Source organism: Ursus americanus, chromosome 13, assembly GCF_024610735.1.
Source record: "Ursus americanus isolate L20-20 chromosome 13, mUrsAme1.1.p, whole genome shotgun sequence".
NCBI classification, from domain to species: Eukaryota; Metazoa; Chordata; class Mammalia; order Carnivora; family Ursidae; genus Ursus; species Ursus americanus.
Window position 1 is genome coordinate 60,244,393 of NC_142139.1, and position 60,948 is coordinate 60,305,340.

Below are 60,948 nucleotides of genomic sequence, written 5' to 3' on the forward strand. Positions count from 1 at the left end.
AAAGATGGTGGTGATTTTTTTTTTTTTTTTGAGAAGATTAAACTAGCTATAGTGTGCCTTGGATTTGGAGGATCAGAGACCAATGGGAGAAATATGACTGTGGTAGTTATTTTATGTGTCAACTTGACTAGACCACAGGATGCCGAGACATTTTGTCAAAGGTTGTTTTGGTGTGTCTGTGAGGATGTTTCTGGATGAGATTAACATTTGAGGTGGCAGACAGACTAAAGAAGATGGTTTCCCGAATGTGAGTGGGCCTCAACTAATCAGCTGAAGGTCTGAATAGAGAAAAAAAAAGAAGCTGACCCTCTAAGAGGGAATTTCCTCCTTGATTGCTTTCAGCTGGGACATTGGTTTTTCCTGCCTTTATATTCCAACTGAAATATCTACTATTCCTGGGTCTTGAGCCTGCTAGCCTTCAGACTGGAATATACATGACAAACAGATTTATACATAACATAAGAGAACCAACCTATCCTATAGGTTCTGTTTCTCTGGAGAACTCTGACGGATTCAGCTGGGTGAGAGACTTTTTGCTATATTCCAGGTAAGGGCTGGGAGTAAGAGAGTGACTCTGAGGGGCAAAGGAAGGAAGAAATGAGAATGATATTTATAGGAAAGTAACTAGAACTTAATGAGTGAATAACTGACTGATGGGTAGGGATGAGAAAGGGGCTGAAGACTGTTTTGTCGTGCTGTGATGGGATAGACCCTGGAATGCCGATGTGGCTCCATATGAGCCTAACGTTGCTAAACAGTGCTCATCTGCATTAGATTTCTTCTTCCCTGAATGCTGGAAATGAGAGGCCTCCCTCTGGAGGAACTGATTCAAGGGTACTTGAATCAGCCTGGTTTTCCTAGAAAGGAGAGGCACGAAGCAAACTTTCTTGGTAACACTTTATTTGGGTATGAATTCTTAGAGAAGGAAAAATGGGGGAAAATCAAAAGAGAGACAAGGAGGGAGGGAAAGCCACAGCTTTGTAAGAAACACAAATGGCCAGTCACACGTGACTTTTCTGGAAAGGCTGTATGGAATTGTTTTAACTTGCAACTATCTGATGGGAGAAAGGAGAAATGAAGTCATTTTTATCTGCCAGCCACGCATTCTCCTTCATCTCTTATTGGTCCAAGTTTATCCCACAGGGCATTAATTCCCTTGCATTTGGACAGCCTTTGGGGAAGCCAGATCTCAGGACAGCCGAGATGGCCTAGGGCTCAGGGGGAGCCAGCCACCTGGTGTTAGAGAGTTGCCTCCTTGCCTGCCTGCCTCAGGGCCTGGTGGGTGAACCAGTCCGTGTCCTTGGACTCCATGCAGTTCCATATCTTCTCATGCTTGAACAGCAAGAAGAGAGTCCAGGCGGGAGACCGGTGGTGGGTAAGAGGAGACATCAGACAAGGTATGTCAAGAGTACCTCTCAGGCGACCTGGGGAGTGGGAGTAACTGGCCCCAACAGAAGGTACTCTAAGGACTGGACTCTGCTAGGAAGGAAATACGGCTCAATGAGTCTCTTTCTAGGGAAGATCAGAGCCTCCTTTATGGTTACATACACGTGCTGGTGCCCAGGTGCTCATCCTGAAGGGACATCAGAAAGCTCTGGGCCAGTGAAGCTGGAGAAGAGCAAAACTGGGTCTGGAAGTGTGAGTTCCACAGAGCATAATGATCGCACAGACCAGGAGCAGATGATCCTAAGGAGAAACTGACGTTTCCCAGAAAGGGAAAATGAATCATTTGGTTTTACACAGTTGACTGTGATCCCGTGGGGAGGGCTTGCAGCGGGTATCAAAAATCACGAATCAGTGAAAAGCTAATGTTCGACGGGACTTCAGAGGTCACGGTGTTACCATTTCTTATTTGAGAGATAGTGGAAGATACTATTCAGAGTTTAATGATTTTACAAGTGTTACAACGTGTTAGTTATAGAAGGGGGGCAAGAAAAATACATTCCTTTCACTCAGGCTCTTACTTTTGACCAGGCACATGGAAGGCGCTAGGAATCCTGAGTTCTCATCTCTGATTTTCTGGTGACAATGGGTTTTGCCTTTTCACCTCTCAGATGGGAATGCCAGTCAAGGTAACCCCCAATATCCCTTCCAGCTCTGATATTCTAGTATTCTCTGATGCACACAGGAGAGAAATGTGGGAAGAGACATAGATCTATAAGCTTTGATGACATTCAAGATCCCTAAGATGAACACCTCCTCTCTATAAGAACATGCAAGTGCCAAGTATTCGTCCTAAAGGGACACCGGAAAACTCAGGGCTGGCGAGTCTGGGAAAGTGCACAACTAGATTTGAAAGAGTCAGTTCCTGACAGAACGACCAAGTGCCATCAACCAAGACAAGAAAATCCCAAGGAAAACCTTACACAGAAGGAACACTGGCAGAGAACAGGAGGTCAGTGATTAAGCTTCATGGTGTATCTTGATTTAGGGTGTGGGAGGAAGAGGAGAAACCATGAAGGAAACCCACAGAGAAGAAGTGGGTAGTGAAGTAGCAGAACAGGAAAGTCCCCAGAGCTGAAGAAAGAGGAAGGGCTGAAAAGGACTGATTAGAAATGACAAGTGCCACAAACATCAAGATGGGGATTGAGAAACGACCACAGATGTGGCAATAGAATCTTTACATTGAGAGACTTAAAGTACCATGGGCTGAAGCTTAAGGAGTTAATAATTTATAAGAAAATGGATACAAGAGGGGACAAAATATTGAGTGTAGGCAGTTCAAAGACATATTCGAGTAAGAAATAAGATCTGTAGGATCAGGGTAATGGAAGTATGTTTGTAGGTAGAGGAGAAGAGAAAGAACTTGAAGATTTGGAAAAGCATTTTTCTGAAGGAATGAGGTTCCAGGAGAGGTGGGAGAGGTGAAATGCCTCAATGCAGTTGGAGAGAATGGTTTTGGCAAGTAGAAAGGCACCTCTTCCTCTGGGAAAGGAGTGGTGGAAGAGTAGGAATCTGAAAATACAGAGAAATTTAGAGGTGGAGGTTGATAGACATAGAGATGGTTTGAGGTGGAGGAAAAAGTAGAAGAGGGATTTTGTGACAAAGGATTTCTCTTCCCAGTCAGTGTGGAGGCAAGACTCAGATTGGGTGTGTGGACTGAGAGGCTGAGTATGCGAGAAAATGATCCCAGCAGGTGTTGGAAAGAGAGTCAGTTAAAGAATTGTGAGGGGCGCAGGTGGCTTCGTCAGTTAAGCATCCAACTCTTGATTTGGGCTCAGGTCATGATCTCAGCGTCCTGAGATGGAGCCCTGCCTCTGGCTCCTCACTCAGCACAGAGTCTGATGGGAATCTCTCCCTCCCTCTTTCTCTGCCCCTCCCCCTGCTTCTGCACTCTCTCTCTCTCTCTCTCAAAAAATAAATACATCTTAAAAAAAAAAAAAAGAATCGTGAGCTGCTGTGAGGTACGGGTCAATAAAATGCAAATGGTTCAGTGGTTCTCACACACATGATTCTATGCCTTTTATTTTAATCTTGGGGGACTAAGAGTAGAAATATAGAAAGTAGATTTCCCAGGGCTGGGGATGGGCTGAACTGAAAATTAAGGGATACAAGGTGCCTGGGACTCTAATTAAGGCAGCTTAAAGTTGCTGATTGGTATTTCAGGCTGAATGGTTAGGCAATGAAGTCATAAAGGTATCTGGTGAACTAGATACAGCAGAGGGATTAAGGGGCTGGCCAACTTGCTGGAGGAAAGAACAAGATCAGCAATATGAGAAAGTGGGAAACGCTAGGTCAGAAAGTCATGGCTAGGGGAAATGCTCAAGTGAAAAGCAGAAGCAGAGAGAACAGTGTGTGTGAATAACAGATCACTGTCGTTGGAGAGCTCACGTACTCTGGGAGAGGCCATCAGTAAGTCATTACCATAGTGAACTGGTAAATTCCCTGGTATCAGGACAAAAGAAGGGAAGAGAGCAGGGTAGGGGAGGTTGGGACTGTGAGGGTAGGGTAGGATGGGAGATAAGTTTTCATAGCGGGGTGAGGGTAGTTCTCATTGAGAAGATGTGATTTGCGTAAAGATTGCTGGAGGTGCAGGAGTGACCCATAGAGAGATCCAGGGGGAGAGAATGTTCTGGAAAGAGGAGACGACTAAACCAAAGGCGGAGCATGTAGTGCATGGGGAATAGCAGGGAGGCTGTCCACTGCTTTTTGCTATATTGTGTAGCTGGACCTCCGTCTCTTCTGAGCAGTGGAGCTGCAAAGCTCAGTTTTTGTGTCGTGACCAGAGACAGGGATGGCATACGTTCTGTTTTGAATTCCTTCCTTCTATGTACTAGCAGTACCCACTTTGTCATTTTGCTGCATTATTTTTAAGATACAGGAGTTTGTTTGGTAGGCATTAAATGTACACATTTCTGGCTGTGGAAAAATTAATCCCGACCCATTCTGATCCTAAGCTAGAGGAATGAGTTCAGAAATGGAGCACATGAAACTTCAATTCAGGGCGCCTGGGTGGCTCAGGCAGTTGGGTGTCTGCCTTTGGTTCAGGTCATGACCCCACGGTCCTGGGATCGAGTTCCATGTCAGGCTCCTCGCTCAGCGGGGAGCTGGCTTCTCCCTCTGCCTGCTGCTCCCCCTGCTTATGCTCTCTCTCTCACTCTCTCTGACAAATAAATAAAATTAAAAAAAATAAAAGAAACTTCATTTCATCACTTTGGGATTTAGATATTCAAGAAGATGAATTCCTATCTATATAAAATGTTTCGCTAGAATTTTAAGTCTTTGTTGGCTAGTCAAAGTGGCACGTAGGGACCTATGATTAATAGAGTCTTTCAAAAGAACTCAGTAACACAATGTGTTCTTAGGAGCTGATGTAAGAATTCTTCTAAGGCAGAAATCCAGATTTCTTGCTAACAGGGCTGGATGGATAAGCCCTTGAGAATTCATAGGTTTTAACCAGGACTTTTGGCTGTAAGGCTATGACATTGAGGGTTTGATTCAAGACTGTTTATTTCTTCAGGTGTCAGGGTGACCCTAGCTTGGATCTTGGTTATACAGGAGTATGGGTAGAGTTGAAGGGATAAAGGATATTGTTAACACTGGCTTCTTATTACTTATAAGATTGCACACATTCTATTAAGCATTGTGACATCTTCAAACCTGGCATGGAATTATTCCTAAAGCGTAAGAACTCCTTGGTAAGTGTTTCCTGGGTATCCATAATCATAGAACAAAAAAAGACCTACAAAGATCACAACAAGTTTTTTAATCAACAATTAATCCTAGGAACAAGCTGTAAAGTTGCATTCCTTACAGGCAAGCTCCATTTACTTTATCATCTGAACAAATAAATAATTTGAAATAGTTTGAGGAAATTTATAATAGGAGATAAGGACAAAGCTCAGACGCCAGCGTTCAAGTGACAATGTCATTTGATAAAGCTCCCTGGTATTTCGGTGGTTGTTTACATCTTTGTTTCTTGGAGCTCAACTGAGAATGTTGAATTTATGAAAACAAGGTTATCTTTCAAGATGTTCTTTAAGCAACACGAAGACCACACTGTTTTCGATGAGCTCCTGCTCAAACATAATTAAGAAGGGACACTTGAATTTTCCAAGCGATATTGCTAGTGAAGCTGGAGTCCGATAATTTCTACTAAGTGGTGACTGTGCCAGGAGGTTATAGAGAATGGTGAGCATGATGAGGTAATAAAAGTGTTCTCAACTCCTGCGGGGAAGTCTGTAATTCTCACTCATTAGCTATATCAGTTAGAGTGACAGCTTAAAAGTCTGATGTGTCTTTTGCCTCCCTATGAATTAGAAGACAAGTAGAAGAGGAGGGGCCCCTGTGTGGCTCAGTCGGTTAAGCACCTGACTCTTGGTTTTGGCTCAGATCATGACCTCAGGGTCCTTGGATGGAGACCCCATGGGGCTCTGCACTTAGCAGGGAGTCTGCTTGAGAGTCTTTCTCTCCTTTCCCCTTTGCCCTTCCCCCCTGCTCATGCACACCCTTGCATGCTCCCACTCTCTCTCATATAAATAAATAAATAAAATCTGTAAAGTAAGAAAAAGAAAAGCAGAAGAGGAGAGAAAAGGGGGGAAACAATCCCATCAGAGGGAGAAAACAAAAACCAAACCAACTGCCACCTTGGACACTGGATATTTAGGAGAGAAAACTTTCCAACATACACAAAATAAATAGAAAAGAGACATCGCCAACCATTAAATTAGAGTAGAAGGAATTCATTTATAACTTCGCCTCTGTGTAGAAACTGGATGGTGGTGGGGCTGAGCAGAGGGACTGTAGAGGGGCTGGGGGAGCATTCGTCCATTCGTTTATGTAGAGGATTTCAGGGGACAGATGGGAAAGAGTCTATGTAAGCAAACTTAAACTTCCAAGGAGGCCCAAGGAGTATGTCTAGAGTGCTTGAATTAGAAATGGGCTCTGGTCTTGGGAATGAATTTCCTAGTGAAATACCATCTTTAAGTGATCTGGCCAGTTAGTCATCTGGAGCTACACCCAAGAGCAACTTTGGGCCACCGCACTGGTAAAGGTTGTGCAATCTTTGGTTTGCCTTAAGCGAATATTGAAGACAAAGATAGTTATCTTCCAAATTTTCAAGTGTTTTCAGCCATACTATAATTCTGGGTTATGGGATTGACTTTAGTCATACCACATAGCCAGGAAGAAAATGTGCATCAGGAAAATACTTTTTGGGGGGTTTCATTGGCCTCAACATTGTGTAAGTTAATTAGAAATTGGCCATTTGTATATTGCATAACTAAAATGGTTAGGATGGTGGGTCATGTAATAACAGGCAAGATTTTCTTTAGTAGAGCTTCTTCTGTGCATAGGAATAGCTTTTGCTATATTCTATTATATGAAGATATTGAAAAATGTGGTTGTAGCTGCCTAATATTGTAATGCCTGTTATGAAAGCTGTAGGTGCCTGTCCTCCCCAGGCGTCTCGTATGTCAGGACCTTTCTGTCATTCATCCTTTTGATGGCAAGAAGACACAGTGCATGGTACAAATAAAAATGATTTGTTTTCTTTTTTATGCTTCTTGTTTCTCTTTATTTCTTCCCCAAGGAGTAGCTTTGACAATCACAAACCTTTTCAGGTCTCTTTCCCTTTCAATTCTTAAATGAATATTTGTGACAAGGCTATCACAAAATGACAATTGTTTGTCCATTGCAAGACAGTTTTGTTTTTTTTTTTTCCTGGGAGTCATCAGACATCATGCTCAGCCCCTGAGCTGCTGTGTTTTCGAGGTCTAGCTGGTCAGCTGGAGGGAGTAGTTCCTCTATGAGGCTTTTTACCAAAGAACTACAGCATCACCATTTTGACCCTGTCTGAGAGAAAACAGAGAATAAGCAGAAATAAATTGTATCTTTGTGCCTAGATTTAAGAACAGACTTTTGGATTCCAAGAACAAGGAAACTTGGAATGGAGCTAACTACTCTAAAATTGACCTTGTCAGGTTTCCAAAGATTTCCCAAAAGCTATACATTCCTTTTTATTTTAAGCTATATAGCAAGATCCTTATCTTGTTTTAACCTGAGCTTTTTCTATTTCAAATAATAAAAGATGAAATATTAGGTAAGTATCTTTCTATTTCCATTGCTCCCAACTGGAGTAGTGCCACAGTCCTTTATTTGGCGATTTTATTTCTACTGCTGCTTCCCTTTATTTTTTATGTAGCAGAAAGAACTAGTTTTAAAGGTTTGAAAAGGTGCCATGCTATGCCACACCTCTGAGTAAACCCTTCAGTGGTTCTAGGTATCTGTTTTAAAATACTCAATTTTGCTTGACAGAACTTTTCTCAATAAGTGTTATTATTTATTTAATCTACTTGTTTATTTTTTTACCATCTATTTCTTCTATTAAGCTATTTGCTTTATGAGGACCATATCAGTTTATCTATCCTTTTTTTATGCATACAGCATGAACAAGATAAAAACGTCTTCTGACCACATGGGGCTTACAGTTTAATAGGCAGAAAAATCAAACAGGTTATAACTTCCAGTGTGATATTCGATTTTAGAGAAAATAACACCAAGGGGGTACACTGCAGGAATATTTAGACAACCTGAGGGATGGGATTGGGTCAGAAAAATATGTCTGGTGAGAAGTGATATATAAGCTGAAACTCAAAAGATGAACAGAAGCTAACCCAGCAATGAAGATAGCAAAGAAGGTTTCTGGAGGAGGGGGGAGAAGCTAAAAGAATTATACTATGAATGCTTGTAATATGACTCAATGTGGACAGTTCCTGGAGTGTGAGGTGAGTGGCAAAAAAAAAAAAAAAAAAAAAAAAAAGGATACTAGACATATAAGGATTGTATGAACCATCCCTGAACTCAAAAGCATCAGAAAGCCACAGAGGTGATATACACAAGGATTCAGAGGACTGTGGGAACACAGCCAAGCTCTTGTGCTTCATTGTAGAGAACGACCTGGGGGAAGGGATGGAGGTAAGCAAGATAGAGGACAGTTTCAATAACCCAGGTGAATAACTAGGGTGACTTAGTCGGTTAAGCACCTGACTCTTGGTTTTGGCTCAGATCATGACCTCAGGGTCCTTGGATGGAGACCCCATGGGGCTCTGCACTTAGAATGGGACAATCATGAAGCTGTTGGGAAAAGAGAAACATCTGAAGAATTATTAGGCAGTAGGTTACACAAGACTTGATTTTGGACCAAATGTGGAAATAAAGGAGAGGAAAGAGCCAGGGAAAACTCTGATTCTAGGTTGGCCAGTGGGAAATACCTTGGAAGAAGCTAGTTGAGGAGAGGTGAGATGATGTGTTCAATTTTGGCTAGACTGAGCTGAAAATGTCTACAAGCCATCAAAGTAGCAGTGTCCACTAAGCAGGTATACGCACAAGTCCGAAGCTTCACAGAGAAATCTGGCACAAAGATTTCAGAGTTAGAACCGTGGAAGTTGATAAAAAACTACCAGTAGTGTGTGTGTGTAGAGCAAGAAGGGAAAGTGGCCTAGGACTAAACCTTGATGATTGAGTTCATATTGAAAGGGCAAAGAGCAGAAGGGGACCTTTACAAAACATCTGAGACGCAAAAAGTTTAGAATTATAGAAGCCAATGGAAGAAAATGTTTCAAGGGAGGAGTGGTCAACAGTAGTGAAAAGTCCCCAGTAGATTAATAAGGAGAAATTTATCAGTCACCTTAACAGTAGTGGTTTCAGTACCATGGTAGGGGAGAAAACTGGATTGCAGTGGGAAAGAGGCAATGAGAATTAAAATAGGTAACATTTACAGGTGCTTAAAGAGGAAAAGATGTAGAGGGATACCTGGAAGTGTCTGTGCAGTTAGTGAATTTATTTTTAAGAGAGCAGATGCTCAAACATGCTACATGCTTTCTTAAAACAGTACAAAGTGAGTGATGGAAGCCACCCAAGTAATTGAAGATCATGTTCTAATCTTTGTATTCCAGAACTAGATGCAATTTTCTAATATGTAGGTAAAATCAAATATTGGAAAATTATATTAATTATACTACTAAAAATGACAACAAGATTCTATTTTCATGCAATTTCCATTGGTCTGTCAAAAGCTATAAAAAAGTGTGTCAGGCATGGAGCTGATTTGACTCATAATTTCCTTAATATAAACTTAGTTTGGATTTTATTATTTGCAAGATGTTTTAAGTTGCACTTTTGGGAGCATATCCATCCATTTGTTATACGGTTCGCATTAAAAGTCCTCAAACTTTCTGAGTAACAGTATTGAGCATTATGTTAAACAGCCATGGGGTGCAAAGCAATGCAAATGTCATGTTGAGTGTAAAGTAAGAAAGTCTGTTGTATAAACTAGTCAGATATGTTACACTAATGAGGACGAAATTAGTCTTGACACATTCTGGCAAGTCTAGAAAAATATGAGATGTGTTCTCTACCACACACGAAGAGTTGCGTCAGAGCAACAAAGGATATCATTGTTGAGCCTAGAAAAGGCCAGGAATATGCTGTACTTGGACAGATCCTGCCTCCCTCCCAGGGGGACCAGAGTAGAAACCTCAGTGACTCTCCAGGTTGAACCAATTCAGAGATTTTGAAACTTTCTAGAAGTTCAGACTGGAAAGTTAGGGGCCACCATTGAAGAACCAGAGAGGTGACAAATTCCACAAGGACGGGCATTTGGCAAAGGCTTCCCATGTGAGTAAACACAAATCCGCTCCTATACAAAGTGAATGGAAACTGCAGAGAACTCATGGGGATTATTAGAAAGAAAAGGAGTTGGATGTTACCTTCATTTCATACGCACTTTCTTTTCTTTCTATGGATACAGTGGTGGGAATCGTTCCAAAGATAACATGGAAAATGCACATGTTGGCTATTAGACAGAAACTGTTGGGATTTAAGTTTTTGGAAGATTTGAAATGGAAAGAGAGTTCAATGCAGATGGGGTAAACGATAGCCCACAGGCCAAATCAAGCCACCGTCTGTTTTTTGTTAGTAAAGTTTTATTAGAACACAGCTTTGCTCATTTGTTTATGTCTCGTCTATGGCTGAGGCAGAGTTTAGTCATTGTGACAGCTTATGAACTGCAAAGCTGCAAATGTTGACTATTTGGTCCTTTAGAAAAAAAGTTGTCCAGTCCCTTAATCCAGTGAGTAAGTTTAATTTAAAATTTTTTTCTTTCCCTAGGCTTCTTGTTTTCATCCCACCTAAGAAAATATTCTGATGCAAATAGCAAATGCAAATGATTTAATTTGTAAATTTATGTCTATGTGACTAAAGGCTTAACTACCTCTCAATCAATCTTCTCTGGTTTGAGTGGAAACTAGTGGGAGGGAAGAGAAGAAAGGTCAGTGGGTAGAGGTAAACAGTGACAGTTAAACAGCTAAGGAAACCTCGATTCGTAAAGTCAAATGCACTTCCAAAGAAACTATTTCCAGTTTTAATATCACTTCAATATCTAGTCATATAACACATAGACTCAATTTTTCAAAGGCTAAAAAATAAAATAATATGGATTTCATTCTTCTTTGTTCTCTTGTCCTTACCAAGTGTTAATTTCTTTATAAGGAAGGAAACAAAAGAGAAAGAAAATGTGGTATCTGTTGAAATGCCTTTTCAATACTTGGTAGTAGTGAAATTAAGTCAAAGCTCTCCAAATAAAAAATGAAATGCTATTCTTGTAATTTGCTCTGTCAAACTGGGGCTTCATTTCCACACTTCTCAAAAACTTTTTCTGTAGTAGGTAATCATAGAATTTGATAAGTGAGGGATGTCTGGGTGGCTCAGTCAGTTAAGCGTCTGCCTTCAGCTTAGGTCAGGATCCCAGGACCTTGGGATGGAGCCCCACATAGGGCTTCTGCTCAGTGGGGAGCCTGCTTCTCTCTCCCTGCTGCTCCCCCTGCATGTACTCTCTCTCTCTCTCTGAAAAATAAATAAATAAAATCTTAAAAAAAAGAATTTGATAAATGAAGTTTGAATAATTTCTATTACCTATTCTTGGGCAAAAATAGATATCAAATGCTTAAAAAAATAGATATCAAAACCCTTTGACCAAGAAATTTCTTTACTTCAAAATCATCCTAAACACATTATGGATATAGCCAAATATTTAGTTATAGAATGTATAGCACAAAATTCTTTATAGTAAATAAACATGAAAAACCTCCAAATGACCAATAATACAGGATTTGGTTAAACAAATTATGGTTTATACATTGAACGGTCTACTTAAAATCATTGAATGATACTGGAGGTAAAATTTCTTAATGAAAAATGTTTGTAATCTCATCTACATGAAGGAAACAAGGTACAACATAGTATGTGCATTTTGGTCCAATTTTTATTTAAAGCTGTATCTTTATACTTATATCCCAGTTCTTAATTGTAAAGTTTATCAGTTTTATGTGGTTTAATTTAGAAATATACACATCAAGTTTTTAAATGTGATTATTTTCACAATGGAATTATTTTTATATTATATTTTAAATTTAAAAACTATCTATTCTCATTTTTTCTAAACAAATAAGTTTTCTTCTTATATAACAATATTATTTTATATTTTATTAAAGGCTCTTATCTAATAATTAAATGTAAAATAAAATTACAGTATAGTTTTTGTTCATCATTTAAATTTTCACTTAAAATATTTTTGGAGTTAACTTTGAAATGAAAGTGACACTGTATTTGAATTAGATTTACTTGAATAGAAAGCTGAGAAATAGACTTCCCTTGATCTTAACAGTCCTGACTGAGAAATGACCAAGGCCATTGACCTAGATGAACTTTGAAGTATATTTCTAATCTCATAATTTATTAAAAGTGCCCAAAGATGTGAACCTCAAGTCCTAATTTACTTCACATCAGAGATTGTGCTTTTAGAAGTCTATAGATCATAGTACGAATGAAATATGGTGGTTAAAAATTCAATCTTACGAATCAAGAATCAAGTTTTGAGGTGATCATTTGTCAAAAAATAGGTTACACTAATGATGTACATATGGTGACTAACATAACATAATAAAAAATCGGTTTGATTAACTTTTTCTTTTTTTTAAAGATTTATTTATTTATTTATTAGAGAGAGAGAATGAGCAGGAGCGGCAGAGGGAGAGGGAGAGAGACTCTCAAGCCGACTCCCTGCTCAGCAGAGCCCAATGTGGGGCCCGAACACAGGACAGCGAGATCAAGACCTGAGTCAAAACCAAGAGTCAGGTGCTTAACTGACTGCACCACCCAGGCACCCCTAGGTTACCTTAATAAAGGCTGTCCTCTGCTTCTTTAGTTCAGTGTTATAGTAAAGTGGATAAGGTTGCACATCGCACCATAGTCAGGGTCATGGTGATGAATCTAGGGTTTCCCTTTGAAAAGATCAAATCCATGTTTATGAAACTATGAGTCTTCTATTATATCTGATCATTATTTGTTAGGATAAATAGCCAAGATTTAAATTTTAAATTTTAATTGCTTGTAATGAACGACTTGTAAAGCAACTTGAATTTGTTTTCTAATCAGACAGTCTAATTATGCAGTCCTTCTGATTGACTGGACATTGGATAAGAGGGATGCGGGCTTCAGTATTTTTGGTGCACATTAGGAATATAGTACTTGTAAAATGTAAGGGGGAACAGATCTCAATCTTACCCTTTCCACTGAAACCTAAACTTAAAAATGTTTTATTTTCCTTAGAATCTCATACAGCAATTTACTTTGGAAATTTTGTAATGAAATATTTTAGTTATTCTGGGAACATAATTACTTGCAATGAGTATTTGCGTTTTTTTTTAAGAAATTAGTATTTGCTAAAGGATAATCGGTACCATGAGCCACCATCTGGGTCTCTTGTGCCTTGGAACATGTTTTCATGCTACTATTTCTGATAGACTGATCTGACTTCGAATACGTTGTCAATAAAAAGAGCAATGGTTTAAATGGGTTTAATTTTACATATTCTCATATACAGAATACACTTTCCTTTTTTAATAAAAAGCAAGTCAACTGTCTGACTTGCTAATTACATTTGAAAAACTTGGGAAGAGAAATAAAATAAAATTATTATGTAAAGGAAAGCATGAAGTGAAAACTGATAGAATTGAAATAAAATTAGACAAATCCACAATTATAGTTGGAGACTTCAGTATTCTTGTCTCAGTAACTGATAGAGCAGGTAGATAGAAAATCAGAAAGGATATGGAAATCTTGAAAAACACAATCAACCAACATAACGTAATTGACATTTATAGACAATTTGCCCACACACAGAATACACCATCTTCTCCAATGTAAGTGAAATGATCACCAACATCCACCCTATGCTGGGCCATAATATAAACCCTAAGAAATTTTAAAAAATTGAAATCCTGCAATTATATTCTCTGACCATAATGAAATAAAAAAAACAGAGAGTCATCTGTAGTCAACCCCAAAGTTGAACAATTTGAAAATATTCCATGGCTCAAATAGAAAGTCTCAAGGAATGAAGTGAAATGCAAGCACAGTAGATGGAATGCAGTTATAGCAACACTTAAAGGGAATATTTAGGATCAAAGAGTATCTTAGAAAAGAGAAAATTTTTTTAAATCAGTGATCTTTATTTTACCCTAAGAAGGTAGGAAAAGAAGAACTAATTAAGTTTGATTTACGCCTAAACCTAATATAACATTGTATGTTAATCATACTGGAATTAAATTTTTTAAATTAAAATTTAAAAAAAACATAAAGTAAATAGTGTAAAAAAAGAAAAGAACTAATTAAACTCAAAGCAAGCAGAAGAAAAGAAATAATAAAGATGAAAATAGAAGAAATCAGTGACATTAAAAGTAGAAAATAATAAGTGAACCCCAAAACCAGTTCTTTGCAAAGATCAATGCAATTGGGAAATCTCTAACCAGACTGACTAAGGAAAAGAGAGAAGCCAACATTACCAATATCAGGAATGACACAGAAGACATCACTACAGAGATTATATGTATTTAAAAAATAATAAAACAATGTTCAATGACTAGATAACCTAAGTTGTCCTTTTTCTATTAAAGAAACAGAATTTGATTGGGGTGCCTGATTGGCTCAGTCGTTAAGCCTCTGCCTTTGGCTCAGGGCATGATCCCAGCGTTATGGGATCGAGCCCCACATCAGGCTCCTCCACTGGGAGCCTGCTTCTTCCTCTCCCACTCCCTCTGCTTGTGTTTCCTCTCTCACTGGCTATCTCTCTCTCTGTCAAATAAATAAATAAAATATTAAAAAAAAAAAAAAGAAACAGAATTTGAGGTTAAAACCTTTCAACGAAGAAAATTCAAGGCTCAGCTGATAAATTCACTGGTAAATTCTGTTCAGTATTTAAGAAAGAAATAATACTAATTCAATCCAAGCTTTTATAGTAAATAGAAAAAGAAGACTCCATATAACTCATTTGATCAGTTTAGTATTACCTTGATACCAAAACCAGACAAAATAATTACAAGAAAAGAAAACTGCATATCAAAATCTTATATGAACATAGATAGTACTATCTTCCAACAAATATCAGCAGATTGAATCCATTAATATATGAAAAGAAAATAAGGCACTATGACTAAATGCAGTTTATTCCAGGAATACAAGTTTGGTTTAAAATTTGAAAATGAATTGATGTAACTCAACATATTAAATACTGGAAAAAATCATGTGATTATCTCAATAGATGCAGCAAAAGCAGTTGACAAAGTTACATATGCATTCACGTTATGAGCTCTCAATTAACTAAGATTAGGCAAGAACCCTGATTAAGGGCATCTTTGAACAACATTCAGTTACCATCCCATTTAGTGGTGAAAGACTCTTCCCCTAAGATTAGAACCAAGGCAAAGATGTCTGCTACCTCCTCTCCTATTCATATTTGTTCTAGTCAGTGCAATTAGGAAGGAAAGTGAAATAAAAAACATCCAGACCTGAAATGAACTGTCTTCATAGATTATATGATTGCCTATGTAGAAAACTCCAAAACAATCTATTAAAAACAGTGACTAAAATGAAGTAGAATATGAGGTTAATGTAAAAAAAATCAACTGTATTTTTATATACCAGCAATAAACAATTAGAAATAAAATAATCTGTATGTAAAAAACAAAATCACCACAGAAGAAATGTATCAAAGAGGACCTAAATAAATGGAGAGATATGTTGTATTCTTACATCAGAATATTCAATATTAAGATGTCAATTGTCCCAAAACTAATTTACAGATTTTGTGTGATCCCAATAAAAATTCCAGATTTTTTTTGGTAGAAATTACAAACTGAACTTAAAATTTACATGGAAAGGCAAAATAGCTAGAATTGCCAAAATAACTAAAAAAAAAAAAAAAAACAAAAACAAAAAAAAAAACTTAGAGAACTCACATTATCTGATTTCAGGACTTTCAATAATCAAGTCAAAGTCATTTTGACAAAATGATAAGCATTTAGATCAATGACATAGGATAGAGATTCCAGAAATATACCCACCCCTCTATGGTCAATTAATTTCTATGGCCAATTAATTTTTGATAAAGATACAAACCTAACTGAAGAAAGGAAGACTATCCTTTTATTAAACAATACTGGAAAAATTGGGCAACCTTACAAAAAAAAGAATATTGCTTCATACCTCACATCATACAGAAAAATTAACTAAAATAGTTCATTAACCTCAACGTAAAATTAAAAACCATGCAATTTGTAGAAGAAAACAGAAGAAAACTTTAAGACCATGGGTTAAAAAAAGATTTCTTGGCTATAACAGCAAAACCATGGTGCCTAAGAAAAAATAAAAGACAAACTGGTAAACTTTCCAAATGGTAACTTACCAAAATGGTAAACTTTCACTCAAGTTCAATAAATTGAAAGACAAATATTTTCAAAACATACATATCATAAAATATTTTTATCGAGAATAGAATAAGTACTCCTTAAAACTCAAAAACAAGAAAGCAATCAATCCAATTAAAATATAGGCAAGATACCCGAATGGATATTTCACTAAAGAAAATACATGGGTGGCAAATAAGCACATGAAGAGATACTCAACATTAGTTGTCATTAGGGAAATTTAAATTAAAGCTACAATGACGTATCATTGTGTACCCGTTAGAATGACTGCATTATAAAAAATGAAACAAACAGGAACCTGGGCATACCAAGTGCTGGTGGGGATGTAGGCAACTGAAACTCTCACTTATGGCTGGTGACATGCAGAATGGTAGGGAGGCTTTGGAAAATAGTTTGGCAGTTTCTGAAAGAATTAAACATGAGCTTGCCATATGCCCCCTAGTCCCACTCCTAGGGATTTACCCAATTGAAATGAAAACCTATGCTCACAGAAACATCTTTATGAGTTGGTTTCAGGGCTTGTATTTTATAATAGGTAAAAATGGGAAACAACTCCAACTGGTGAATAGAGAAGCTGAGATAGATCTGTGCTATGAAATACTACCCAGCAACAAAAAGGAACAGACCCCTGATATATGCTACAGAATGGATGAATTCCAAATTAATTATATGCTAAGTGAAGTTATTATGTATCCATTTATATGACATTCTGAAGAGGCAAAACTATAAGGACAAAAAATAAGTCATGTGTTGCTGGGTTTGGTGGGATCAAGAATGGTTGATTACACAGTGGCATGAAGGACGATTTGGGGGTTCATGGAAATGTTCTGTCTATCCCTTGATCGTAGGGGTGGTTTATACAACTTTATGTGTTTGTCAAAACTCCTAGAACTTTGCGCCAAAAAATGTGAATATTATCGTATATAAGCTTTCTCGCAATTTAAACATATAGAAAAATCAATAGAAGTGAGAAAGTGTTTGAGGGAATAAAAGAATAGTTTATTCAGAATAAAAGAAAAATATAAGACTTTAGATCAAAAGGGTTCATAGATTGTAGCACAAACTAAATAAGAAGAAAAAAAATGAAGAACAAAATCCCTACACATTGACACATAATAGTGAAATTTAAGAACATCAAAGAAAAGGAGAAAATTCTAAAATCTTAAGGGAGAAAGAGATGATAACTTACAATGGAATATGAATGAAATTGCTATCACAGCAGCAAATTCAGACTTAAAAAAAAAAAAGACAGTGATATGTTCCATGTTTGAGGTAGAAGAACTTCAAATCCAATTCCCTATAGCCAAATAAACTCGCAGTTACATGTGCGATTGATACAAAATATTCCCCAGTATAATACTGCGTTTAAAAAAAACCTCTTTCAGGGGCACCTGGGTGGCTCAGTCGTTAAGCATCTACCTTTGGCTCAGGGCGTGATCCCAGGGTCCTGGGATCGAGCCCCACATCAGGCTCCCTGCTCCGCTGAGAGCCTGCTTCTTCCTCTCCCACTCCCCTGACTTGTGTTCCCTCTCTCGCTGGCTGTCTCTCTCCTTGTCAAATAAATAAATAAAATCTTAAAAAAAGGTCTTTTTCAGATTTTTCAAAAAAATTACTAAAGTAAGAAGAGAAGCAAAATCTATTAGTAAACCAGTACATACACATACATATGAGGGTGAATGAATAACTTAGTAAAGTTCACCGTTTTTACAAAAGAAACAAAACTAAAACAAACCATGATAACCAGAACTAAAATACGAGGTCCATCAATAGGGCAAACGGGGCGGGGCTGAGATGTATGTAATGTCAGAAGCAGAAGGAGGAGAGAGCCTGGGTATTTTTCTTATTTGGGGAGTGCACACAGATAGCGAGAAATGTCAAGCATTTGTGTGGAAAAATAAACAAAAAATATGGGTCTTAATAAATAAAAAGTGATAACCGGAGAACAGAAAAGGAATGCTTTTCTTTCAAACTAGCAGAAAAAGAGGTGTGATTTATTTAATGAAAAACAGAGAAAGGTTAAAAAGAATTTTTAAAATGGTAGTATGGTAAGTGGGAGATATTAAATCAGAGAGCATACACAAATCCCAAATGAATATACAAAGGGGTTAAACCAGTCAATAAAAGCAGACAAGGTAAAATTTGAGATCAAGCACATGTTGGGAGCAAAGGGGGAGGCTATCTGCTAGTAATAAGAATAAATCAAGAAGGTGAAATAATCACAAAGCTTACGAACTCACTTGCAGACATTCCAAAAAATATATAACAGCTGACAAAATTTTTATTTTTTCCATTTATTGGAAAATGCATTTTTTCCATTTATTGGAAAATGCATTTTTTAGTAATTATATTTGAATATCTTACATAACATAATGAATAGCAGATATGCTTAACGGAGGTTTCCTTTTCAGATTACGAAAGAAAAAAGGCTGCCTGTTATCACTATTCCTATTACTGAATATCTTGCCCAGTGCAAAAAGCCCAGAAAAAGAAACAAGTCTTGTAAGTAGAAGAAAAGAAGAGACAGATAATGGCAATACCATGATGATTAAACAGTAAATCTGTAAAATTAGCTACAGTGAAGTTATGTATTCTGGAATGGGTCGCTGACAGAAAATATATTGATCATGTACTGAAAGTTAGACGAGTGCAGATGTGATCTTAAATGTTATTATTGTAAAGAGTTCTTCACGTAAAAATAAGAACAAAAACAAAAGCACGAACACACGAAGTGAAGAAATTTTGCAAAAACTTCGAAAAACAAAAATTAGGAAAATATTTGACAAGAAACTGTTAGGTTGTTATTAATTCATTCTTTTCCAAAATACTGTTATTTTTAAATTACTGCACTCTGACTACTAAGATTTCGTTAACTTATTTCTGTTATTTTCATGCCAATTTCAAAGACATAAAAACAATCCACAAACTTTCGCCACTAGCGTTATTTTTCTTCTGTTTAAGAGTTGTGATGACAACTCGGTGTTATCCGTAAATGAGGAGTCACTAATTCTACACCTGAAACCTATTTTACCATCTATATTAACCAACTAGAATTTGTTTTATTTATTTATTTATTTATTTATTTATTTATTTATTTATTCATTTATTTAGGTGTGGATAGCGTTTATTGCTAGCTTGTGTCCAGACATGAGGGTGTGGACAGCCTTAGTCAGGGGGATACCAGGCTGCTCCCCGAACAGTGGTCGGGGCAAGGTTTAGAAGGGGCTGAGGCAGGAAAGGAGTGACGTCTAAGCATGTAGGGGCGGGGAGGCACAGGGAGCTGGGCGGGCAGGTGCAGTGGCCAGAACATGCTTCTTCATACATTGTATGTTTTGTTTGCACATTAAGTCTGCACCCCCGTGTGATTTTTGGCCTTACAACGAGGAGAAAAGTCAGTGAAAAGGTCAGGGCTGGGTTCGTGGTGGCGCTGACTGGTCTGGTCTGGTCTTCGCAGGAACAAACCAACCACTGGTCAGATGGGCCCCGGAGTTTGCTTCAGGCTGTGGCTTTTGGCTTCCTGGTTGTATGTAGCACCCGCTAGGTGGGGTAAGGAAATGGACATCCGAGAGGTCCTGAGGTTTTCTGCAAGTTCTTACTCCGTAAGAGAAAGACCTAGAAAAGAGGTCTACAAATAGGCAGACAGATATTTAAAGAGTTTTCATTTTGAAACAGGCTGAAATTGCAAGGAGTTTAGGGAGGGCCTAGAGCCCCTTTATTCCAAGATGTGCTTTTCCAGACAGCCCCTCGGAATTCCCATCTGTCGCGCTCCCCTATGATCACAGTAGCACGATCACACGAAACAAAATGACCAGCAGTTCCTTAATAATATCACAGACTCAGTCTATATGCAGATTTCCCCAAATGTCTGTTACAGCTATTTTTTTTCTAAATCATGATGCAATCACAAAGTGCTCGATATATTTATGTCTTTTAAGTCTCTTTAAATCAAGTATAGCTTCCTCTCTTTTTAGTCCCTCCTCTTTCCTCTCCAAGCTATTAACTTTTTTTTTATTATGATATGTTAGTCACCATACAGCACATCATTAGTTTTTGAGGTAGTGTTCCATGATTCATTGTTTGCGTATAACACCCAGTGCTCCATGCAATACATGCCCTCCTTAATTGAGGAAGACACAAAAAGATGGAAAAATATTCCATGCTCATGGATTGGAAGAATAAACATTGTTAAAATGTCTGTCCTGCCCAGAGCAATTTACACTTCCAATGCCATTCCTATTAAAATACCATTGGCATTTTTCAAAGAGCTAGAACAAAAAAATCCTAAAATTTGTATGGAACCAGAAAAGACCCCGAATTGCCAAGTGAATGTTGAAAAAGAAAAACAAAGCCGGGGGCATCCTGTTACCTGACTTCAAGCTCTATTACAAAGCTGTGATCACCAAGACGGCATGGGACTGGCACAAAAACAGACACACAGACCAACGGAACAGAACACAGACTCCAGAAATGGACCCTCAAATCTGTGGTCTACTAATCTTCGACAAGGCAGGAAAAAAAATATCCAATGGAAAAAAGACAGTCTCTTCAATAAGTGGTGCTGGGAAAATTGGACAACCAACTAGAATTTAAATAAAACATTGAAATAAAAAAAGAGTTGCTAACAAATAACAAAATAAAATTCGATTTGCATATTTTCTGTATACTTTAAGCCATATTTGAGTAAACGTACGTGAGCACTATAAAATATCATAAAAGCCAGATTGCGAAAAAAACTAAATTATGTCATAAATCACAGACTGTAAACTCTATAACATATTAAGTAGGAATATCCTGATCTGAGAAAATAAGAAGCTACAGATTTGGGGTAAGAAGATTTAGCATACTGTCATGGCCCTAATGGGGATCACAGACTCATTTAAAAACATGTAAAAATCTGTAATACTCATTGTTTTTTCGGTCGTGACCTTTCTGCCAAAATCTGTGAATGAATTGAATTCAGCAAAATATTGTTTTTGGCTAGAGAAGACAGAACGACCAAATTCTGACATGTGTTTAAACAGAGCCTATCTTTCTTTCTTTTCCTTCTAAACATAGCAATGTCCAGTTATGTATTTTAAAATCTCACTTCTTCAAGAATCTTTACTCAGTTTACATATTGTAAACATCTGTCTTTCATAAGGTACTGTTCTCTGCCTTCTCCCTCTGATTCTTTTCTCCTTTTTTCTACCCTGGACAGTGTTGCTCTTGGCATAGTGTGCAGATTCGATATCATCTTTCTTTGAGTCACTTTCCTTCTTTAAGGGAGAAAAACCATATTAGTAATTGTACACTGTATTCTTATAATTATATCATATATTCAGTATGTTAAATTTGCAAACAAGGTTTGCCTTACTTTATGACTTTAGATTTATTGGGTAACCAAAATTTAAAAAATATATATATCATATATATATGCATATATATCATATATATGTGTATATATATCATATATATGTGTATATATCATGTATACATATATGTGTGTACATATCATATATACATATATATGTGTATATGATTCAGGGCACTGGGGTAACCAAAAACATATATAAAATATATATTTTATATATATATAAAATTCAGGGCACTGGGGTAGCTCGGTCAATCTGTCTCTTGATTTCGACACAGGGCTTGATCTCTCCATCTTGAGATCATGATGGTGAGAGCAAGTCCTGTGTGGGGCTCTGTGCTGAGTGTGGAGACTGCTTAAGATATTCTCATTCCCTCTCCCTCTGCCCACACGCCCCCCCAAACCGTCCAGTGCTCTCGTGTTCTCGCTCTAAAATAAATAAATAAATAAATATTTAAATAAATAAATGTATTATTCCAGCCTCCCTTTTATTTTTTTATTTTTATTTTAGTTTTCAGATTTTATTTTTTTAAGTAATCTCTATACTCAATGTGAGGCTCGAACTTAAAACCCCAAGATCAAGAATCACGTGCTCCACCAACGGAGTCAGCCAGGGCCCCCTCAGCTCTCCCTTCTAAATTCCAAATCCACATTTCCTTATTGCTACTTAATTTTGTAATTGTATGTCTTAGTGGCATGGCTATTTATTATCTTTCTTTCTATATATTGGCTCTTTATATTCCTTTTCTCAATCTGGTTAATGGAATCACCACCAGTGTTAAAATAATCAAAAAGAGCAATTTAGTTGGCCTAAACAAATATTATTTCACACTTCACGAAGTGGGCAGTCTCTACTCTCAAGAGTCCAGAGAAATACAAAGTAAGGGGAAAGGGCTGCAAGCTGTTATAGAAAAAATGCAAGCAGGAAACAAGGAAGAAACACTCTGCTTAAGTTGACTGGCTGGGACTGTGTATCTGACCTTATTTGGAACGATCAAGGAACAAGAAAGTAAGAGTAGAGCCAGAGTTGTCTTGGCGTTTGGAGATTGCCTGGATATAGCATGTTTCTGGCCAGGTGAAGCGTTTATGGGAGTAGGAATTGTGTAGGTTTCAGTCTGCTGGCAGAGTACCCTGATCAGGAACAGTTCCATGTTGGACCTAGAAATGTATTCAAAACCAAGATGTGCAAATTAGAAAAGCACACATCATTTCAGAAACTAATGTAATACAGCATGATGGGGGGGGGGAGTGTAGCGCACTTGGGTGTGAGACAGGCATGGGTAGAATCCTTACCACTCAATCTGCTTAATGTGTGTTTTAACCTATTTTACAAATCTGAAAATCAAAGGAATGAAACTTATTTTATGAATTTGTTGTGAGATTGACATGAGCTAATGTGTGTAGAATGTCTTATAAACAGCAGTAATTCTCAAAATTATTTTTCATCTCTCCTTTGGCAACAACATATTCTTGGTTACAGTATTCGTACTTTCTTACGCTCTCTCAAATCCTTTCCTTTGTCTCTTCTTCCCCATACTTCCTTGGTTAACCATCTAGATCACGTCACTCATCACCCCTCTCCCAGACTACAGCCGTGCCACATCTTTGTACCTGGATCCATCCTCTACACTGAGCCAAGAGTGATCATAATAAAGTGCCATCCTGGTTTTATTGCCTGGCTCTTTTTTTTTTTTTTTTTTAAGATATATATATATATATATATATATATATATATATTTATTTATTTGAGAGAAAGAGAGAGAACAAACGGGGGCAGAGGGCAAAGCAGGCTCCCCGCTAAGCTGAGAGCCCCAAGTTGGGCTCGATCCCAGGACCCTGAGATCATGACCTAAGCTGAAGGCAGATGCTTAACCGACTGAGCCACCCAGGTGCCCCTGCCAGACTCTAAAATCCCTCAACTATTTCCAAAGATAAAAGAGAACACCCCATGTTAGGCATGCTGGCAAATAGCATCTCATAGTTACTAATGGGAATGAAAATTGGTATTTTTCCAGAAAGCAATTTGCCTTATGTACCAAACACCTTTCAATAGTCCATTCTGGTCCAGCAGCACCGCTTACATATGCTTATTCTGAACTAAAACGAGAAAACAGGCTCTGGATTTCTGGCAAAACTTCTTTTATGATCGAACTTCTACAACCCTTCTCAACAACTGATGGATGTGCTTGATGAAAAACAAGAATAGGAAATATTAATAATGAAAAAGAAAACTACTTTATTAGCATGCGGAGTAGAGCAATATATCACAAAACCAAAGAAATGTGCGCCAAGTCTGGGGAGAATTTAGTCAGCTCAAAGGAATCAAGACTGAAAGAAGAATTCCCGGTTGTGGAAAATTAAGTGGAGAAAATTCTAGTGACAGGTGGGACATATGGTTGATTTCAGGAGAATTGCAGACAGTATTTATGGCCCAGTGCCCCCTGGTCAGTAGCACTGCAAACCTATTAGAAGCAGGAGTATGCCATAAAACCTGTGGCTAAGCCACATGATTATTTGCTGATAGGATTTAAAGTAGGTTTAATTTTCGTCTTTATGTTTTCCCCATTTAAGAATTTCCATTAAGGAATAGGAATTATTTATTTTTTATTTCTTGTAAAGATTTCATTTTTTGTCTGTCAGAGAGAGAGAGGAGTGAGAGCACAAGCAGGGGAGCAGCAGGCTGAGCGAGAGGGAGAAGCAGGTGCCTCGCCGAGCAAGGAGACCTATGCGGGGCTTGATCCCAGGACGCTGGGATCACGGCCTGAGCCGAAGGAAGACGCTTAACCCACTGAGCCACCCAGGTGTCCCATGAAGAATAGGAATTAATTTAATTAACTGCAACGACAAAAATCAATCAAACTCTTTCAGTGGCTTCTGAATACGTTTACTATAATGAGCAAATCGTGGTCTGTCCCCTGTTTTCTACTGTAGCTCTGCTGTAATATTTAGTTTTCCAAAACATGATATGCTTTTTTTCTCTTCTACATCTTTGCAACTGCTTCCCCCTGCCTTTGTCTGCTGAATCCCTTGTTCATTCATTACTCAGTTAAACTTTACCTCCTCCATGGAATATTCGGTGCTATCTCTAGGCATTACATACACTTCCACTTTTGGAATACCGATGCACTCTGTCAGCACCTCAGTTGTGTTACTCACGCACTGGGGCACTGTTTGTGTGCCTCACTCCCTCCTGTACCATGAGCGCTCTAGGATGGCAGGCGTTGTGTCACTTTAAACTTTATGTGAAACTGAATACACGTTCGTTAACGCAGGAAGTGGGGCATTAAGAGTTCACGTTTTGCAGTCTCTTCATTGAGCTGAGTGCGCAAATTTCTCACAATATTGCCTGGAGGACATTTCTGAAGAAAGAAACATTTTTCTCCATATTTTTTCTAAATTTATCATTCTATATTCCTTTCAAAATCGTGAGTATTTACCTGCTTTTTCATTCATTTTGTATTTATTTATATCCCTTTTATTCTTCCAGAATAAGGAGATCTGGTTTCTTGTGTTTGACTTGCTTCATACACACAATAAGTTGTGTGCACATGGATTCACTTACATTATTTCACAATGCGATGACCCTGTTTTCATTCCATCACAAAGAAAAGTTATTACAATTACTAAGTGTATTTATTTCTCAGATGTGAATGTTAAGGGCTTTGCAATGCATGGGGCAGAGGTGGCCTACTCACAAAAGCTTACGTAAACGAACTGATTGCTTTCAGTTTTCTCTGTGCTCACCTGCCAAGAAACATTCTGAACTGAATTTTAGACTTTAGTAGATTAGATTTATGGAAATTAGAAATATGTTCCTATGCAGAATGTTTTGTTAAAAGATTTTAGGCTCATATTTAGTAAATTTTAAGCTTATTTAAAGTAAACCACTGAGCTCTTTCCAGAACCTCAACCAAACCCAATCTTTGGGAGAAAGAAGTAAGCAAAACAAATGTTTAATTTTAAGAAAGAGGTTAATTTCAAGAATAAACGAGTAAGGATTTTGACTTTCTTATGACGATTCTTATTTTTTAACAAAACCATTAAATTGGTCCTTTGCATAATTAAGACCAACGCTTTTCATAGTCCTCTATCTTTTTGACAAATTAGAAGGGTCTAGATTTTTGTAAAGTCATGAGCCCTGTCAAAACACTTCTAGGTTTGCATATTTTTCCAGATAAAAGTAACAATACCCATAAATCATACTTAAATTCAGATTCTTATCTGAAATTGCCTCGAAATAAGTGGAAATATGGCAAAAGTTTTTCTTAAGGTGTGCAACATTTTACTCTCCAAGTTTGGCTGAAATCTGAAAACAGTATGAGCCTTGACAGAAATGACAGAGGAGAAGGGAGAGGGGGGAGACAGGCAGAGGGGAAGGGAGGAAGATGAAGAAGAACATGTACATTAAGTGGAGGCCAAAAGCACTTTGTTAAAATGTGATTTTGCATTTTATTAAGTCATATTTTATGAAAACCCACTTTCATAGTTTTCACTGTGATTCCTGGTCTTATCTGTGAATCATTGGAATAACCGCATGAACTCATAATAAGGATTACGATACAAATAACACAAATTGCATTTCCAACTTTCGGAATGACTCGGTTGGCAGTTTGCCAGCTTTTTTCAGGCTAAGAGTGAGAGGAAAACAAATTTTTATGGAAGTATTGTTTCTTTCAAAAACATGATCCAGACTTGCAAAGAACGATTGGACTTGCCATTCACACTACTTAAGAAATGCAGCTTAATTATATAAAATTGTTCATTGGTGCTAAAGTGGCTGGTGTGTAGAGAGTGTATTTTTCCTTCTGTGCGTCCTGAAGCAATGGGCTAAATGCTATGATATGCTGTGGGCATGTCACAGGCTGACTCAGTGACTCATGTTGGCAGCAGCCGAGTAAACAGAGCTACTGTGTCTGAAGGTAATGGGTAGCTACCTACCTTCTTGACACTTTGACATGAAAGTTAACTTCAAAGAGCTTCAAAACAAAGAATATTTGTGAAGATTTGATTTCTGAGTCTTTGAATTTTATTATAAGATTTTTCATTAAAATAGAATAAAAACCTAAATTTCAAAATCAAGATATGCAGTAGAGGGGGTTTTTTATCCATCCTTTTAGTTGTTCCAAGTTAATTACTTTGATCTAGTTCTGGATTTCCTATATTGTAGATTCCTCTAGGATACGGCAAGTATATTTTAAAAAAAATCTTTTTTCGGGGTGCCTGAGTGACTCAATCGGTTTAAGGGTCTGACTCTTGATTTTGGCTCAGGTCATGATCTCAGGGTTGTGAGATCAAGCCCCATGTCGGGCTCTGTGCTGAGTGTGGAGCCTGCTTGAGATTCTCTCTCTCCCCCTCTGCCCCTCCCCCATCCCTCCCAAATAAATAAATATATATATATATATATATATATATATATATATATATATATATATATATATTATTTTTTCAACAGAGGGCCAGCTTATTGCCAGAATACATTCTAACATAAGATAATGGAGCTGCATATTAAGCAGACTATCTATACTATTCCAAGAATTCAGTCTAGGAAAATTTATATACCAATTGATGATTATGAATAATTTCTCTTGAGGAATTTGGAAAGATAAAGGTCATCAGAGTCATTAATCGTACTAGAAATCCCAAGTGCTACCTTGGGCATACTAGAAAATATACTGGCTTTTTTTTTTTTTTTTTTAAGATTATATTTATTTGACAGAGAGAGAGACAGCCAGTGAGAGAGGGAACACAAGCAGGGGGAGTGGGAGAGGAAGAAGCAGGCTCCCAGCAGAGGAGCCTGATGAGGGGCTCAATCCCAGGACTCCGGAATCACGCCCTGAGCTGAAGGCAGACGCTCAACAACTGAGCCACCCAGGCGCCCCTATACTGGCTTTTCTAAAGGCGCACAATATAAGATCAATACACAGAAATCTGTTGCATTTCTGTACACCAATAATGAAGTAGCAGAAAGACAAATCAAGGAATCAATCCCACATATATTTGCACCAAATATCATAAGATACTGGGGCACTTGGGTGGCTCAGTTGGTTAAGCATCTGACTTGATCTCAGCTCAGGCCTTGATCTCAGGATTGTGAGTTCAAGCCCTGTATTGGAGTCCACACTGGGCATGGAGCCTACTTAAAAAAAAATAAATTAAACAACAACAACAACAACAACAACAACAACAACAACAACAACATAAGATACCTAGGAATAAACCTAACCAAATAGGTAAAAGATCTGTACTCTGGAAACTATAAAACATTGATGAAAAAGATTGAAGATGACACAAAGAAATGGAAAAACATTCCATGCTCATGGATTGGAAGAACAAATACATTTTTTAAAGATTAATTTATTTTAGAGAGAGAGAGAGAGAGGGAGAGCTGAGGGCAGGGACCAAGGGAGCGGGAGAATCTCAAGCAGACTCCCCACTGAGTGGAGAGCCCAACATGGGGTTCAGTCTCACAACCCTGAGATCATGACTTGGGCTGAAATCAAGAGTCAGATGCTTAACTGACTGAACCACCCAGGCACCCCTGGAAGAAAAAATATTGTTAAACTGTCTACACTACCCAAAGAAATCTACACATTTAATGCAATCCCTATCAAAATACCACCAGCATTTTTCACAGAGCTAGAACAAACAATCCTAAAATTTGTATGGAACCAGGAAAGATCATAAATAGCCAAAGCAATCTTGAAAAGGAAGAGCAAAGTTGGAGGCATCACAGTTCCAGACTTCAAGTTACAGTACAAAGCTATAATCATCAGGACAGTATGGTAGTGGCACAAAAACAGACACATAAATCAATCTAACAGACTAGAACCCACAACTCCACGGTCAACTAATCTTCGACAAAGCAGGAAAGAGTATCCAATGGAAAAAGATATTCAACAAATGGTGTTGGGAAAACTGGGCAGCCACATGCAGAAGGTGGCCTCCCGTATATTCTTTACCCAGGTTCACTAATTGTTAATGTTTTTGTTCTGGTTGCTTCATTTGCTTTTCATAAGCATATTTTTTTCTTTTGAAAGTAGTTACAGATACCATACCTCCTTAACCCCTAAGTATTTGAGTGCATATTTCTTTTTTTTTTTTTTTAAGACTTTATTTGACAGAGAGACAAAGCGGGAATACAAGCAGGGGGAAGGAGGAGTGGGTGAGGAGGAAGCACGCTCCCTGCAGAGCCCTTGAGTACTTATTTCTTAAGAACAAAAACACTCTCCTTGCATAGCCAGTGCAATGACCAAAGTCAGAAAATATAACATTGATAGAATATACTTTGTCCAGAACCCATGTTTGAATTTCATCCATTACCCCAATAACGCCCTATATAGCAAACTTATTTTCCTGGCCCAAGATTTCCAAGATTATGAATTACACTTAGTCGTCATGTGCCTTCAGTGTCCTTTAATCTGGAATAATGCCTCAGTCTTTCTTTTTTTCTTTCATAATGTGAGCAGTTTTGAACAATACCTATTATCTTGTAGAACGTCCCTCAGTTTGAGCTTCCCCTATGTCTCTTAGGATTAGATCCAGGTTATGCATGTCCGGTAGAAGAGCAGATGTAGTATTGTATTCCTGGCACATCACAACGGGAGACACGAGGTGTTGGCTTGTCCTATTGGTGATGTTAGCTGTAATCCCAGGGCTACCGTGATTCTGCTAAGGTTCTCTACTGTAAAGCCATTATTTTCCCGTTGGTCATTAATAAGTAATTTGTGGAGAAAGAGTTTGAGACTATGTAAAGATTCTTTATTCTTCAAACGTTCCCCTACTCTAAGCATTTGTTGATAATTTTTACTTAAATCAATTTTTATTATAATGGTTTCAAGTGGTGATTTTCTAACTCTACCATTCTTTCCACATGTATTAGTTGACATTCCACTACAAAGTGATAACATTTCCTCCCCTGTACCCTCATATATTTAGCTTTAATTAATTTATTTCTATTTGTATGAATCCATGGATTCTTAGAGTAGTCACAGATTCTTCTTAAATTCGAAGTATTTATTAAATCTAACTATCATGATTATCCTGATTCTTTTTTCAGTATTTCCACACTTGAGGTAAATGTTCTTTTTCTAAGGTGGGGGGAGTTATCTCAATCCTCTCTTATCTTTTTTGTGCATTTTTCCAGAACCACTTGGCTCTCTGCGAATGATGGCCGAAATTGGCTGTGCTGGGGCGCCTGGGTGGCTCAGTTGGTTAAGCATCTGCCTTAGGGTCCTGGGATCAAGCCCAGCATCAGGCTCCCTGCTCAGCGGGGAGTCTGCTTTTCCCTTCGCCTCTGCTCTTCCCCCACTCCTGCTCTCTCTCTCTCTCTCAAATAAATACATAAAATCTTCAAAAAGAGATAAATGTTTAAAAAAATAGTTGGCTGTGCTGAAATTTTTTCTTATTTTTCTACTTATAAGTAATTTGCAGCTTTTAATACTGTCTTCTAGTTATGCTGAAAGCATGAGTTTTGTGTGCTTTTATTTGTTCTTTTTCATGTTTGGAGATTGGAGAGATTTGGATTTGACTGCTGCCATTACCTCAATTACTCAGGACTCTTAGATGCAAAGACTTTTAAACGCTGGCCTTAAAGTTCCTTTAATGAAGAAGAATTGTCTTTATTTGTAAAATAATACAACTTTCGAAACAAAAAAGCTACATTTTAGTATAACATGAAAACCCAGTGGCATGGGTAATAAGAAAATTAAAAGGAGAGAGAGCCAATATTCTCTGTAAGGATGATGAACAGATACTAGGAAACGAATGTGAAGAGAGGAGGAAGGAGCAGAAAACTGGGCATGCAACATGGCAGACATCTACGGAGGAAACGGACCATAAGAAATGATTGAAGGCAGGTCAAAGAAATGTGAAGATTGAGAATGTCAATATCCAATGTAAAAACTTTTTGAAGTCACATAAATAAATTTCTGTCATTCCAAATCATAAGTTAACATCTACAAATACTGTGGGCAGGTAGATTGTAGGGCTATTCAAAGGAAATATGTTGCCTTTTGTGTCTTAGTTTGATATAGGGCAGGGGACATGAAAATAGTTATAGGGGATTTGATGCCCATGACATCAGCAGTCTGGGAGGGTAGGTTGGCAGAGCCACAGTAACCATGAAGATATTAACATCAGGAAAGTCTCAGAAATCCTGGGGAGAGTAGTTGATTTCCCATAGAACATGGGATAGGGTGCTTGATCAATATTGTTTGACTTTCAAAGGTTAGGATGTGCTCAGTCAATATATTTATCACAGTAATAGTGTTAAAGTTTTCCACCATTTGAACAGATAAACAAAATTTATGTTATTTAAGTTTCAGTTTATAAGCATAATTTTGGTCTTATCTGTCATCAAAAATATTTTTACTCATCCATGTGAATATTTTGGTGTATTAAATTTGTATTCCCTAAGTAAGATAGTCCAATTGTGTAGTAAGTATTTGAATGCCTACTGCTCTCACAAGATCTCAGAAAAAAATAAGAATTAGATAGAAGTTGGGAAGCGGGCTGAGTCAGCAACAGGCATGTGTAAAAGATGGAAGTTCTAATAGGAAGGGGACACAAGGTCATGTATAAGAGTGGGTCCCAAACTGGCCGGTTGTGCTTGATGTTATATTCATTCTGTTATAATGACCCCACTGATGATTATCCAACTCAGAAGAGGAAAAGACAGGGACTGGCAAGGTGTGATCTGGTCCAGGAGTCATTTACCTGTAGTCAGTCTACCACAGAGAGGGTGGCTTAGGACAGTCAGGAGAGAAGAATAAAAAGGATGGGAGATTGGTTCCACTTCTATCTTTTCTATTATTTTATGTCTATAGTACCCAATAATTGGTTCTCTTTTTCTTTGCTGGATATGAAGGATTCATAGTACATAGAGAGATTTTAAATAGAATATGTGCAAACTAGTCAGAGGATATTCTGCAATAGACAAAGAATATTTGTAAAGAAACATATGCCTATAGTGTGACAACCATTGAAACCATCATTTATTCACTAGAGTTCGTCAAATACGTAAATGGCTTATGCGGTGTGGTGTTTGTTAGGGGTGATAACACCCCTTACTGAGAGGTATCATGAGCCACGTCTGTTAACTCGCATCTCCTACCATGCTAGTAGCTTAGTTTCGTGGAAATAATACAGCTAAGTTCCAGCCTTCTGTTGATTTTTTATAAACTTGATAAAGTTTTGCAGTTTCCTTATCTATAAAATTAGGTGCATAAAGTACATAATATCAATGGTTACCTCCTGCCCCAGGTCAGGGATTGTGAGTCCCTTCACTCAATTAGATGACAAGAGCAAGACCTTACGTCTAAGGAGAACCATACTGGTGTTCTTCAGAAGAGTCAAATAGAAAAAATTATATCCCAGCTTTTCTACTCGTTAGCTTTGCAAACTCAGACAAATCACTTAACCTAAGTCATAGTTTCCTTATCTATAAAATGATAAGAAGGCCAGATAATAGTGTATTCTTAAGGGGTTGGTGAGAGGATAAGATGAGGTAAATCCTGTAAAGGATCTGCTGTAATATTTGATACATAATAAGTTGTTATTCAATGATTATTTTCTACTTTACTTCAAGTATGTTCTCATGATGCAAGGTGGAGCTCTAATCATCAGGCCTGCAAATCAAGTAGGATGTCAGTGGGTCCCCCACTTATTTTATTTTTACAAACTTCATAATCATTTAGCCAAACATTTCTACAGTCATCCCTGCTGACTACTTCGCTAACCCTGACTCTGCACATGGTAATTATGCACATTTTGTTTCTGTCAAATTGCTACTCACTGGCCTCTGCCACTCTAAGATCATTCCCTCTCTATGGAAATAATGGCTCTAATTTCAATTGTAAGCTCTTCCATCAGCATCTCTGGCATTTGTAAATTAGACACAGAAAGCCCTTTTCTTTAAAAAATAGAGGCATTCTACTGCCCGATGTTTGCCTGGAGCCCTTCGGTGAGGGAGTGTCTTTTTGCTTTCTTGGAAATAATAGGTAGGTAGATGGGTAATATACATCCTAAATCTTCCCCGGTATTTTATTTCACCAAGTCTTTCACTCTGTTCCTTTAATTTCTATCAAAGAATTTATAGTGTCACAACTTGGTTCATATGGGTTTAATTTTTCCAGCCAAACCAACCATTAGGGCCACTCTCACATGCTAGAACTAGCGAACTGAATCCAGAATCTCTGTGAAGGGGCACTCATATGGATGCATTTAAATTCACATTTAAATTTTCCTCCTTCTTTGGTCAGCATTCTCAGAATCAACTTTTTCACCATTTCCAATATTTATGAAAACGTAACTAAACAAAGTCTTGTGATATTTTTGATGTATAATCCTTCCCTTCCAGGCGTGGTTCTGTAATTGACATTCTGGAATATTCCTTTATTCATTCCACACATATCTATGAAGTGTCAACCCCATGCCAGGTACTATTCTCAGACCTGGAAATATGATAAGGAACAGAGCAGAATACAAATCCCTGTCCTCATGGAAATTTCACTGTAGCGGGGAATACATAGAATAAACAAGATAAACAAATAAAATACATATCATGTTATATTTGATGGCTCTAAAAGCTAAGGAAAGAAATAATGCATGGAAGAAACATGTGTGGAATTTATGCATGACATTTTAAATAGGGTGGCTACTGGGAAAGCTCACACTGACAGAATGTAAATTTGAGTCAGAAAAAGGAAAATGTGAGGTAGTTAACTATGCATATATCTGAGAGGAAATGTCAAGTACAAAAGCCTGGGGGTGGGAGTACACCTGATAAATTAGGGGGACACTAACTAGGCCAATAGGCTTTGTGCAGAAAGAATTAGAGGGAAGTATGAGGACATGAAATCAGAAATGTAGTGGGGACTAGGTCATGCAGGGCCTGTGGGTACAAGCAAGGGCTTTGTCTTATATCTATGGTGATGGGAAGCTACAGAGTAGATTTTGAGCAGAGGAGTGACATGATTTGATTTATGAGACTTTTTTTTTTTTAAAGATTTTTTATTTATTTATGTGACAGAGAGACAGGCAGCGAGAGAGGGAACACAGCAGGGGGAGTGGGAGAGGAAGAAGCAGGCTCACAGTGGAGGAGCCCAATGTGGGACTCGATCCCGGTACGCCGGGATCACGCCCTGAGCCGAGGGCAGACGCTTTAACGACTGCGCTACCCAGGCGCCCCTGATTTATGAGACTTATGTGCGTTCGTGGGCAGGAAGTGGGAGGTTTGTAAAGTTGACCAAGTAAAAGACTATGGAGACCATTGGAAGGTTACTGCAGTAATTCAGAAGAGATTACGGTGGTCTGGACCAGTGTGGGAGCACTGTGGGTGGTTAGAGGTGTCAGATTCTAGAAACATTGAAGATAGAGTGAACAGGTTTCACATGTAGGATGTAGTAGAAAGAGAGGAATAGAAAATGACTTCAAGAGTTTTGGGTGAACAGCTGAAAAAATGATGAATAATGAAACAGAAGAGACTGTATGAGGATCTAGTTTGGTAGGGATTATCAGGAACTCAGATTTGTACATGCTGGGTTTGCTGGACATTTTTCTTTAAAGATTTTATTGATTTTATTTATTTCAGAGAGAGAGAGAATGGGGGAAGGAGCAGATGGGAAGGGAAGGGGAGGAGAGGAAAGAATCTCAGGCAGACCCCATGCTCAGCATGGAGCCCGATGTAGGGTTCAATCTCAGGACCCTGAGATCATGACCTGAGCAGAAACCAAGGGTCTGATGCTTAACCGACTGAGCCACCCAGGCACACTGCCTGCTGGACATTTTAAAAGCAACATCAGTAGGACATTAGGTTTGGGTTTGGCTATAAGGATTTTCAATTCAGAATATAGAAGGTATTTAGGGGTGCCTGGGTGGCTCATGGGGCGCCTGGGTGGCTCAATCATTAAGCGTCTGCCTTCGGCTCAGGGCGTGATCCCAGGGTCCTGGGATCGAGCCCCACATCAGGCTCCTCTGCTGGGAGCCTGCTTCTTCCTCTTCCACTCCCCCTGCTTATGTTCCCTCTTTCGCTGGCTGTCTCTATCTCTATCAAATAAATAAAATCTTTTAAAAAAAGGTATTTAAAGTCAGGAACTGGATAGGATCACTTAGGCAGTGGGCATAATGGATAGTGTTGAACGGGAAAAGAAGCAGAACTGAATAAACAAAAGCATTTATTTAAGGTCTTATAATTGCAATTTGGGGAGCACAGATCTGTGTAGCAAACCAAATTATGTCCCCTTAAGGAATAAAAGTCAGGGGTTTTTAAAGACAAAAGGGAATGCTTGTATATATTATTTACAGAGATTTTTGATTGGCATCTGTGGCAGAAAATTAGTCCTGGCTAAGCATAATTGGTTGCGAAGGCTATCACTAAGCAAAAGTCAGTCACTGTAGCAAGTTGCAGTTGCTTGTGCAGAGTCCTTAGAATATTTGCTGTTTGGTGCAGTTAAAAACTTCATGGTACCAGCTGCTGAGGACATGCACCTTTTAGTGGCCTCCTAACCCCATTTTAAAACCCCTTGACATAACTGAGTCATTTTGTTTCACTTTTACAACAGAAAAGGGAAAAGAACTAAACAGAGCTGTGACATACTCGAATATTTAAAGGTTGAAGAGATGAGAAGGAACCAAAGTGGTAGGGTATGCTGAAAATCAAGAGAAATTTGTTTTGGCTGACTTTAGTTGCACAATTTAGTGGTAACAAAGTGGGATTCATCACAAGAACTGGCTTTTTCTTGCAGGGTGACTCCTTCAGAGTAGGGTGCAGCAATGTTTTCAAGCAAGAGAAGAGGATCTTTATAACACAAGGGTCTAAAGTCTGATTCCATAGTCAAGGAAGCCTCATTGGGTGTTTAGAATTTCAGTGTACACACAGAACTTCAAATCCTCCCATATATCTCCATTTCAATTCTCTAGCACTCATCTAATTTTGACCAATACAGTGTTAATTTATTATGTATGGTTAAGAATACAGGTTGTGGAATCAACCAGATTGTTTTAATCCTGGCTCCGCTATTATAAGCAATTTGACCTATGGTGATTTACTTCAGCTCTCTGTGCATTGGTTTTCTATATGTGAAATAATACTTAAAAACATTCTTCTGAATATTAAATATAATACAAATATAACACTTAGAGCAGTGCCTCGAGCATAGCACTTTCTAAGTGTTAGCTATGGCTATCATTATGAGACTTGGTAAGGTGAGAATTCAACTGACACTACAATTTGACAACCGAAGAAATCTCTGGCCACTTCAGCCCTGCAGCTGCCTGAGCTAAAGAATCATTTTAAGTGGTTTTAGAAAGTCCCTGGGTTTCTAAATGTCTTTGAGGTGAGCCAATAATCTGGGTTTTTGAACTTTTTAATGAGTTAATTTTTTTCTGTTTAAATTCTATTTCATGATGAAATAAGGTCATGATTTTTTTTTTGTCATACAAGTAACATAATTTATTGTAAAAAAAAAAAAAAAACTACCACCACAGGTACATATAAGGAAGGAAGTTAAAATAAAAGAAAAGCTCTACCCTGACATAACATTAACATTTTGGTGCATATTCTTTTATGCATGTCCATATACACCCATGAAGTTCTGTGAGCCTACCTCTCTCCAGGACCCAAGAACTCTATACTCTAGGACTCTCAACTTCAAGTCTCAAAGTTTCCTCTGGCATAAGAGGAACTAAGTCTTATGCTCATTTTCTCCATCCAGATCTTCAAAGAACAGAGACTATGTTTGTAACCTGTGGCTCCTGAATTTGCTCTGACTAGATAAGAAAAATGGTGGTTGACTTGGATTTGAGAGACATAGGTTGCATACTCTTTCAGAATCCCTATTCTCTTTCATAGAGTATCTAGTGACAATAGATTAACCCTTCTCACACCCCTGTCTTTGTATTCTTCATGTTTTCATGCATTCCATGGGCTGGGCAATATGACTCCCCCAGGCCTTATTCCAGAAGGTACTATATCCTAGGAGACCATCAGCAGTACACATTTTCCTCCTTATAAGGTCTGTTTATTCATAACTTTTGGTCATATTATCTCTTGAAAAATTTACCTCTTTGTGCATGACTCTTTTTTTAGATAATAATAACTATTCTCCCCTGAAACGTACTAAAGACATATATTAAGATACACATTGATAGACTTGACACAATAGTTTACAGTCTGAGAATGATATATAGAATGATGTTTAGTTGAATTCAAAATTGTTCTTCGTGTACACATGTCAAGTGAAAGGATGACTTGTCTGTTTTGTGCATACACCATTTTTGTATTTTTTTAAAGATTTTATTATTTGAGATAGAGTGAGAGGGAGAGACACAGCACAAGCAGGGCAGAGAGGCAGAGGGAGAGGGAGGAGCAGACTCCCCACTGAGCAGGGAGCCGGATGTATGACTTGATCCCAGGACCCTGAGATCATGACCTGAGCCGAAGGCAGGCAGGTGCTTCACCGACTGAGCCACCCAGGCACCCCATTTTTGTATTTTAATGTATTCTCCAATACAAATTTTTTTTTGTTCTAAACATGGTTTGTATGTTGTAGCCTTATTTGTTAAGTGTAGTTTGAGGTTGAAAATTGGTGAATAAAAATGGTACCAAAAAAAAAAGAGTGTACCTTCCTAAGAATGCCCTGCATTTTTCCTCCTCTAAAGGCCATCTTCATTTTAATATCTTCTTCCTTTTTTGGTGAGGACATAAAATCTTCACTGCAGTAAATTTTATCAACTGTTTATTTTCAATTTTGTTATTAATTATATAAATTTGTTTTCATTTTTCAATTGATGTTTTTCATTGTTCAATTGGGTATCTTGGTTTAGAATGAAATAAATCATAGTTTGTTGTATTAAAATTAATGGAATTAAAAAAAACATTAAAATGGCTTTTCATCCATATCAAGGTTTTCAGGGATGAATTAAAATTACTAAGAAAGGTATAGGTGTATTTTTTTAGTTGTTTGACCACTGTCGCCCATGGGCTGCCAGATTTCCATCACAAATATTAAGGAGACTGCCTATCCACAGTCTCCTCTAAACTAGGTAATAAATCCTAGATTCCCCATGTTTTCATGTCTTGCAAACTTCTTCCTATTATTATCTGTATGAATCAGGAATTTTGCTCACAAGAAGGGAAACCAAATCTTGTGGTCATAGCAAAATTATGATTTTCTGGACTGATATAAGAAGTTCAGAGAATCAAATAGAACCCTGAAGCAGGAATCAAAGCTGCTGCAGGGTCAGTCTGTCCTAGAATTACAGCCCAAAGTTCACAACTGGGCTGGGTACAACTGCCCCCACTTGATCATTGACAGCGTCATTAATCCTAATCACCCGTTACTCATTGTCTCATATGGTCCAAATTAAAAGTACTGGGGAAGGGGTGCCTGGGTGGCTTAGTCAGTTTAAGTGTCCAACTCTTGATTTCCACTCAGGTGATGATCTTGGTGTTGTGAGATCGAGCCCTGTGTTGGGCTCCGCACTAGGCATGAAACCGGCTTAGGATTCTTTCTCTCCCTCTCCTTCTGCCCCTTCTCCCACTCTTTCCTTGTCTTGAAAAAAAAAAAAAGTAGTGGGTTAGAGTCCAATTGGCTGAACCTGGATCTTGTGCTTATGTTTCGACTACTGGTGTTTAAAGAGAAGTGTTTCCTCCCTTTGGATTCCCTAGTGGGAGGTTGGGCATTGTATTTCTTCAGTATTGTACCCATGGGGGATTCTTCTGAAAGACAAAGGGAAAATTCATGTTGGAAATCTAAAAGAAAACACATAGCTTCTATAGTTGTCTTTATCTTAGAAGTCATGATAAACTTAGTTGTAAGGAAGCGAATCTCAGAGGAGATCATTTTCGATGGGAAAAGAGAAATGTAAAGTAGCCCCATGTAATAAATGAAAGGAGGCAGCTTCATAAGATGTTTTGTGCAGGCATATCTGGTAACCTTCTTTAGCAGGGATCCTACTACATAAACAGTAATTTTAATTGTCAAAGTCTAGTAAGAAAACAAAATAAGGGATTTAATATTTAAATAGTGCAGTGACCATGCATGTGAAAGCCAAGTGGCATGATGATTCCCTGTGTGAACAAAGTTTGGAATATCAGTGTAATATTCATATTGTCTGTTGTGATTTTACTTCAGGAAAATGATGTCATCTGCCATGTTTAATCCATTAATTAATTTAAATTATCAACTAATACAATTTTAATTTTAATACAACTTTCAATTAATACTAAATGTTGTTAATACAATTTTTTTTTCTGTTTGTAAGTTTCTTTTGGTGTCATAGCTATATGAGAGCCATAAGAATATAGATTTTATATCTGCTTTTATGTTTGTGCATATCTAAGTCTAAGGGGCAATACATTACCCATTTTAGAGAACACTACTCTTTCCTAACTTTGATTAATATACACACACTTATCTTTATTCCAAATGCCATTAACTGACCTACTGGAATACTTTCTTGATATCCTCTTATCCTTATTACCATGAAAATTAAAAAAACACTATTGTTTTGTATTGCTACTTTTGAGAAACTCCCATGTGAAAGGCAGTTCAGTTAAATGGTTAAGAATTCAAGTTTTGGATTCAGACAACTTTATGATCTATGAAAAGAACCTGGGCCTTTGGTTTCATCATTTAGAATCTGGGGCTAGTAAATAATATATCACTATGTTCCATAGCAACCCGACAAAGAAAACCTGGTACATAATAGGTATTCGATCAACCGTAGATGTTACTGTGAACTTTGGGATTATATACTGAGAAAGCTTCGGTATTGTTGGAGGAGGTATTTTCTGGGATGCTTGTAGTTATTTAATATTTATTTGGAGAATATAGTGTTTAAATTCTCAGAAATTAGAATAACCATTCAAAGAAAGCAGCTGATCATTCAGGGAAGATTATTAAAGGAAAGGACATGAAAGTGATAAGCTTTCGTGTTCAGTCAAAATCACTTTAGAGTCACCTAATGATCTATAGCCAGGGAAACCTGGTTCATGAATATTCTCTGCACCACCTCGTTTCTCTTCCACTCCTGTCTCATCTTATTTTCTCTCCCTCTCTCCCTCTTCTAAACACCACAAGCGCTGTTATCAGACCAAAGTGGGTCTGCTCCACGGTGAGTTACAGAAAGAGACTACACCAAAGGGAGTTGCCTCACAAGGTCATCTTTATTTGTACAAATAAGGAGATCCCTGGGAATAATTTCCAAAGGTGTGCCTCCCCAAGCAAGAGAAAGTGGTCTCCTTTTATTAGGGCTTGGGATGAATATTCTGAGAGGGATTTGAACATTATAATGAGGCTGAGGCACTTTCTGATTCCTCTGTGCATGTATCTTCCTCATATGTTTTTTGTTCTGTTCCAGCAGCTTGCTAGTTTCTAAAAGGCGAGAATGAAAGGCAGAAGCTTCTAGGGATTTTCTGAGTTCAGGAGGTCAGCTCTGAGGTCAGAGGGTCAGTCCTGAGTTCAGGAAATCAGGTGGGTAACAGCCCCCCTCTCTACATACTTCTGTTTCTTGTTTACTTCTCAAATTTCATATCACTATTTTTAATAATGAATGTAAATCTGTTAAGATTCAGGGCGCCTGGGTGACTCAGTTCGTTAAGGGTCTGCCTTTGGCTCAGGTCATGATCCTGGGGTCCTGAGATTGAGCCCCTTGTGAAGTGAGTAGTCTGCTTCTCCCTGTCACCCTCTCCCTGCTCATGCTCCCTCTCTCCCTTTCAAATAAATAAATAAAATCTTAAATAAAATAAAATAAAATAAAATAAAATAAAATAAAATAAAATAAAAAAGAATTTGGCCAGACCAAAGTTGTCTTTGCCATTTGCCCTTACTGCCCACACACATACCTGACACACTTTGCTTTGGCTGCTGCATGTGCAAAAAGAGACTCAAAAGCCTTTAAGCACATGGATTCACAGCTCAATCCTCTACTAGGGAACACCAAGTCCACACCCTTTGAACTCTGTTGGGAGCACTCTGGGTCAGCCCTCAAAATCCTATCAAACATAAGCTCATGACTTGGGCTGCACGTGAGAATAAGCTGAGAAGAAAGAAAGAAAGAAAGAAAGAAAGAAAGAAAGAAAGAAAGAAAGAAAGAAAGAAAGAAAGAAAGAAGAGAAAGAAAGAGAGAAAGAGAGAAAAAGAAAGAAAGAAAGAGGCGCCTGGGTGGCACAGCGGTTAGGCGTCTGCCTTCGGCTCAGGGTGTGACGCGGACGTTATTGGATCGAGCCCCACATCAGGCTCCTTCGCTATGAGCCTGCTTCTTCCTCTCCCACTCCCCCTGCTTGTGTTCCCTCTCTCGCTGGCTGTCTCTCTCTCTGTTGAATAAATAAATAAAATCTTAAAAAAGAAAGAAAGAAAAAGAAAGAAAGACAAGGAGGGAGGGAGGAAGGAAGGGAGGGAGGAAGAAAAAGGAAAACTAACACCTGGCTTTTAATCTACCGAGATTCTGATTTAATTTGTTGGGAGGGGGACTGGGCTTCTACCTTTTTAAGTTCCACCAGGTGTTTTTAAAGTTCAGCTTTGGAAACCTCTCCCCAGTTGGTATCTGTTGCCCAATACGGATGTAATTAAGCCATGGCCGAACGCAGCTATCTCACTGCACATGCGTGGTCCGTGACAGACCGTTATTCCTTCCTTTGCCGTAGACGTTCAGTCCACAGAACGCTCGCTGCCAGGAAACAGCAAGCACAACTAACTAAACAACAACTAACAGAGCAATGGTGATAGAGCTAAAGCAATACCTCACTGAGGGCTGAGAGAAAGGAAAATAGAGTTACTGGACAGTTATGTGATGCAGTAGGGCGGTAAGGTCCGAAGGGGGCCTTTGATGGTTAGAGTTTCTTCGGTTCTATGATCCTGTGATGCTAAGTGGCCGAGGCCTGAAGGAACAGCAGTGGGGTTAGGGGAAGGACTCAAACCACAGAGAGAGAGAGTTTTGGGATGAGAGCATGGGTTCTTATTTCTCTCTTGTGTTTCACTGGGGGCCTTTGGCAAATATCAGAATCAATTTCTCCTGTAATTCTCTTTCCCTTTCCTGGCAGACAAACCCTAGGCGAAAACATCTAAAGGGATTTTCCGCATTCTCCTTAACTTACTAACACTCCTTCTAAGACTATGGCCTGCTAACAGATCTCAATGGCTTCAACTCTTCCAAAATAATATTTGCCACAAGGAAGGTGCTGCACGCACATCCACTTACTTCTCTCTGGTCACCGTGGAGAAAAGTGAGAAAGGCAAGCTAGTAGGCTTCTGTGTCTGGCACATACCTCAAGAGGTTCAGCCCCCTTTTTACCTAAATATCTCCTTCTCTGACATAGCATTTGGAGATTTGCTTAAAGTCCAATTCATATTTGCAACTTTTTTTTTTCCAGCTTCTTACTGACCATCTCCATCTGGAAGCCCCAAGTAGAAACCTTGCCCATTAGGTCCCATTGCATTTTCTCTACTTTCCCAGGACCTAAAGCCAGAGAGCTATGTGGTGTCTACATTTTTTTTAACCATTGACATCTAATGCATCACCGGTATACCTCCTAAATGTCCTAGGATCAGTACACGTCTCACTTCTCTCTACCTCCGTGTGGAGGCCTTTCTATATGCCACCACTGTCTCTCTGAATCACTGTGACATCTTCCTTCTGATCTCCTTGCCCTTAGCTTGCCTCTCTGCATCGTTCATGGAGACATTTTTCAGGCTGTGGTCAGAATATTTAAAAATGCAAATCTGATAATACCACTAGTCTAGTACTAACCTTTCACTATTTCCCCATTTAACATTAAACTTCTTTACCAAGGAACTTGAAACCCTTCTTAATTTGTCCCCTGATGTTCCTCTGCAGCTTCATTTCTAGTTAGCATCCCTTCTCACGTTCTGCACCTCCGCCCGATTGAACCGATTTTACTTCTCCAACCAGTCAGTCCCACTTCCGGGCCTTTGGACGCACACTCTTGTCTCTATTTCAAACATCCTCTTCCTTTGCTTTTAATGTCTATCATCTTTCCATCTTAGTTGGCACTTCCTCCTAGAAGGCACCAGTCCTAGCATTTGTCATCAGGTAACTGCCTCTTTGTCAGCATTTCCCATGTGACTGGAAATTGCTGGAAAGTGTGGTTCATATATTGCTTGTCCAGGATGATATCCTCTGTATACAGTAGCATGTAACACACACTACCGCTTGTATTTGTCACATGAGTAATACTTTTGATGGGGCTGCTGGCAGGCTTACTTGGAAGAGCGTGCTCCTCTTGATCCTGGGGGTGTGAATTTGACCCCACAGTGCGCATAGAGTTTACTTAACAAAAAGCAAAACAAAACAAACACAAACACAAACAAACAAACAAACAAATCTCTGGAGAAATTAGAGTAGTAATAAGTCCCAGTTCCTTCTTTCTCTGGATGAAATGTATTTACCTCAATCATGAAACTTGTAAGGAAAGGAAACCTTAAACGGGTATACTGTATTTAAATCCTTTTGCAAAGACTTTCCCCCTTGTCTTTCTTCAGCTCATGCACTGATACTCAAGTCTGAAATACTTACGGTTATTTTCCACTATTACGTCTTTTGATCCAAGAGATCCACAATACAAAATAAAAACAGTCTCTATTACCATATTTACTAGCATGAAGTCAATCCTATCATTTAAATAATTATATGTGTTCAATTAACTTTATCAGAAACTGAAATTTAAGAAATGAAAAACTATTTTTACAAGCTGACACATGTAATTATCATTTTAGATAAACCTATTTTGAAATATGTGATATTCATTTTTTAGAGGGGGAAGGGCAGAGGGAAAGAGAGAATTCTGAAGCAGGCTCCATGCCCAGTGCCAAACCCACAGTGGGGCTTGATCTCATGACCCTAAGCTGAAATCAAGAGTCAGATGCATAACCAACTGAACCACCCAGGCGCCCCTGAATCTGTGATATTCTTGAATTTATTTACCAGTATGACCAAGACTCAGTGTGTTTACTGGCAACACAATCAAGGGATTATATTAACACATTGAAATAATAACATTGCCAATTTGGTGTTCCTCATTACACATTTCCATCAGCATTTCCTTGGTATCAAGTACACACCAGACACTAGAAATAGAACAATCTCTGTGGGACAGTAGGAATGCAAAGTAACATTGCTTTGGAACAAATACAGCAGCGTGTGGTCTGCTTTTTAATGAGGTAGATCTAGAGTGGGGTAACATGACACTGGGCCACCTTGCTGGGTACCAGTAAACATCAGGCAAATACCACTCCTACAGGCAGCTACACCAGCATGGGACTTTGGAGGCCACTTTGGTGGGGAGATGGTGTGAATATAAAGCAGAACCACCCGCAGCAGCAATGATGAGGCAGCTGACAAGCTTCAGAGACTTCTCCATAGAAGGCTGGAGCCAACGGAGGAGGAGAAAGGTAGGTGTCATACAGCAGCTGACATGGCTTTCGTATGGGGATGTATGGGACACAGCTTGAGACTTTAAGTAATAACCAGGGCAATGTCCTACTCATATTTCCAGTGAACGCGAGAATCAGACCAAACATATTTGTACCAGAGTCGCTACCTCACAGTTATTTCTAGGTTATAATTCTCTGGAAAAGGCAAGTTAGTAATTATTTTGTATTTCTAGGAAATTTTCTCACCTGAAGTTAAATGCTTCTGATATTATATGCTTGCAGATACGATCTCACTTATTCTTGCCATAGTCTGAAGTGGTTGGAATTGGCCAGAAATACTTGTTTTTACTTTGCAGATGGAGAGATTGATGCAAAGTCTTTATGTGCAGTCATATGATACCCTCACCGGTCATCAGTGTGGAATAAAGCCAGACTTCTCCAACTTCTATCCATACTATCCCTTGACTATGACCATGCAATCTGGGGGCGGGGTGGTAGATAGTCAGATCAATCAAGATCCAAAATCTTGATTTTTGTGGTTATTTAAATTCCTGGTAGCTAGTAGAAACGTACAGGACCATGAGTTAGCAAGAAAGTTCAATTTCCACTGGTGGCCGTGCTGCTCTGTTGTGTGACCTTTGTCCCACAGCTACCCTGGGTTCCATTTCTTTCTTTGTGGATAAGGTGTTTGGGCCAAATCAGAAATGGTTGACCTGATGTCCGTGGCCCCCTGCCCTTCACACCCCCACAGTCACATCACCCATGAATAGGTTTCAGGCAGTTGGCAAATCTAAACTGCTATGCAACATGTGGAAAACCTGTCGTTTTCTAAACAGAAATGCAGAGGTCATGTCAGATATTCAGAAAGGCTGTGGTCAAAAATCACTGACAACAAATTCACAACATAAGAATATATAATTTCAAAGGCCCTAATTGACTTTACCTATGACTCCATGTACTGTAGGGTTAAATGTGATATGTTTTAAGGAAAGCCCTTTCCCAGTGCAATTTCTAAGTACTAATGGTTATAGAATTTCAAAACAAATAGCCCAAAGCCAATTTCAGAGGAATGCGAATAAGTATGAGAGGGCAGTCCATGACATTATTACATCTGCATGTGTCTGGAATTCTAGTACTTTTCAGTCTCTTCATTTGTTCTTATTTCAGGTTATGTGTCTACATTTCCTTTGTGAGAACGCCTGAGGAATTGTTGAATCATCTGTTTTGCAGACATGTGGGTGCTCTAAGTTCTCACAATATGCTAATGTTTTAAATAAAAAAAAAAATGTTCCTAAGAAGACAAATTTGGTTGAGATCCCAATATGTAAAGTTCGTGTTTTTGGTGGCAAACTCAGTAATGTGCATCATGTTGAAATCATGAAATTATTCCAGAAGTCGTATATGGCTTTGGGGGGAAAATATTTTGGCAGCAAATAAGGGAGTTTCCTCAAAATTTCTGAATGCTTGTATTATTCTCAGTGGGAGATTGCTAACAGGGCACTTGGAACTTGTCCTGTCTTTGGAAAGCTAGGGAGTTCTTACCATTGTGCACATGGGAAAATACAGCGTTTTGTTATTCGGAGAATACGGCGAAATAAATGGTAGTCCATCTGGTGGTCAGGGACAGCTTGAATGATTCCTAAGTTAATTTTTTCCTTTTCAGCCCTAGAATGTCTTACACGCACATTCCAGTGCAAATGCCTTCAAACCTCTCTTTCTAGGCAACAACAACAATACCCATGATCCTACCAATGCCGAAACTGAAGCCATCGCTCTAAGTCATGATATTCTAGGCTGTCAATGGCAACTCTGTCTCCTTTATTGCTATTCTTATTTTCGGCCCGTCACTATGTTCAACTCATTCTTGGAGCACATGTTTTCTGGATTTCTCTTTTTCTTTTCATTCCCACAATCTAGTCTTAATTCCATTTCATCTCTACTATGGTTATCTCTCTAAATGCCCTAACATTTCTTTCCATAATCTTTTCTCCTGGGACTTAGCTTAAACTGTGCAGTAAGAATTCTCTTTCTCATCCATTCTTGATCTAAATATACATATTATCATCATAATATATCATATTTTGTGGGTATATTTACTTATTTATTTCAGGATCCTTTGGTACTTATAAGTAAATACAAACAATCTATAAGCAAATCTTCTATTTATTTCTTCTCATCTTATACCTAATCCTCTTTGGCACAGTAAATTTGTCCATCAGATCTATTCTACAAGGTGTTTGATATTAAAAAGAGAGAGGTGATAGAAAAGAGCCTTTGACATTGAAGAGAATCACAACTTTGTAGATTAAGCAAATGTGTAGATAATTACACTTTTCTTCTTAGCACTTGCCAAAATGAAAATTGATTTATTGTTTAATTTTATCTCCCTCACCAGGGAATAGACCATGGCTGCAAGTTCAATGTTACTCTCAACACCCAATTCAATTCTTGGCACATAATAGGAGCAGAATGCATATTTATTGAATTAAGTACTGAATTATAGCTAAGACAATAATATCCTAATAGTGACACATCCAAGCTTTAGTGGAGGTAACCAGGATCTATTTACTTCTGCATAGAAAGGTCAGAGATTTCACAAAAAAAGACCATGTCTGAGCAGAGACTTTCAAGAATCAGTAGGAGTTGGGAAAAATAGGGTTAAGTTGGATACTGCTGTAGCAAAGGATGAATATAGGAAGTATTAGGAGATAGAGCTGGAAAGAACTTTTTTCCATAAGCCAGCATTTCCAAAAGTGTCTTCTGAGGACACCTGTCCTGCCTGTTGTTCAGAGAAAATCATTTTCCATGGTCAGTAGTGTGCTGGTAAATGTTTAACAACTGATTTCCTGAATAAAAATTTTTTTGAAGATTTTTATTTATTTACCTGGCGGAGAGAGAGAGAGACAGCCAGGGAGAGAGGGAACACAAGCAGGGGGAGTGGGAGAGGAAGAAGCAGGCTCCCAGTGGAGGAGCCCGATGCAGGGCTCGATCCCAGGACTCCGGGATCACACCCTGAGTCAAAGCAGACGCTTAATGACTGAGCCATCCAGGTGCCCCTCTGAAAAAATTTTTAAAAAGTCCTGATTTATAACACTTGTTGGGAAGAGATGAGGAGCAGTGCACCATTTTATAGTATTTCTACTGGAATACCATACAGATACAACAGATTGAAATAACCTCAAGAACATAGATGGGAGTAGCATGTAGTAAAAAATAATTTTGCCCTCTACCTTCTAAGTAATAAGACAGAAATAATAGAATTTACTATTTTCTATTACTTTCCTTCATTCTTTATTCTTTTATTTATAAGAGAGAGAGAGAGAGTATGTGTACAGGTAGGGGGAGGGGCAGAGAGAGAGGGAGAAGCAGATCCCCCATTGAGCAGGGAGCCAAACATGGGGCTCTATCCCAGGACCCTGGGATCATGAGCTGGGCCAAAGGCAGACATTTAACTGACTGAGTCACCCAGGCACCCCTTCTTTATTCCTTATAAATGTAACATATCCCCCAGGAAATGCCTACTCCAAATCATATTCTACGTTTTCAGATTTCTCCTTGAGCCATACATTTTTCCAAGGAGTTTTTTGTTTATTTTCAGATAATTGTCAACTGGCTGTAGGGTAGAAAACCTTATTTTCTAATTCGGCCTTCCCTAATTCTTACCCTTCTAATTTCTAATATTATTTGTTTTTTTTTTCCCTATCACACTATTTCTACCGGAGAACTGTAGTTGTAAACACAATGTAATTTAACATAGATTTGTGTTCATGCTTTTCTCACCTCTGCCATAGATCACAATTTCATGGAGTAGACTCTGTGTCTTCCATATTTTTACAGTTCTAGTAATCCCTGTACAGAATTCCATAAAGAGTGTTGCCCATGAAAATACTGTATTTCTAGCCTAAGAAACTGATAATTACAGAGAAGAGGTACTAAAGGTACACACACCTTTAGAATGCTCAGGTGTCATTTCCAGCTTACGAGCTTGTTAACCAGAGCTAGAAGCCAATATAATGGAAGATTTTGACAATTCCTTGGAAATAATTCTGAGTCTATATAAAGGTTAACTAGAGCAGAGGGCTAGCTGTTACTTAATTTATCATCTGAACCTAGGACTCTCGGGAAGTGTGCCAAAAGAACAAATAAAAGAAACTTTACCCTCCTATTTACTCTTTAATCTCCTCCTCCCCTCCCGTACCTTTTCTCCTCCTCCTTCTCTTTTTTTCTCTTCCTCCTCTCTTCCTCTCCTTCCCACCTCTACACCCCTTATCCCCTTCTTTCTCTTCACCAATTTCAATGTTGTGCTAAATAATTTTGTAATTCTAATACTCTAGGAATTACAGAAATAGAACTATCAATTTTAGAAATGCAAAATGGAAAGGATTACAAAATAAAACTGAATTATCATATTGTTTGCTGTGGCCACCGAATTTCTTACCCCTGGATTTCTTGATCTATTTCTTAGAAATTTGAGAAACGTGGCTGGTAGCTCTACATCTCCTATTCCTACCTAAGCTCTTAGAAGAGCAAGCAATCTGTAATGCGACTGTGCTTAATAATAGAGAAATAATCCAGCCTGTTCATGCTCATATGCTTTCATGTTGAATTATGTCCATTATATATAGAATACCTTTAAGAAATTTTCCTCCCAATATTGTAGTGTAAAATAGAATATTTATTTTCCTATTGACTAAATTTATGTATTAGCTCTAGAAGAAATTGGAGAAACCGTGTTGTTTAACTGCATCCACAATATCATAAAGAAGAAAGCCTTAAATGCACATACGTGGCTTGCGGAAGCTAAGAGGTAGAAAGCAGTTACATTCTCTCCTGAGATATATGATATTTTTTGGTGACGTAATTTAGTGCTTTTAAGGAATATTCATTCTGTGTTCTCCATGAGATTCCTATGATTTCCTCGCTGGACTTTTCGAGCCCTATTTCTTCACTTCACCCTCTTTCCTTTTTAAAAAAAAAAAAAAATTCCCCCAAAGCAGAAGAAAACCATCCCTGGCCCTGCATGGCTTACTGCAAGATCAGAGGTTAAGGTGACCTCACAGATGGGTGGGGAAGAACCAAAAGCTGGCATGTTCCACAGAGAGAAAAAACTCCTGAGGAAATCACTTTAGAGTGGTCTGTCTTCCTGGTCCTGCCCTTCCTTTTCTGTCATCTTTTCCTTCATGCCTAGTGGTCTTAAGGCCATTTGGCAGACCTCTCTCATGAGGGAGGGTTAAGGAATGTCTCAGTAATCCTGGAGAATTTGCCATTTTAGAAGGTGGCACCTTGACATCCCATTCCACCAGTGTCACGCAAGAGCGAAAGACTGGTCAAAAAGAAGCACTTAAACTGTCATTGCTTTTTCAAATTTTCATTGAACACTTAATGGTTAAGAAAGAATACTAATGAGTAAAAAAAAAAAAAAAAGAATACTAATGAGTCCCGTTCAAATGCTTTTTTTTTTTCCTTTTTCTTAAGGCAGTCTGTTAATACAGGAAGCCCAGAGAACAACTGTAGACAGATGCTAGATTCTGACAACAGAAGACATGAACATGGCAGCAAAGCTGGGCAAGAAGGCCTCAGGTGATAGAATGAGCACATCCAGAAGACACCCCACATTAAGGGAATTCTATTTGCCCTCATTGAGCGATTGGCCTTGATTTTGCCCTCCAGATGGCAAAATGTATCAAATCACTATTTTTACACATTGGAAATAGGTAGCACAGGACAGTGATCTTTGAGAAAGAGAGTGACTAAGGTGAGCCTTGAAATTGTTTTTACCTTTTTGCCTTTCTGGATTAGATTCAGTGGAAAAGGAATCCAAGCCGAGGCAGTAGTTTCACAGAAAGAGACAGACAGAATTCACATAGGGCGAGGGCTTCCATTCATGTGGCAGAGCACTATGAAGAAGCAGAAAAAGCGTTACCACGTCCTGTGTACCAGTCCCCTTGAGTCTGTTGCTGAATCCTAAGCTGTGCATAAAGAGGGTGAAACTCCGTGAAGCCAGGCAAAGAACGATCAAGGAGCTGATACATTTCTACAACTCACAAGGCTTTCAAGTTCCAAATAGCTCAAGTAGAAAGACTTCATAGAGAAGATCAATAGAGAGAAGGCACAAATTGCTAATATCAAAATAAAAGTTATCACTTTTAATCTTATTAACATTATATTTATTTGTTTATTTATTTACTTATTTATTTGAGAGAGAGAGAGAGTGCACAAGCGCACTGGGATAGGAGCAGAGGGAGAGGGAGAGAAAGAATCTTAAGCAGGCTATAGACCCAGTGTGGAGCCTAATGTGGGGCTCGATCTCACAACTCTGAGAGCGTGACATGAGTCAAAATCAAGAGTCAGACCCTCGGGGCGCCTGGGTGGCACAGCGGTTAAGCGTCTGCCTTCGGCTCAGGGCATGATCCTGGCGTTCTGGGATCGAGCCCCACATCAGGCTCCTCCACTATGAGCCTGCTTCTTCCTCTCCCACTTCCCCTGCTTGTGTTCCCTCTCTCGCTGGCTGTCTCTATCTCTGCCAAATAAATAAATAAATCTTAAAAAAAAAAAGAGTCAGACCCTCAACCAACTGAGCCACCCAGACACCCTTAAATCTTAAGAACAATGTGACGCCAGTACATTTGGTCACTTTAATTAAATGGACACATTCCTTGAATGACACAAACTACCGTCAACCAAGAAAGGAGGTAAAGTGGAAAAAGAACAAAGGCCTTTATTTGTGGTCTCAGAAATTATAATTCAGGAAGCACAAACCCTAGCAGAAACCAGAAAAGTGTTCTTCTTGAGGGGTGAAAGCAAGGGATTTTTATGAGCAAGAGGAAGGGGGGGCAATTATATGACCTGGATAAAAAACAAAAATAATTGTCAATTGGTACTAAGAGGCTGAACTGCTTTCAGTCACGCATCCATTGACTATTCTATTGGTGTTCACAAATGAAATTATTCCTGGTAGGCATGAGTTAACTATTCTGTCTTCAGGAAGTCCATAACCAACAGTCTTATGATGGGAATGCCTGCTGTCCTGTTGACTTTTTACAGACAGTTGCTTATAAAACAGTTGTTGCTTCCAGCCCAGCCAAGGATCTTTTTTCCCAGTTCAAGTTCATTAGCCATTTGCTTTAGAAGGGAAAGTAGAGCTTCTCAAAATAGAGTCTCTCAGGTTATAAAGTTTTATACAATTCCGCATGACTAAAACTGACACAAGATGAAGTAGAAAATCTGAATAGCTGTGAAGCTACCCCATCTTGAGACGGGACTTTAGGCTCTCTATTCTTTCCCGTGCAGGATGTTTTGACTAAGGTAGCAGGGTGACTCTCCTTAACAAAGCTCAATGTAAAGACCACAGTAATTTATTTAGAAATGTATAAAACATACTGTCTAGACATGAAGACACCAAGGTAGAGAATATGAAGAGATACTAATGCAAACAAAATCCCCTTAAAGTCCTTCAGTGAAGAGTCAAAACAATAAAGTAAAAAGCTTAATGGGGGAGATTGAGGTATAACATTCAGACAGACTAAAAGTAGGACAGTGTAGTAGCTTGGAATCAAGCCATTGGGAGGAATTCACTTGAAACTCAGAGATGTTTCATCAAATAAAAGTGGAGAAGAGTCAGGTGAAAATGAGATTCTCAGGACAGGTAAAAGGGTTAGTTTTGAGAGATAGGAGCAGGGTATTTCTTTGTGACAACAGTGAAGTCGATAGGAGGAAATAAAGTAAATTCTTCAGATAAGAAAAGAAGGACGTCAATAAAATTTACTGTTAATGGCTTAAATCTTTTCAGTGAAATAGTCTCTGGGTTTGAGTATAGGGAGTAGGATTCCACTTGAAGAATGTGGAAATTATTTAAACTAGCTTCTAGGGTAAATAGAAGAAAAGGTTGCTAATTAGTTCAAACCTAGTTGGATTTACTTAGCATGCCCTTTGAATGAGTACAATCAGTAAGAGAGGGTATGAGATTAATGGAAACCAGAGCATTAACCCAGGATAAGGCATTTCCCTTGCCTGTATCACAAAACGTTAGGGGAACAAAGGATTCTAAGTTGATCTATGGACATCACTGAAATGATTTACCATAAAGTCTAGGCTGGGCCAATAAAAATGGCACTGAAATACAAAAGCACATAGAAACTTAGAGAGGAAGTTTTCTGAGATGTGATACCTTCTCTCTGTGAGATAAGATGTTCTGGTTTATCTTCTTGTGCTGTCATTTAATGTATGTCCCAACCATGTAATCTTGTTGCTTTTAACTAAAAATTAACATTCTTTACTTTAGAATATTCTGTTGCCACACAAAAACATTTAATCATGCTTAATACCTTCAAGAAAGGTAGCCAATTAAAACAAATAGGATCCCTCGCTCTCAGAGAGATACTCCTTATTGTAAATGTAAATTGTAAAGGTACTTTATCTTAAAGGCTGAGCCTAAGTTTTTCTTTAATGTTCTCTGTGGACAGTTTGTGTAGAGAAGACCAGTATTTCGCCTTCAATGCGTATAGGACTTACTGTGATAGATATTAGAGAAACATGTAATATGATAAAAAGGCCCACCAGTTGTTCAATTACTATTCAGCTTTCTCTTTATCAAGATTAATTATGCAGCTATAGCCACATAGGTTTTTAATACTCCCCTAACAATCTATTAAATTGAATCATATGAAACTGCCATTTTTATAGGTCATAAATGGTTATTTATTCACAGTTGCATCTGCTTCAACCTAGTATTTCAAATTTTATTTCTCTAACTTTGGAAATAATAGAAATCGATATAGAGTCTGGATATTAGTGAGTGAAGAATTACAGTTTGCCTAGGTCATAATCTATTTTCAATATTAAACTTTTAATAATAGTACAATACTAGCATTACTGACTTTATTTTAATTTTATTTATTTATTTATTTATTTTTTAATTTATTTGACTGAGAGATAGAGTCAGAGAGCACAAGTGGCGGGGTGGGTGGGCAGGGAATGGCAGAGGGAAAAGGAGAAGCAGACTCCTTGTTGAGCAGGGAGCCTGACATGGGACTCAATCCCAGGACCCTGGGATCATGACCTGAGCTGAAGGCAGACGCTGCACCGAGCCACCCAGGAGCCCCTACCTAGCATTACTGACTTTAAAAGGAGTAGCACAACTACCTTCCTAAGATGATAAATACATGGTGTTTGTAGACTATAAAAAACATCCTCAGATTATTTGTGGTCGTGCTCAGTCATAGTCTTTTTCCTGTCTTTTATCTCTATTCTGTTTTGCCCCTCCTAGGTCTCATACGCATATTCATAGTCCACTTTATTTCTTCTCTACCAACTTCAATTTAATACTTGGAGCCCTGAATCAGCTTGCATACTTAATTAAAATGTGTCAGTATTTCATCACACATATAGAAGAAAATATTTATAGCCTCAAAGGGAAGCCCCTGTCTCTCATTGCTCCTTCTGAACTTGACGCGACAAGGACTCTCTGCGGCCCAGTTCTGTGAATTGACAAGATGCTTAAATGAACAGTTGACTCCTCTGGAATAGGAGGACCTCGGGCAGCACGGTTCTTGAAGTCAACAGTCCAGCATGACATGGCTGGGTTCTCTTCTCAGGGTATCACAAGGCTGAAATCAAGGTGTAGGCTGGGCTGAGTCGTCATTTGGAGGTTCTGGGGGAAAATCTGCCTTCTACGTTCATTCTTGTTGTTGGCAGAATTCAATTCCTTGTGGTTATAGGACTGAGGTCCCTGACTCCTTGCCCGTTGTCTGTCAAGGACTTCTCTGTGCCTTTAGAAGCTGCTTGCATTCCTTGTCATACGACCCCTCTATCTTCAAGTCAGAAATGGAACATGGGAATCCTTCTCATGCTTCTAATCTCTGACTTATTCTGTTCACAAACTTTTGTGTGTGAGTGTGTTTTGTATATACAAAATTTATCGGTGAAAGCTAAGGCCCTATAATACATTCCAAAATCCAGAGTAGGTCATTAGAGATTATGTGTGGCTCTGATTGCCCTGTTACTGTGCAATTTTTGCAGCTGAAATGCAGCTATTCCAATGTAATGATGCCAAAGAATATAGGAAAAACTCATCTAAATTGATATCTTCTAAAAATAAATGGTGATATATGTTCTGTAGTTTGTGCATCAGCTTTTATTTTATTTTTTAAGTTTTTATCTATTTATTTGATAGAGAGACAGAGAAAGAGAGAGCACAAGCAGAAAGAGCATGAGAGGGAGAAGCAGGCACCCCTGAGCATGGAGCCCAACGCAGGGCTCAATCCTAGGACCCTGGGATCATGACCTGAGCCAAAGGCAGGCGCTTAATTGACTGAGCCACCCAGGAGCCCCTGTGCATCAACTGTTAGATCAACTTTTCAAATCTTCTGAAAAATAATGATTATTTTCTTCCTTTTTGTCACATAGCATGTTTCTCTAATATCTTTTGCAATAAGTCCTAGATGCGTTACAGAAGAAATATTCTTCTTTTCTATACAAACAATCTTTTCTGTTTTGACTCTGTACTTATAACTCATGCTTTCAGGCATCATTTATGCTGACGAAGTCAAAGATCATTTGGGTTTCTTTTTGCTTATTTCCTATCTAATGTTGGCTTATGAACATGCAGTTATATTTCCCTATTTCTGTTGTTAATTTTTTTACCTGTTTTTTTCAGACCAGATTTTTTCATTTTGAATAAAAGTGCCAGGTTGAGCTCAGCTAAATTTTAGTGATAACCTTCTGTGTGTTTAGTAACTTATATTACTCCTTTCTACAATGAAGTTGTCAGTTGAAAACACCAATTATAAAATTAACAGTGTTCTCCAGTTTAACAACACTTTATATTACTTGCTTTTGCATAGATTGATAAAACAGAAAAGATATTAATTTTCCTCCTTTTTTTGTAGACAAGGGATGAGTTTCTAATGTTTAATTAGAATGTCCCGTCATTAGATACCTTTAAGAACTTGATGTGTACAACTGATATTTGTCACTTTGACTTGCCATGTATATAACTCAATCATCTGGATATTGTGCAAACAGATCCAAAACTTGGCAAGAAAGCACTACTTTCCATAACCAATATGTTAGCCAAGTCCCTGAATTAGTATTGTTTAGAAATATCTGTTCCTGAGACAACTCTGACTAAAATGAAACGTTTTCTGGTGAACAATTTTCCAAGCTTTAAGGCATCTGTGCACCCTGTTCGGTTCATCACAAACAGTGACTCCAAGGATTTGGTGTTAGGGAAATGATTGTAAAACATCTAAATCATGCACTAAAACTTTGTCTTTTTCAAAGCAGCCATAGAAATGGCAATATCTCTGAGAGTGAACACTGAGTTTATCCCACCTGCCAAATATATAAATGCTTACCTCCTTGAAAATGGAAGGATGTGCAGGTTAAATAAATTTAAAAATGTTCTTTGTCTTATAAGATCACTCACACAGCCCTGGGGAGGGTCTTCTCTTCCAGGCGAAAGATGTTCTTGGGTTTTCTCTCACTATTTCCCTTGCTAAGTGACAAATCTCTCTCTGGTGTTTCCTCGATTTTTGTCCTTCTGTGCCTCTACCTGGATGTTTATATCATGTCTCAGTCTCAGGAATGTGGGATGTATGTGTGTGTTGCGGGGTGGGGGTGGTAGAAATTCCAGCAACAATCTTGTTTTGCAAATTGTATGCAATTATCAAGTGTATTCAGCTAAATATCTCTGAAATGTATGACAAGTTACAGTTTCCTAAGAAACAAATTGATTTTAATCCACTAATGTTCTTAGGGAGTAATTACGTCTCTATTGCTCAAGTTTTGTATTATCATTCCCTGGAAAATCAGGCTTCCATCTTCTAATTGAAAAACAAGAAATACCTTGTTCCACTTAATTAAATCAGGTAACAACGGGAGAAGTACAGTGAGGAATGGGGGACCAGAAGCTGAGCAGATAGAGAGCTAAAATGACCTCTCCAGTTTTCTGACTCAGGTTTCTATGGTCTATTTTTATTACTTTGTCTGAAATGCAAATTCTCAGAATGCCAGACACACCCATATTCCAATGAAAGTACAAGAACAAAATTCAAAGCCAACCACAGTTGAGTTTTTCATTGTCTGCCACTTTGATCGGTCTTATTCCTTCCGCCTCCTTTCCACCCCAACCAACCCTAATAATCAACAGTTGTTTCTGTTTAATAGGAAAAATGCATGTACCAAGCAGGTTATTCACCCAAAGAACTTTCTGGTGTAAAGAGATACTCAATTGACCATAAATAAGCCCCCCCTCTTGCTGAGGGCTCTGAACACTACCAGATATTACTGATGTGCTGTTGCTTGCTTGGTACAGCTGACCTTTACTGGGGAAAGTAATACAGAGAAGGATTTTCATATCCAGCCCCTATTGCTGTTGGGCCTGTTTTCTCTTCTCACACAAGATTAAGGGGTAGGCTTACTTGAGAGTCTATGTTCTGGCAAGCCTTGTTGCTGAACTTGGCAGGAGCATTAAAATATCTTTATTAGAAACCATGAATCAAGTTCCATCACAGAATTCGTAACCTTCCAGATCTGGCTGCCTTCTTTTGTCAAACCTCACCAAAAGGTGTGGCTTAAAATGAAGTTTATTTTAGGGTGCAAAGATCCAATGATAATGGTAAATTTTCTTCTATAGCATATACAGGAAGTCTTCATTGAAAGTAAAACACATCAACCTGTGATTTAAAAATGTGCCACAGATTTTCCAAATATAATCCAGAGAATTTTGCCAATAAAGAGCTTGGCTATAAAGAAACGATGATGGGTTTTGAAAAGCACCAGTATTTTCTTTGAGCCTGATGAAAATCCATTGGCTTTGGTTCTTTAAAGATGCATATTGAAATTGTTTATAATAGGAAATTCTGTTAGTACATTCTTAAAGCAAAGGTATGAAATTGCTTTCTTAAAATTGCTTCCAAGTTCTAGAAGTCCAGTTTGAAGAAGTCTAAACTCTCAGAAATCTATGAGGCTTAACCTGCCAGTCAGGCATGGGCCCAGTTATCAAGAAAAGCTATACACAATGAGAAGAGTTTTAAAATATTGGTGAGAGAAAGGTTAGCATGTGTATAGGCTCTCATAAATTTGAGTCTTATTTTTCCAACATGAACTGCAGCCTGGAGGTCCCTCACCAGTAACAAGAGGCATACAATAGACAAATCTGCAGAATGGCCGCAGGGAATCCCAAGCTCATAGTCAACCTTAGAAGTGGTGATGGGGGAAGGGCAGAAAAGAAGCCAGTCTCTATACAAGGTGGGAAAAGTTAGAACATCAGTCTACAGAGATTAATGAAGGTAAGATGGAATCTTTGAGAGCTGTTTTGGTGTGCCTGAAACTAATAATACACTATAGGTTAACTAACTTGAATTTAAATAAAAAAAAATAGAATTGCTTTGTTGTGTACTATCGTTCTGTATGAGTGACAGTGGATAGGCTAGAATAAAAAATTTTTTTTAAGATTTATTTATTTATTTATTTGAGAGAGAGAGGGAGAGAGACAGTGTGAGTGGAAAGGGCAGAGGGAGAGAGAGAGAGAATTTCAAGCAGATTCCACGCTGAGCGTGGAGCCCGACGCAGGGCTCAATCCCACAACCCTGAGATCATGACTTGAGCTGAAGCCCAGAGTCAGACGTCTAACCGACTGAGCCACCCAGGTGCCCCTCGAATAAAAATTCTGAGTCAACTGTGTGAACAATAGAATTGTTCAGATAAATAGGGCTTAACGGCAGTTTTAGGACTATTAAGTAGCCAAATCATTGTCTATGTATGCTATCAGGGTGGATGTGAACGCTTTCTTGACCTAGTGCTTTGGATAAAGTAAAACTAATCTGTTTTATTGTTTTTGAAAATGTTGGTGAGTTGGAGGCATTAGCTTTGCATCAAAAAATCCTATGTTTTTAATATCGATGATTCCGTAGAGAATCTGTGTTAGAACAGAGAAGGAAAGGCACTTGCTATCCCAGCTCCCTATTACTAATTCTTTGATACTTTGATAATTGAGCTGGATTTAGTGGACTAGACGATTAATGTATATTATGTCCCTTTAAGTCTCAAATTACCCAAGAATGCATTTCTTTTTTCAGCTGTGTAATAGCAGCTGACTGAAGCTGGTTCGATCCTATTGTCTTCCAGTGTCTGTCCTACGGCTCTGAATTGTTCAGAAGCACTATACCAGGGTGGGACTCTGTTATTTTGAGAGGTTGAATTAGGAAATGGAACACCTTAGCTCTATACGAGTGCACTTTACCTGCCCCCTGGCACATCTCACAGCCACTGTATGTTGTAAATACTCCTTGTTTATGAAGCCTTACAATACAAACTTGACTGAATGGCTGAGGAAAGAACACACCGCTGTTTTCCCCTTCAGTTGCCATCTGTGAAAAACATTTTGTCTTGGAAGCTTATGCTTCGCTTCCTATATGGAGGCTCTGTCAAAAATTAAATGGAGTTTGAGCAAATTTTCAAAGATCTGGGAGGTGTTTGATGAAACTCTGGGTGGGTTTTTGTTGTTGTTGTTGTTGTTGTTTTGAGGTAATTGCTATGCCCTTCCTCCCTGGTACAGCCTGCCCTTCACAGAAATCCCCATAAATTAAACTTCTTTCCATGAGGTGGAGAGATGAGGAGAGAACGCCTTTGTTTTAGTTTCCTCCATAGAATAATGCATATTTGCTTTAAATCATGAGAAGCTGACAGGTTTAGAATCTGCTTCCAGATGTCCAGATGGTTTAATAAAGAAAAGAATAATAATACATGACATATTTTCTTTTTCTGATCCAGAAAGAAACAGCCTTATGTCAAGTTAACTTGGAAGTTGGAAGTTGAAGGAAACTGTTATGTAAATAAAGAAGACTGATAAAACAGAAGAAAACAGGGCAAGTAAAGACACCCTGCCCAGGAAAAAACCAAGAAGGCATATAAGAAAAATTACTTCTTTAAACAAAGACTGAAATGTTTATCTGATTTATCACAGTCTGAATTATACGTACCTCTAGCTCCCGAGGTAATCTCAAGTCCAATATATTTGCAAACAACCGTGTCCTAGAGTCTTTGCTGTACAATACAATAAAACTGTATTTCAGGGTAAAGCTAAAATAAAAAAGAAAGTATGAATAAGCAAGTTAAGGCTCTGATGGCTTACCGAAGGCAGACATTCATCAACATCCAGACATGTGACTATTTGGAATAAACTTGATTTATATGTATAAACATAAAACTCCACAACCCCTAAAAATTAAAACTTTTCTTTCCTATATGAAATTTAGTATTTCTAAAGCCTCTTGACTCTATCTTTTCACAGAAGTATGGATATGTAGTTCATAGACTTGCTTTTTGGTTTTACAGTATTTACTTTAAACAAGGTACATTGAAAGAGTTCTTGGTTAAAGATTTTGCAATTCCACCTTAGCTGTATCAATAACTTGAAAATAACAAACCAGTATTTTGTGAGAAAAAAAATGGAATGGAAAAATATTAAAGATACAGATTGTGGAAGGAGGACTAAAAAGTTTAGTATCATACACTGTACTGTATGTAAAGCCATATTTAAAACTGAAATACTGAAAGGAAATCCATTTAACCCTTGGGAATTTGTCTCTTTCCTTCTATGATCATTCTCTGCATGCAGTAATTTAAGCACATTAATTATATATTATTACTGAACATTCTTAATACCTGACAATTTAATGCATGAAGCTGTATTCCACATTTTCATTGGATGTATGTACATTTATATTACATATACATATCATATATACATATATGATACATAGATCCATACATATGAATATATACATACATATTCACATAATTTTTAAACATTAGGGAATATTCTGAAAATTCCATCGAAAAATTCATAAATGAGTCTTGCAAAGTTTATATATATTTAGATTAAGGAATGACCAGTCTATTCAAATATTTTCAGCTTTAAGAAAATGTACTAAGATGATCAAAGTAATTCTGCTAAATTTTCCTAATCATTTCTAGGGATGGATGGGATGGAGGTGGGACTAAAGGCCTGTATAGGCCAGCCTGGGGAACTGAGAGCTGCTCACAGCTGGTTGATGTTTCTGAGTTCAACATCAGACCTGTTGGGATAATTGCTAATAGAGTACAGATAAAAATAAAATGCCACAAACTGAAAAATAAGAATAGAGAATTTATGAAACACACGCATTGTTCTATGTGCAATGTAAATATAGTTATGCATAATATATTGTGTATGTAATAGATAGCGTATGTAATATATTATACACACGTAGAAGTTCTCTTTAAAACTCACTGCAATCCTATGAGATAGTTGCTATTTTATTGTCCCAATTTATCAATTTATTGCCCCAATTAAGAAGAACATTACTTATTGTACATGGAAATCCATCAATTCATTGCTATCCAGATCTGTCTTCCTGACTGAGATTTTGATAAGGTTCTCTCACATGCCAGGCTCAAAGGCCATGTAGGCAAATGCCTGGACCTAAATTTAAACTCAAAGGCAGCAGCTCAGACAGTTTCTTCCTTAGGTAATAACTGTGCTTGAAAAAGCAAGGAGCTGATTTTAAAAATCAAAACTAGTTCTATCACAAAGCAACAAAGCTCACACCCAGAGGTAAAGTAACCTTTATTGGTATGACCTTCTGCTGGTATTCCGAGGCCTTTGGGCTCTGTTATTTAGGTGGGTACCTCACGAGCTGGCCAATATATAACCTAGTGGAATGAACTTTAGACATATACGTGGGATGTTTAGGTTCTCGTCTTGGCTCTACCAATGAGTCAAGTGGTTTTAAGTTTGTCAAGGGAACATTGGTTAATGTATTAACAATAAAAACAAAAGCAATATGCTCAAATGCTTTAGAAGAAAGACACTTTAAATTCAAGATATTATTAGTTTTACTACAATAAGGAAATAAAACCCATTGCTATAGTCCTGAGATATTTCTTCTAGAGCTTAATTTTTCTA

At 38.2% G+C, this 60,948-nt stretch overlaps 1 long non-coding RNA gene across 5 annotated transcripts; it reads left to right on the top strand.

The window, feature by feature from the left end:
- The first annotated feature begins 9,914 nt into the window (after window positions 1-9,914).
- LOC123793576 (uncharacterized) lies at window positions 9,915-59,701 on the top strand. Of its 5 annotated transcripts, none has more exons than XR_015726535.1 (4): window positions 9,915-10,116; window positions 43,868-44,018; window positions 57,112-57,289; window positions 58,773-59,701. It is a non-coding gene; the product is annotated as an uncharacterized LOC123793576 (long non-coding RNA). The 5 variants fall into 5 exon arrangements; XR_006780024.2 differs by lacking the exon at window positions 9,915-10,116 and adding an exon at window positions 24,730-25,034; XR_006780025.2 differs by lacking the exon at window positions 9,915-10,116 and adding an exon at window positions 38,884-40,082.
- Window positions 59,702-60,948: the final 1,247 nt, after the last annotated feature.